Below are 72,089 nucleotides of genomic sequence, written 5' to 3'. Positions count from 1 at the left end.
TGTGATCTCTTATGCATGACAATTTTTCTTGACAGCTTACTTCACACTATAATTCTTTGCATTTAAGTACAGCCTTTTATCTTTACAAGAGGTGGCTATGTATCTCTATTACACAGTGTGTATTTTGACATGAATAGATCCCATGTCTCATGACTCCCTGTCTCTTCCTATAGTCACTGAACTAAGCTACCTTCCTGGAATAGGTGTACCTAATGTTATTGTTTATTATCACCAGATATGAAACATAGGTTTACCTGAATCTTGAAGGACTGCTGTTTCACCAAATTACTAGTGAATATGTTGAGAAATGCTGACTACATAGGGTGAAATTCACTTTTGTGTCAGCTACAGCACAGGACCTATGTACCACTTAGGCAAGAAATAGACATCACAGACTGAAGGGGATCAGCTGTGCTGCAATGTGTCACAGCACAACTGACTTGCTTCACTGGGCAAAACACGCATTCCCCTTGTCCTGCTCTTGATGGCACAGAACAATGGGCAATGTGATTTTTCCCTCTTTCCCCACTCATTCAGACCTGCTGCCCTGCAATTGCTGGAGAACAGGCTGCCCTGCCTGAGTGGGAAAAGGCTTTTATGGAGCTGAGCTGGAAAGGGCAATCAGAAGGGACAAGTTTGGCTGGGTAGAGAAAAGCTCTTTGCTGCCCGGACAGACCCATTCCCTGCAATCACAGGGGATGAATCAGGCTGGGTAGGGAAAAACCCTTTCCTGTGCAGCCAGATCTGCTCCCCGTAACCATGGGGGATGGGTCTGGCTGAGCAAGGAACCATGACATCCCTGCTTATAAAGAGGCACCCCAAGATTTCCTGGGGTGTCTCTCTAAACGGGGCAAGTGGACAGGTGCTCTGGGGGCTTGAGGGATGTCTGTTTCTTGCCCAAGCTTGAGGAACCCTCAAGTCTCCAGAACACCTGCTGGGTGGGCATGTTTGGGGTGTGCAAGTCACACAGGCTAGTGTGACTTGGTAGTCACAGGTAGTCAAGTCTGCAGCAATAAAGCAGCAGATTCTATTACTACCTTTTGTTGCACTACTGATTTTCCTTTGATGTGGTATGACAAAAGGTACTGACATCTATTTGCTCACAATTTGTGCCACCATAAACACTTTTATGCCAGTACAAATGAGATGTCAGGTGACATCTGTTTCTACCCTTAAATCCTCAAAACAGAAATTAAGAGAGACATCGGCCCTGGCATATCTCCCTGAACAGGCAGGAATTCCATCCTTAGAAAAATGATTATCTGATGAGCTAGCATTAATTTGACAACATTATTGAACAGGACATTTCAGTCACACAGGTGGGAAAGCATTATCAAACTAAACACCTACTAGTAGGCATTTCATGTGGCTGATCTGACCCTTAGGAATTCATTCTCAAAAATCATCAGGCCAGTTCAGAGAAACTTTGAGTTAAATTGCTGTTTTTTGTTGTTTGGTTATTTTTTACAAATCTTCAGGTAAAATAATCACATGCTTTAAATTATGACAACAGTTCTCTTTTAGTGTATGGCAATTCTGTATTGTTTTGCAGAGACAAAAATGAAAACAGCCATCTCTAGCCAAGGTTTTGTGATTTAGGCACAATTACTTCTGGATTTTTTGTTTTTCAGCGAGATGTCATCTAACATACAACCCTGTGTAACAAGCTGCTAGGCATGCCAGTGAAAGCTGTTGTACCTATTCTCTAGTGGCAAGCCATGAATCCTGATAAATCCACCTTCATTAAGAGATCTCCCAAAGCCTTCAGTAACATAATTGTGCTCTATTTCAGAAAAGTAATTCAAATGGTATTGCTCTCCATTAAAGGTTAACATTTTACTAGCATCCTGTCAAAAATAATCAGCAGCTAATCGGTGCTAATACTGGCATATGCCTTTAATTTTTTAGACTTTGACATATCATCTTGTGCTATAAATGATTCTAGAAGCCCCGTTTTCTCTTATTCCCCATTGCTATGCCAAAATGTGTTTAAAATAATGGCTGATTTATCTCCTATACACTCATGATGCCTTACATAAGACTCAAAGAATCCTTTGACAAAAGGGCATGTAGTGACAGAGAAATTAAAACTTCTCATTATAGCTCCAGAGGTGTGAGTTCAAGTTCTGCTCAGGACTTGTACCAAAGGACATCCCCAGTGGACCCAGCTATAAATGTCATTTGGCTGGGAGGTCAAAGGGAACCAAATGCAATACTAGTCACATCATTCCTTTGCATGTTATTGGCTATACATGCTGGTGTGCTTTAGAAATACTACCCCAATGGGCTTCAAGACTCAACAGGACTTGTGCTTGTTCTTGAAGATCTGTGATGCTAAGGAACTAAGATTGTTACAGAAACTCCAAGGAGGGTTTGAACTGTTAATTTAGTTATTTTTATAATGTTTTTAATTTAGTGTTTTTCCACTATGATGTGCTAACAACACAAATATTGAAAAAGTCTAAGGTCAGTTCTTATTACAGAATTAACCAAGTAACACAGAATTAACAAACACACTACATTTCAACACTCAGTTCCTCATTTTTATCATTTCTCTCTACATCTCTATCTAGTTATTATAAACTGTATGAAGTACAGAGCTTAACTTCTTTGCCTGTGAAGCAACTAATACACTCGCAACTCTGTAGGCCTGATCCAAAGCTCACCAAAGTCAATGGAAAGATTCCCACTGACTGCATCAAGTTTTGGATTCAAGCTGGGGTGGAAATATGGCAGTTGGAGAGATTAAGTCAAAAGTTCATCCGAGCCTAATTCAGGCACACCAGTTTCTAAAACCTGCAGCAAGCAAAGGTGTCATGTTCTTAGCAACACTCCTGACTCTCCAGTCCAAATGATCAGGAAACCTTTGGCACAATCCAGATCAGGATTTGAAAATAAACTCATGCCAAAGGTGTAAAGCTAAGAAGTTGCACATAAACCTATTTAAGTGATCAGAAACAGCTTTAAACCTGTAACAGAACAGAAGCTCAGTTCACATAAATCAGTTTCAAAATGGCTGAAACTGGTTTAAGATAAACCTGGTTGACTGTAGTATTGGACTTAACTGATTTGGGTCAAACCAGTTTATGAAACTTCTGTCCCAGACCCCTTCCTGGTTCAAGTTAAATCGGAGTACTCCAGCATCCCAGCATTTTTCAGCCCTGGGCTGGGCTGTCTGCTCCAGAAAGAGAGCTACCAAGCTGGAACAGTAAGGGCTGGCTGACAAGGGGGGGAGCAAACCTGGCTTGGGATGCAGCCCAGTCTACAGAGAAGAAGGACTAAACCCTGAGGCAAACCCCAGCTGGGGTGTGGGGCCAGCGAGTGGGGTTAAACGCCCCTTCCCCCACTCAAACTTACTGCTGGCTGCAACTGTGGACTACAAATCCCAGAAGCAGGAAAAGGAAGTGATGAGCAACCCTACAGAGTCCTGCTGTTGTAAGTCTGGACTGCAAATCCCAGAAACCTCTGGGGCATCAGGAAGAGGAAGTAAATACACAGCCAGACAGCCAGGTAAATGTCTGTTCACTTCTATTTCAATGTAATCTCTGCAATTTAGACTAACCTGCAAAGACTATTGATTCAGCCTCAGGCTTTTTGACCGTCTGTACCTAGCCCATGAAAATACATTTAGCACTCTGTCACCACACCTCTAGTACAAAATATTTATCAGGGGAAAGCTCCCAAGATACAACTGTTAGGAAACAATTTACAAATAGAAATAATCTGTTCTTATTTAAGGATCTTCTTGCTTAAGGTTTGCCTTGTTTTTGAGTGTGGTCTTTTCAGCAGACTCCATTTAATTCTTGGACTTTGACAATCATGAAAAAAATGCTCTCTGAAAGCCACGTAAGTAATTCAGAATCGGATCCTTACTACAGGGAAAACTGATACAACCCTAGATACTGCAATAATTTCCTCTTAAACATTGCATAATTTAAGTTTCCTTTTCTGAACTGAGTCACCCCCTGGGACACAAGCCTATGTTTTTCTGATTTACAGAATGTAGATACTCCACAGTTCTTTTTCATTCAGAGCTCTCACTGAAGGTTTCTGGAGATCATGGTGGCCTTATGACTTATCTAAAAATGATCTATAATAAGATGCAATATTCTATTATACTAGTTTTAATCTGAAACATTTACTGTTGTCATTTTCCTCTGTCAGTATCTTGCCTGTCAGGAGTTTGTGCGTCAGTCATTGCCTACTTTATCTATCTAATTTATGTAAATGAGGAGGATGTCTTCATCATCACCAAAAAGATGTAGTTAGCTGTGGTAGTCTGAAGTCAACGACCTGGAAGATAGCATAGAGTGCACCCTCAGCAAGGCTGCAGATGACCCCAAGCTGGGGGGAGTAGTAGATATGCTGGAGGGTAGGGCTAGGATTTAGAGTGACTTAGACAAATTGGAGGATTGGGCCAAAAGGAATCCCATAAGCTTCAACAAGGACAAGCGCAAAGTCCTGCACTTAAGATGGAACAATCCCATGCACCAGCACAGGCTGGGGGCTGACTGGGTGGGCAGCAGCTCTGCAGAAAAGGACCTGGGGGTTACCGTGGACAATAAGCTAAATACGAGCCAGCAGTGTGCCCTTGTTGCCAAGAAGGCTAATAGCATACTGGGCTGCATCGCTAGGTGTGTTGCCAGTAGGTCAAGAGAAGTGATTATTCCTCTCTGCTCAGCACTGGTAAGGCCACATATGGAGTACTGTGTTCAGTTTTGGACCCCCACTATAGAAAGGATGTGGACAAATTGAAGAGAGTCCAGTGGAGGGTGACAAAAATGGTGAGGGGGCTGGGGTACATGAATTATGAGGAAAGACTGAGGGAATTGGGCTTATTTAGTCTAGAGAAGAGAAGACTGAGAAGGCACTTTGACTACCTGAAGCAGGGTTTGAAAGAGGATGGAGCTTGACTGTTCTCAGTGGTGACAGATGACACACCAAAGAGCAACAGTCTCAAGTTGCAGCAAAGGAAGTTTAGGTTAGATATTAGGAAGAATTTTCTCACCAGGAGGGTAGTAAAACACTGGAGCAGATTACCCAGAGATGTTGTCGAAGCTCCATCCTTGGAGGTTTGCAAAACCTGGCTAGACAAAGCTTTGGCTGGGATGATCTAGTTGGGGATGGTCCTCATTTGAGCAGGGGGTTGGACTAGACAATCTCCTGAGGTCCCCTCCAACCCTAGCTTTCTATGATTCCAAGTCAGGCAGAATGCAGGGCAGATTTGCACTTTATAGAACAGTGATTCTCAACCAGGATGACATGAGCTCCTTAGAAGAGTTCTGCAACACTTGGTCTTTGAGAGAGGGTAAACACTGCCTCCTTTACATTTTGGGCACCCTGAGCCAGCTCAGTGTCCCAGCACCATTCCTTAAAGTCCCTCCCACCACCTGAAGCACAGGAGGAGCAGGGGAATGAACTGAGCCGAAATGGACAGTTCCTGACATCTGGAATCCCCTCTGCTCCAAGTGGTATGGGCAGGTAGCAGATGGTCACTGTTTTTCAGCCCAACTTATTCTCTCTCAGTCCTCTCATGCTCTGAGTTCTGGTGGGAGGGTCAGTGAAGACTGGTGGCTCTAGTCACTGCCATTCACGTTCCTGGAGGAGCAACCACAGCAACAGAAGTCCTGCTCACTCCCTCAGGTAGAGTCAGTGGCGTACCAATGGGAGAGGGGTGACAGCTGGGCCAAGAGGCCGGGGTGCCTCCCGCGTTTGGTGTGTGACCCACCCGCTCGCCTGGTGGGTTGTACATTTGTTTACCTGTTACGACCAGATATTCTATCCACCACCCCTCCACCGGCATCCGGTGTGCCACGGTGTCAATTTCCTTGTGGAAGTAACGTGGACCAGGAGAGGGGGCTCCGCACCCTGCTTGGATCATCCCCGGGGGGGCGCAAATGCAAATGCAGCCTTCACCTGGCACCAGCCTCTTCACGCAGCAGCCAGTGTAACCCCCTGCCATCTCCTGCTTCTTCAGAGGTCTAATGAACTACCCCCAAGCTCTCCAGTCTGTCCTGCTGAGCAGCCTTTGCCAGCATGGAGCCCCATGCATCACCCCCACCCTCAAGGTGTCAGGGGTGCCCAGCTCACCCTGCTACCCCTTAGGGAAATCCTGTTAAGTGCCATGGGGTAAAAGAGGTGAGCACTGTCAGAAATATATGTCTTTAAATGGGGTACCACTAAATTCTAAAAAAGTGGTGTCCTGAGTCTGAAGGACTGAGATTCACTGTTATAGACTAAATCAGAGATGCCTAGCGTAAGCTTTAGTAAACAGAGGACTTACTTCATCAGATGCTAATCAGCATCTGATGAAGTAAGCCTGCTGGTTACAAAAGCTTATGCTAGGCATTTCTAACTTGGTCTACAAGGTGCAAATCTACCTTGCCTTCTTCAAGAACAAAATCTAGTTCTTATAAAGTGTTAATCTGTAATGGGAGAATTGTATTTTCTGGTATTTGGGAAGTTATCTAAGCTTCAGTACAAGTTAGTATTTTTTATGTTATGGATCAGAATATTCTTTTCTATGAGTATTTCTATATTCTTAATTCACCTTAACTCCTCCTCTTTTAATAATATCCAAATTAATACTATTACAAAACTGAAGGCCACCATTTTGAAAGATGGAATCTCAATAGAAGTACTCGTGGCTGCTTGCAGATGTTTAAAAAAAAGTGCTTTACCAGAAGAAGCGGCACTTTTCTTCGACCCAGCTCTGCAGCACGTGTATAGATCGCTAGAAGGGTAGGTGTGTATAGATCACTTCAGCAGGGCTTTTTGGTGCCTTTAGCTAAAGCTGATTCAATCAGCTATTAGATAAAAGTGCCAAAAAAGCCCCACTAAAGTGCCTGATATAGAGACGTTGGGCAGGCTAGGTCCAACTAAAGCACTGCCTCTTTTAGGCACGCGTGAGGCTCAGCACAGAAACACACCAAATTTAAAATAAAGTGCCTGTTTTGACTGTTTGGGGTTTTTTTTTTTTAACATCTGCAAGAAGCCTAGGTGCCTAAACTAATAGGCTGATTATTCACTCTCAACTCCTACTGAACTCAAGAGAAGTTCAATGCTTACCAGTTCTGGAAATCAGCCCACTTATTTTAGGTGCCTAAATGGATTTCACTGTATACTTCTATACTCTCAAGATTCATAACTTTAGCCCTGGACTTCAGTAGCAAAAGTCAGAAAGTGAGAAAGTGGTATAGAGAGCTACTGTTTTCAGAAGAGCTATGTCAAGCAGTGGGTACCCTATCACATGGTAGTCCAATTATTTTGGCTCTGACGGATGGCATCAGTGGTATGCTGCTGGGAGCAGATGCTGTGTCTACCACTACAAAATACGACACATGTCAAAGAACATGCAGTACAGTATCAATAGCAAAATAAGCATGCAGCAGAGAGGCCTAAGATTCAAAATAAAATTCAGATATCAAACCTGTATCCTAAGTATGGTATCAAGCACATCAGCAAATAAGCTGCTATAAAGGATACTGGCTACTGCCCCAGAACTCTCACAGATATACTAGTGATAGCTGGAAACCAGCATGCCTTATTAATGTGTGTGTTTGGTTCTGTATTCCAATTTTTTTCTGGAAATAGTTAAAAGCTAATATGCTTTAAGCAATCTCATATCTTTTTTTAAACTTGTCTTCAGTATAGCATGTAGTTTTTTGTTTGTTTGTTTACTTGTTTTTGCTGGGCACATCTATACAAGACATCGACTGCAGTTGTCTAATTAGCTTTGCAGGAAGTGTCTCAGAGTCTACATGTGTGTCCCTACTAGGCTGCAGACAACTTATAAACTCTGCAACAAGCTAGTTTTTGTAAATACAAGTACCGTCCTGCTGTGGAGTTTTTTTTTCATGCACAGCAACACATGCGTAGACACTGACCCAGCTGGCTAGCCCCACACTAGAGACCCTTGTGGCCCAGCCAGCCTCTCAGCAACATGTTGGATTGGGTCACAGCAGCCCCAGGCTGGCAGACTGACCCACCGGGCCCTCTGCCTGCTGAGGTGCTCCAGCCTGGCTCAAATATCTACTAGACTTCTGTTCTCACCGTGGGTGTATCAATCATACTAAAATAAAGTGGGCACGTCTACATGTGCCTAGTAATGCAAAGCAATAAACCCCCGTGCATATCATGCCAGAGTTTATTGCTCCCGGGTACTGCGTTTACACGTGCGCCCCAGAGCAATAAACTCTGGTATAATACACTCTAGTTTATTGTTTCGCTTTAATATGCGGATGCAGACGTGCCCACTTTATCTAATTATAATTGACATGCCCCTGGGGAGAAAAGAATTCTCTAGATATTTGAAAGCTAGACATTTGTTTTGTTTTTACAAATAACCATATGAACATCCCCTGTACTTTTTAGTAAACATAAAAGTTGTGCTATAGCTGAAAAATCTATACCATAACAGAATTGATAACCAGTAGATAAGGTATCACATCAGATGGAAATCATGCCATGTACTCAAAATGCAACCAAATCCTTTTCATGTTAGTTGGCAGGTAGAAATAGAGGAACCGTAATGCTTATATTGCTGGGAACTGTAAATTATTCTATGTAATTTGGTTTGTACAGTTCCGAAATATGCTGGAGTAAGTATACATAACCCTTTTGGATTATTATTAAATGTTTTCTTATAAGTCTCTGTCTATTATTTTAAATAAAGCAGAATAGATTAATATTCCAAAGTACATTTTATATCAATTTAGGTACTGGCCAAAATCTTGAGGCAGGCAAAAAACTTGTCAATCTACTTATGTATCATTTTTTCATGACAAAAATTTCTTTTCAACCCAAGTCACATTTAGTTTATACCCTGAATTATGTGAACTGACAGATTTTGTTACTTTATTTAGATCAATGGCAGCACTATTCTTTTGTTTCTGTGTTATTTGTAATCTGTGTAACTGCTGAATCTAAGCCATTTGACTCGGTATTAGCCTGTGGCTAATTTCATGGGTTAATTATGTAACTCCTCTTATTTTCAAATCAATTGCTTTTTATCTTCAATGGCTTTCTTGTTATTTTTGAATTATGGGAAAAGGTTTAAAAAAAAAAAAGACAGCATCTAATTGGTACCCTATGGGCCACTTATAATTGTATATGCTCCAGAATTTAGCTTTTTACTCTTGTCATACGCTCCTGCAGATTTTGATCTATTCGTGTACTTAACTGTTCTCTCCCCACCTCAGTCTCTAATTATTTTTTTTATCTTTTGATGGTGCAAACTCATTCAATGCTCCTGGTGAAAGCCTAGTCTCGATTGATACCATTGGGTTATTTGCTGTATTTTCCATGCTGTTTCCTTTTCTTAATACAACTAAGTCTTACAGACATTTTCTTTATGTTGCTTTCAAAGACACCTAGACCTTTCTCTTTAGAGGGTACAAATACTTGAATACCCATCAACATGAGCAATTTGAAATAGTCATTACTAATAGCACAACCTAAAGTTGAGCATATTGAATCAAATATGTAGAGAATGAGGCATTACTTAGAAACAAAATTATTCAGAAGCTACACTAGAATTCTGTACATCTTGGTTTAGAGCACAGCAGATTAAAACTGCATATGTAGTTTGAAACTAGATCCAAACACTAAAAGTTTCAAAGTTATGCTACTTTATGCTGTCAATTTATGACCCTCTAAAGTGATCTCAGCATCCAGGGATCGTAGCTGGAGGAAGAAAATATTTGTGGGGGCTGAGTGTGTGTGCACACAAGCACACATGCACCACCCCCAGCAAGTAAGTCTGTCATGGGGAAGGGGTGTGGAGGGGCAGGGCTGGGGCAGGTTGTGAGATGCCTGGAGCCCAAGCAGCTCCTCCAGGGGCACAGGGGAGTTCACACCACTGCACACCTCCCCATCCAGCCCCGGGACAGGCACAGGGGGCATGTGCCTCCCTGATCTGTGTGTGGGGTGGAAGTAGGCTGCCACTGTGGGCTGGGGTCTGCACTCTGCTGCCAGTGCCCTGGGAGTGGCTCAATGCCATGTGCCTCCTGCGCACTGACTGTGCCACCTGCCCGGTTGTGGGAGGCATGTGGCATCATGTGGCTGCAGGTCTACCAGCAGCTGGGTGCAGAGCGCAGACTGCAGCAGCAGCCTGCTTCTGTCCCATGCACAGTACAGATCACAGGGCACATATACCCTATACCTGCCCTGGGGGTGCGGGTAGCAGCAGAAGCCCCCCCCGCCCGCGCCCCTAGAAAAGCCCCCCACTCCTTCCGCTGCAGCCACCTGGAGCCCACGCCCAGGCTGCCTGCATTTGTGGTGGGGAGGGGGACTAAGCCCCATTAGGCCTGGTCTTCTGCCACCTATGCCAGGGATAAAGGAGAAATGAGGACTGTAAAACTACATCTTTTTAAGGTAGTCAAGCTAACTGAGCCAGGGACAGGAAGAGAGTGGTGTAGGTACTGCCCCAAGGGTTCTACGCCTCCTAAACGTTCCATTTGGGGGCTGGACCCAATGGTCTTGCGAGGTCCCTTCCAAACCCTTACAATCTATGAATTGGGTATCTCAGCTCTTGGTGCTGTCACATTTATGTCCCCTTTGCACCAGCAGACTCCTGCTAGCAGTTTCAGAAAGGTGAAGAATCTGGGTGAAATTCTGTTCCCACTGAAGCCAATGGGAGTTTTGTCATTGACTTCAGTAGATCTAGGATTTTGCCCTTTATCAGAAAGAATTTTATGTTGTTAAACTTCCTGTTTAATATTCATATGAAGTCAATAAATAAGACATTAAATGTTATGGCTTCTGATATTATCAATATGCAAAAAAAAAATCATTATATTGTTATTTCTTTAAAACCAGATCCGATTTTTTTCTACCATTACCCTTAGCTGTCTTTCAAAATGAAAAGCCAAGTTTTGTGGGGGGAAGGCCAGGTTATTTTTATTAATGTTTTATCACCATCTAAAACAGTGAGGGCCAAGATTTCTGGCAAATATGCAACAAATGAGCCCTGTCCTCCCCCCAAGAGTCCCACTGCGATCCCCTCCCCCTGCCAAATCTACTACTTTGCTTTCTGCTCCCTTCCCTGCCTGGCATTTTGCCACCCATGCCTTCCCCAGTCTGCTGCATAGTCCAAAAAGAGACTGCCTATGCCACCTGTGGCATGCATGCCACAGGTTGACCACTTCTCATCTAAAACACTTATCTATGATGGCATCAGCCATTCTAGAAATTAGTTATAATAGCAACTATTAGCAGGCATTGTAAACCAACTCCATTGTATAGTAATATTAATAAATCCCTTCTTATTTTAAGTTTCTTGCTTCAGTTTTGCTAGACTAGCAGCTTCTTTTACAGCAGACACAAAGGCCATGTCCAGATGAGCACAGCCATGCAATATATGACACCACAGACATGTCTGTGGCGCCACATACTGCACATTTGGGTGTTCTCCATGCTGCAAGGGAGCAGTGCGGGCAGGGGGATGTTCACCCCTGGATATCCTGGCAAGGGGCCCATGGATCAGTACGGTTCAGGTCTCCACAGACCATTGCTGCACAGAAACTTGTGATCAGCCTCCCTACACATTACTTTTCCAACAAGACAGGGCAGGTGAGATTAGAAGGCGCCCTTGGGGCACAGCTGGCAGTCACAGAGCCCCAGGATCATCACAGCCATCCCTGGGGACCCCACACCATGGCAAACACAAAAAGACTAGTTCTCGTTCTCCCATTAAGAGGGTGTGATGATATGTGGAGTTATGCTTGCTGTCCCCAGGTGGCACAGCAGAGTGGAGGGTGTTTGGTTTTTTGGATGCTTCTGAGCTCAGCTCATTGCCACATGGAGCCAGGAAGGAATTTTTCCACCCCTTCTTGCTAGTTTTTATGGTGGGCTTTGGGGGGGGGTCTTTTTTTATTTTGTCTTTGTCAGAAGCATTGGGTATTGGCTGCAGTCAAGGCTGGGGATTTTGATTGGGTGTGCTAATGCTCCTGGTGGGACTAAGGTCTCAAGACTCCTGGCTAGAGGTTCTTGTCCCTCCACTCAGGGTCAGACCAGTTGCCACATTTGGGATTGGTAATTTTACCCCAGGATCAGAATGGTATAGACTGTTGGGGCTTTTGCCTTCTTCTGCAATGGGAGACATGGCCCTCTTCCTTGGATCTCTCAAGTGCAGCAACAGGACATTGACTACTCTCATCCCCCTGCTTTACCTTTGGCAGATTAGGGTGCTTTTGGTGTCTTTGGGCAAAATGCCTTGTAGTTTGCCTTGTAGACTGGACTGATTATGCAGTTTTAGAAATAGCTTAGATAAGGACTTGTGGGGGATAGGGATGATCCTGTTTCAAGCAGGGGTTTGGACTAGATGTCCTACAGAGGTCCCTTGCAGCTTTTTCTATTATTCTATTTATAATATGTGTTTGTAGAACTGGCTCCTTCTGAGGTTGGTATCAATATTGATGTCATCTACTTGGACTTTAAGAAGGCCTTCAACACGGTATCCCATCCTATTCTTAAAAGCACATTGAACGGTTGTGCCATAGATGATTACACAGTTACGTGGGTGGTAAATTGGCTTAAGGGTTGTACCCAGAGAGTGGTGGTGAATGGGTAGTTATTGACTTTGAAAGATGTGGGCAGTGGGGTCCCCCAAGGCTTGGTCCTTGGGCCAGTGCTGTTCAATATCTTCATCAGCGACCTGGATGAGGGCATAGAAAGCACTCTGTCCAAATTTGCAGATGACACCAACCTATGGGGTGAAGCAAACACACATCTGATGGGAAGAAACTGAATCCAGGCGGACCTGAACAGGTTAGAGAAGTGGGCAAAGAACAACAGGATGCAGTTCAACAAGGACAAGTGCAAGGTGCTGCACCTAGGGAGAGGGAATCACCAGCACACCTATAGGCTGGGGGATGACCTTCTCAGCAGCACAACAGCAGAAAGAGATCTCGGAGTCATTGTCGACTCCAGGATGAATAATGAGTAATCAATGTGACAAAGTAATTAGCAGAGCTAACCTCACTTTGTCATACATTAGTAGGTGCATCACAAACGGGTCCAGGGAGGTGATGCTCCCCCTCTATGCGGCACTGGCCAGGCCACAGCTGCATCCAATTCTGGGCGCTACAATTCAAGAAGGATGTGGACAATTTTGAGAGGGTCCAGAGGAGGGCCACTCATATGGTTAGAGACCTGCAGGGAAGGCTTTCTGAGGAAAGGCTGAGGGACCTGGACCTTTCCAGCCTCTGCAAGAGAAGGCTGAGGAGGGATCTTGTAGCAGCATACAAATTCACCAGGGGTGGGGGGGGGGGGGGGGGCAGCAGGGAATAGCAGATGCTCTGTTTACCACAACACACCTTGGGGTAACTAGGAACAATGGCCACAAGATGACAGAAAGTAGATTTAGGTTGGACATTAGAAAGAACTTCCTCATGGTTAGAGATGCCAGAATCTGGAACGGGCTTCCAAGGGAGGTGGTACTCTCCCCTGCCTTGGGGGTCTTCAAGAAGAAAATGGACAAGCACCTGGCTGGGATCACATGACCCCAGCACTTTTTCCTGCCACTGGCAGGGGGTTGGACTCAATGATCCACTGAGGTCCCTTCCGACCCTAGCATCTATGAATCTATAAGGGAACCGTTACCTGTTTTGTAATGCATATCAGCAACCAACAAAAGAAATAAATAAGAATACAAATTCTATTTTTTCTCTAAAGAGGCCTGTGTGATATTAAAATTGTTAATACAAATCATGCTGTAAAAGATGGAGCATATGGTATGACTAAACGTGTCCACAGATCAGCAAGAGACAAAGCTCATATTTTCAAAATATTATAAATTTTGAGCGTCTTAACTCTGGCATGCCAGACTTGCAACTGATTCTCAGAAGTGCAAATCACCAATAACTGGAGCTGAATGAAAATTTCCCCTGAAAAAAGATTTTGACAAAATGGAAATTTTTTAGAGGTTTGGTTTTTTTTTAAGACTTGAAACACTGAGAGAAAACAATGAAAAAAAATGAAAACAAATCATATTCATCCAAAGCTTTTGCAGCAAAAACACAATTTCCTGTTTCCACTCAAACCTTCAGCTGAGGCTAATGGAAGGTACAGATGCTCACTGTCTCTAAAAATTAGGCATCCAAAAAGGATACACTCCCAGTTGGACAACACCCTTGAAGTTTTGATTCTAAGCTTTTCACAGGCCTCTCTCGGCAGTGCTTCAGTACAAAGTACTGCGGCTCTCCTGTTGTCACTCTGCCTTAAACCAGAATTTGCCTCCTTATGTAAACTCAGTTAAGGAGTGAACTGTTTGTAATATGCATGTTGGCTTTACCAGTTCATATTTTCAGTAAGTTCATAATAACAAAAAGGTTAAAAAAGAGGCAAAATATCTGCTTCAAGAAATAATTCAGGCATTATATGCTGCAAATACTATTTTCTAGTCATCCCCTTACCTAAGCCAGATTCTAAGCATCTTAGGGCATGTAGGGTTTGGGGTTTTTTAATCTTTGCAGCATCAATTACTTACACTACGCTATGCAAATAATAAAAGTACATGCTTTTTAATATTGAAAAATGTTTGCTAGAAATTTGCTTTTTCTATCAAGTGGAAAAGGGGAAAAGAATACCGAACCACTGTGTGCTCATAAGGACTGATTTTTTATTAAACATGTTGCAGCCTGGCTGAAAAACATGTTTTTCAGTCAGGAAAAATTTAACACCCTCAGGCCAGATGTTCCCATTTGTTAACTTGAAAGAAACAAAACAAAACAACCCCCCCAACACACACACACACACACACACACACACACACACACACACAAAAGAGGTGCACAAACCTCTTGTGCGGATGCTCCATGCTACCCTAAACAGTCCTCAAACATCACGTGGGATGGATCAGCAAATGTGGCAGACTGGTGCTTAGAAAGGATTAGTGTTCTCCTGGCCCAGATTTCCTACAACCGGCTGTGTATCACAGTGAGCCAAGGGACTGGCTGCCCCCTCCCCACAGATCCCCACATGACTCTCTCTAAGAAGCAGACACGGTGCCTCTGTGATGACAGTATAAGGCTGTACAATGTAATAGCCAAATTACCTATCCTTTCCTAGGGCTGCTATGCCAGTCCCTGCTTCGCCTCTACCTAATGCGAGTCTCAAGCAAGCGCTTCCCTCTGTCCCGTTTGTATCACTCATGTCTTTTCTCCACAGTGAGGGAAACCCCTTGGTGGCTCTCCTGAGCCTCCTGCTATCAGGAGAGGAAAATGAGCAGGGCTGCCCTGGGGCCCAAGCACACGGCTGCCAGGGTGGACTCAGCTTGACCTGTCCCCTTGCATGAGGGAAACAAGCCATGTGGGGACAGGCACAGCTATGTACAGCTAAAGGCCCCCAGCCCTGGGCTGCAGGCACAGCTTGGGAGTCAGCCCTAAGTCTGAGAGTGCTGGGGATGCACCTCGGCTACCCTAGGACCTGAGCCCCGGGGCAGGCCAAGCTAACCCCTGCAAGGAAGAGCGGCCGGGGCCAGTGGTGACATGTAGGCAGTGCACGGTACACCCCCTGACAGCAGCGTTCTCCACTTAGTCAACGGATGGGGGGCAGGCAAGAGTGCTAATGCCCCCCCAAGAGTGCCGACTGGTGAGTGGGGGCCACAGGAGAAGCAATCCCCGCAGTCCCCCCACGGCCAATCACGCCAACAGGGAGGAGGGTTCCCCCATGGTTGATTGCACCAGCCTGGAAATGCCAGCAGCATGCCACTGGCACTTCTGCACCAGCGCAATTCCCCCCAGTCACTGACTGGCCGCTGGGGGTGCAAGTGTCCCCCCTGACTCAGGAGGCACCAGTCGCCCATGGCCAGGGCAAATCCTGGATCCCTTGCTTGGCTCCCACAGAACTCAGTGCCAGGTGAGGGCCGGCGTTGCCAAATCTTAAATATGAAATTATTGTATCAGAAGCTCAAAATTATTGTATTTGTTGAAAAAAAACTATCGTACACTGAAAAAATATGCAAAGAAGTATGCAAATAATTCTTCTTTTTCTTTACTTTATGTTGTTCACTGTAAGCTGCCAGTGAGCGAGAACTGGGTCATGAAAGGTGAAGCATTTCCTCATTTGGAGGCAAGTAGCCATAAGAAAGTGCTGACAGCATTGCTTCTCAGACTCTGGAAGGCTCAGATCAAGCATAGTCTATGCTAGGGATCGGCAACTCCTGGTACACGTGCCAAGCATGGCACCCAAGGTCATTTTCCTCAGCATGTGTTGGGGCCGGAGAGGCAGCAGCTGTTTGCAGCCTCTCGGCTGCAGCCGGCCCCAGCTCTGGGTAGCTGCTGATAGCCACGGAGCCCAGGCAGCTACCATGGAAGCCCTGCTGCAAGCAGCCTGGGCTCCGTGGCTATCAGCAGCTATCCAGAGCCTGGGCCAGCTGCAAACATCTACTGCCTCTCTGCTTTGGCCCCAGCCCTGGCTGCCTCCCGGCTCCGGGGAGGCAGCACATACAGGTAGTGCTCCCTGCTGTGCTGCCCTCACCACTTCTGCAAAGCGGTGTTGGAACCCAGCATGGCAGGGCACAGCACGGGGCGCAGAAAGCTGCCTGCTCCCAGCTCCCTGCCATACGTCCTCTGCGTGCACAGGAACAGCATGGGCAGCAGCACAGGGTTGTGCCCCTCAGTGCTGCCCCTGCCTACAGGGGAAGTGTGGCAGGGCAGCTGGGAGCAGGCAGCTTTCTGCGCCCCCTGCTGTGCCCTGCCATGCTGGGTTCCAAAGCTGCTCTGCAGAAGTGGTGAGGGAAGCACAGCAGGGAGCACTACTGGTATGTGCTGCCTCCCCGGAGCCCAGGGCCAGGTCTGGGGCTGGGAGGCAGCCAGGGCCGGGCTGGGGCAGAGAGGCAGCAGATGTTTGCAGCTGGCCCAGGTTCTGGGTAGCTGCTGACAGTCTCAGAGCCTGGGCTGGGGGGCAGGGGTTTTGGTTGGGGGGCAAGGGGCCTTGGGTGGGAGGCAGAGGGCAGCAGGGCTGGGAGGCAGGGGCTTTGGGTGGGGGGCAAGGGGCACAGGCAGGGACTATGGGTGGGGGGCAAGGGGTACAAGCAAGGCATCCTGCCATGTCCCCCCTCGCCCTCATTTTGTTTTTCTGGCATGCCGGTACTCCAGCACCTTCCAAGGTAGACGTTGTGGGGGGTTTCAGCACTCTGGCCAAAAAACGTTGCCTACCCCTGGAGTCTATGCTTACCTAGGGGAAATACTGTGATCACCACAGTGGCCCAGGGAAGACAGCTCTGCTGGCATGGGGTAGTGCCCATGTAAGTAATGCATAGTTAACCTTGGCTTAATGCCCACTTTATGGAAATGGGAGACTCCGCCCTAGCTTGCTCCTGGGGCCTTATGGCTGAAGCACCCAAACCCCAAGCCTCTGGGCTTGGACCTACAAACAAGATGCTCGCCTAAGGTTTTGGGAACAAGTCCCAGATGGGGGTGGAGGATGTTTGCCGGTAGTAGGGCCACTTTTGGTTCTGGACTGATTCACGGATTTGGAATTGATTTGGCCAATTTGGCTTGGAATAAGAAAAAAACCCAAAAAATCCAAAAGATCTCTGCTACACGTCCACTTGATGCAAATGGGAGACTCCTCCCTACCTTGCACCTGTGGTTGAATGGCTGAGGGCAAGCGAAACTCAGGGGCATCCGAACCCCAAGCCCCCAGGCTTGGGTCTGCACGTAGGACGCCCGCCAGAGGATTTGAAAGCATCCAAAGCCTGTGGTGGGGGTGGAAGATGCTCGCCAGTAGCAAGGCCACGCGTGGTTCCTGAATGACTCACGGATTTGGACCCGATTTGGCTGGGAACATGAACATTTTCCTTAAAAAACAAAACAAAAAAACCCCAAAAGGCAGTTAAAGACTTCATGAGAGTGACTTGGGTTTTGCATATGCTGCATCCATTACCTGCTCATGGTACATTTTGAACACTACTGTCAATCGAGGGTTGAACTCAGCGCACAACCACGATCACCATGGTGCACCTGGCAACGCGGGTGAGGGCAGCCGCGCCCTTCCTTTCGGCTTCACCTTCGCAATGCGCAAGTGTAGGGCAGCGCCACGGACGGGTGGGGGGGAGAGCTGCGCGCATGCGCGCATGCGCAGACATAGAGACGGGGCTGCGCTCAGCTCCCGCGGGGCGGGACCGCGACCGAGTGACGGCTTTCCGGGGGCGGGCGCGGGGCGGGGCTGGCGGCCAACCGCAGCTGTCGGCGGCACTCGGCAGAGCAGAGTTGACTATATATGGTCAAAGGCAGCGGCGGGCGGCGCGCTCTGCCGGCGCTTCCTGCTCCGCTGAGCTCCGCGCCGCTCGCAGCAGCAGGGCGAGGCCGATCCGCCCGCGCGCCCCGCCGCTGCCGTTAACAAGTGGGCGAAGATGCCGTACGAGATCAGTGAGTGACCGCGGCTCGGGGGCGGGGGCGAGTCTAGTGGGGTCCGGCTCCCCGCGCCCACAGGTGCGCAGCGAGCGCGGAGGGGCATAGTCCCTGCGGCGCCTCCTCTCCCTTCCCCTCCCTCCCCTCCCCTCCCCCCGCCGCGCCTGCGACTAGCAACAAGTGAGGGCGCCGGTCAGCCCGGGCCCTGCCTGACTCCCTTTCCACCCCTCTTTGCATCTCCGCAGAGAAGGTGTTCGCCAGCCTCCCCCAGGTGGAGCGGGGCGTCTCCAAGATCCTCGGAGGGGATCCCAAAGGCAACAGCTTTCTGTACGCCAACGGGAAGTGCGTCGTCATCAGGAACATCGACGTAACGTATCCTCCTTCCTTCTTTCCCCCCCGGTTTGTAGGGTCCCCTCCCAGCTTCGGCAGGTCTCCTGCGCTGCCCTGGCGCGGCGCGGCGCTGTTGCCGTGCGCGTGGAGGGCAGAGCAGAAAGGGACCCGGCGAGGGTGCGACTGGGTCAGGACCGTGCAGGGAGGAGACCTGTGGAAAATCCTGCGGAAGAGGTTGTCTCTCTGGTTCGTCGGACCCCTGCTGACTTCCTGCCCCGTGGGCCGGACGCTGGGTCTGAGGAACTCCTGAGGTCCCTTCCAGCCCTCATGTCTGAAATCTCTGCCTCATGCAGCAAGGGAGGTGGTCTTGCGTGTGCCGCATCTCCCTGTTGCCAGACTCCCAGCCAGCTGGCTGGTGCGTAGGGAGGCAAGGGAACACCTTTATTTGGCTAACAGTGACCCTTGCACTGCCTGTGCTAGGCCTAGGCTCTGCTGGGGGAAGAAGGTGCCGGGGAGCCGCTCTGCTGAAATCCAGTCCTTGCCCCTTCCCCAGGCTCCAGGAATCCAAAGGGTTGTCAGTCACTTGACTGACAGGCTAATGTCTGCATATTGCAGGCTTTCAGCCCTGAGCCTAGGGCAGTCCTTTTCAAATGAATGAAACCTCAGGAGACAGCAGGTACATTTAATAGCCCAGGTTGTTTCTTTATATGGGTATCAGCGGTGTCATGTTAAGTGTACCGTTTGAATGATAATAGTAACCATCAAGCTTCAAAGATGGCATCCTATTGAAATGCATTGGGGGGAGGATAGTCTCTAGGCTCTTTCTGCTCTGCTCTGAATTCTGCACCGGCTGTAATATGTAGGTGTATTCACTGGCAAATCTCTCAACTCTCCCCTCTCAATGGTAACCTAAGTTTCTCTGCTAAGAAAAGCATTGTAGATGGGAAGAGCAGACATCCATTACAGTGAATGTGTCTGAAAGTGGATCTCTGGAATCTTTATTCATTCAGTGATTTGGTTTTTATTTGTCCTTGTTAAATCTTTATTCTATGCTTATCTCAAACCTTGCTGCCAGAATCCCAAAGGTGTGCTTCCCATGGCCAACCAAACAAAAATGGAATTAAGTATTTGATCCCCTGTAAACTTGTTGCTTTGAAATGTTGTTTGGAGGTTTCTCCTTTAAACAAAAATAAATAAAATAACCTCCTTATTGTAATGCTGTAACAGAGTATGTGGTAATCTGTTTTTTGTTGTTGTTGTTGTTGTTGTTTTTGGTTTTTTGTTTGTTTGTGTTTTTTCCTGCCATGGTCATTTAGCCAAGAAAATCCTAGAACCAGAAGCTTCTGGTACTACATACTATTTAAGTTGTGTCAGTAGTACTTAATACTAATGTATCATGCTTAAATAGTACAGTCAGAGTATGCGAGCTAGAAATAACCCTATCTAGTCAAGCACTATGCCTATCCTAATTAACGACCTCCCTGTCTGGGACCATTACCCATCAAAACTAGGGAAGGCTAGAGAAAATATAACAACTCTGCTCCTCCCTTCCCAGTCCTCTAACCAAACAGGCTGACTCTTTTTATTGTTTTTTAGAGGGACCATGAAATCCCTGCATAAATTTGTCAGAGTACTCCTAGTGGCAACTTAAATTGTTCTGGTCTAGCCAGGTAACCAAGCAAGTTACCAGAGTTCAATGCTCAGAGCTCCAGTATTGCTATTGGAGTAAAGCACCAAGTAAAACTTTGGGATTTGACAAAGAGTCTCTTGTTTCTGACAAAATTCTAAGGCTTGCTTCAAAATCCTGAACTAGTGCAGGGGAAGGACAGCTAGCCAGGGGGACTAGGGATGCTTGTAAAGCTTGAAATTCGCACTGCCTCAGTCATAAGCAGCTCTGATTTCAATATTCCAGAGGAGCTACACAAACATGGCATACTGTTGCATGTTGCTGAATGTATTTTACTTGCTCTCTAGTACAATTAAAATTCTAATGGTCTTAGCAAGAGCAAATGCAGCACTGTGGGGGGGGGTTGTTTTCATTTTGTTTTAATGACTATTGTCAGATTATCTGAAAGTCTCTCTTGAATTTATAAAAGGCACTCAAACATGGAACATTTGGTTATGCTGTCATATACGTGGGGAAAAAAAATAACTGAAAATTTTTGGGTTGTTTTGTTTTTAATGCCTGGCACCCCATGATGTCTCTAACAGTAGAATGAAAAGCAACCTAAACAAAACAACAAAAGAACCCTTAAATGTTCTGTGTTTTTTATCATTCAGTATCCTTCAAGTCCAGTCTCTCTAGCCACTTAACTTCTGACTGTTTTAGCTGTGCTGTAAAACTGGAACTACCTATTACCCTTACTAACAAACTTTCTGGCTCTCCAAAAGATGGAACCCAGCACAGGGAAAACATTAATTTACATTTAGTACAACTATTGACATGTCTTGCATAGTTAAAATTCAGACGTATAGCAAAATGGGGAATGGCAGGGAGCTGGGTGACTTCTTAAGATGCAAAAAATTTATAGTTGACTGCATTTCTAGCTACAATAAATTATTAGAAATGTACTTGAGAGCAGAATAGAAAAGCACTCTTATATGAGGTAAGTAATGATAAATCTCTACAGAATTAAAGTATTCAAAGAGCAAGATCTTTTACAGCTAAGTTTGCAAGTTTTACAGTACAAAATATGTGCTCTGAGTCCAGCATCTCCTGAGGAAAGCGCCAATATTACCATGACATTTAGTGGATCTTAGAAAGTGAATGAACGAGAGTCTCTCCGTATGAATGATGAATAATTTGAGACTTCTAGATAATAGATGTTTAATTCTGTTAAAGTGACCACTAAGAGTAGAGGTGCTTAAAATGGTCACTTGTATTGTCTGTCTGTACAAGGTATTCTGGGAGTCGGCACAGCCCCCGCTAGGATTTGACAGTCATCAGGATAGACCCTATATTGTTGAAGTGACAAAGCAATAACTTCCCCTGCTATCCAATGGCACATCTGCTGTCACTTTCCCCACCCCTCCCCTGTGGACAGTGACTTGTAGCCTCTGTGTTTAAACACTAATTTGGGGGGGGAAACTCTGAATCTGTTTCTGATGAGAAATGCACAGAAGTTTTACAATTTTTTTTTTTTTTTCTTTTTTAATAGAATCCAGCAATTGCAGACATCTACACCGAGCATGCCCATCAAGTAGTGGTTGCCAAGTATGCACCCAGTGGATTCTACATAGCATCTGGAGGTAGGGTATCACTGTCCATATTGGTGTGATTTACATGGACAGGCCTGTTAAAATGCTTAAATAAAATTCATTGCAACATTTTACATGTAAAGACTACATACTATTCTTAATAAGGATCTAGTAACGAGAGAAACTAACAAAAACCCCCCTAACCCTGTAGCATTTTTTTTCTTCATAATTTTGCACTTACTAGACTTGTTTTCTTTGACAGGAAGATGGTTTGTAGAGTATCTAGAAAAACACTGTACCTTGATATAGACTGTTAATGTTTTGTCTTCCAGCTCTAGGTATTCTTGTGTATGCAGCAGGACTAAGTGAACTGTGAAGTAGGTTTTGCCCTTGATGAGTTGCAAAAATGCTGTCAGATTCCTTTTAGGGTGAGAGAACATCTCTCTGTCTGTCAAGAGCAAAAAAGTCATTCGTTTTCTTTGCTGGCAGTCTAGCATGATTTGATTTAGGCCTATAACCTGAACTGCAGCTCTGACCACAGCAATTTCCCATGTTGAGAATGCTGACTCATAATTTTTTTCTCTCAGTTCTCTGAAATAGTGTATGAGCCCACACTATGAGACTGTATGCCAAGTGAATGTCTTGTTCCTATAGTAGGAACTCTTGCAGATGTTTTTGATGGTGACTAAACCAGGAAATAAATACACCCACATAATGCCAAACTTCACCAGAGAGAACCAATATTTGTTAGATGAGAAAACAATCGGTAATAGAAACTTTAAAGATGGTATCAAATATTGTAGAATAAACGGTAATACAGTAAAAACTGTTATCCGGCATCCCCCATTCCTGGGGGATGCCAGATAACAAAATATGCTGGTTAACTGAGCAGCCCAAACAGGCATCCTTACCTGTTCGGGCTGCCACTTTTTTTTTTTCTCCCGCCACGTCTGGGCCATTGCCGCCCTTCCTGTGGGACTAGGAGGCGGGCCCTGCGCAGTCTGTATGCCCCTGGGCCGTGGGGGCCCAGCAGCGCAGGCTGCTTTGCCCCAGGCTGTGGTGGCTTGGAGAAACGGGAAGTGCCACAGTGGGCACTTCCGGTTTCACTTTTCCTTACAAGCCGGCATGCTCTGTTAACCAGCATGCTGGCTTGTAAGGTGCTGGTTACCGGAGAGTTTACTGCATTTGACCTTCCCTTCTTTTGAACAGAAATATATTTGGATTTTTATTTTTTTTTTTTTTGACAAATCTGCTTGCCGTTGTCAAATAGAAAACTTTTCCTCAAAAAAAAACAAAACTCCCATGAAAAATGTCCTCCAACTTCTTAAGTAAGCTCCTGGCATAATAGTGAAACTAAAACTTTCCAGATATTAACCTCTGGACAATTGTTGGTGTTTTGTAAAGCCTGGCAGAGTGTCCTGTTCCTAGGCACTGCAGTAGTTTTGCTTATAGATAATGGATTTCCTGAGCCCGCAGCATAAGGATGTGGTCTGCTTGGAGCCTGAATTCTAGGTTCAGTCAGCTGTGTGATCAGTGGTGTTGCATGGCGGAAGTCTCCACGTATGAGAAAAAAGGAATTGTTTTATGAGCTGTGCCACTACTATAAAACCCCTGTTTAAGGTCTTCAGCTGAAACATTGGGTTTGCTGGTTGTTAACCCTACTCAGCTTGTATAGCTCTGCCCTCAAAGCACCCTAAACAGTGTTTGCCAGGAGGTGCCATTGGTGGGGTACCGTAAGTGTACATGGGAATTTAAAGCACAGTGCTTCACTTCTTTATCTAGCAGAATCGCACAGGGTCCTTGAGTCTTGTGTAGCTCTGGAGAAAAATGCAGAAAGTTGTTCCATCTCAGCAAAATGGGAATTCCTAAAAACAGGATCTTTCAGATTTTTATCCTTCAGAACTGCTGTTTGAATTTCTATGATGCTTTAATAGTTCCCCTTATGGACCTCTTCTTAAATAACCAAACTGCTCATATATTTTGAGCACTTGACAGGAGGCTTAAAAACTGATTGGGAGCCAGTTTTTGCAACACCACACAAAGGTGGTGTGTAGACCAGTGGTGGGCAACACTTTCTGGCTGTGGGGTGGAATGACCCAACTTGGGTCCATAGCCAAATACCACTAGGATCCAGCTGCTGCCACTTCTCCCACCACACAATACAATATGGAATGAGCAAAGTCCCATGGACAGTAGGTTGCCAACCCCTTGTGTAAAATTCAGTTTGACTGAATTATTCTGCACTCTAAGGTCACTTTTGAATCCTTCCTCATTTGTGGTGTCTACTTGAGAACATTGACATCCATTTAGGAACAAGCAATTTTTAGCAGGTCAGCTGGTAGACAGCGACGCAGCTAGCAAAGGTAGCACATGTGGCATAGGGCTCTTTCTTTGAAACTTTCTAAACCTTTTTTTTTTTTTTCTCTCACAAATTAAACAATGGTGATATTACTGGTACTCCAGAAGTCGAACAAATTTCTATCCTTTGTGCTTTGTATGTGCCTGACTATAGATTTCGTGTGCATCCAACTTCTCTGTGTACACAGTGAATAGATCATGCACTTGGTCCATTGGGCAGCTGAATTCATGTGAACGCACATCTGACTTCAATGCGTGCAGAAGTTCTTGGCTCGAGTCCCAACTGTTTATAAATACCCTGTGTTTACTCCTAAGTATCTAAAATGCTGCCTTGTCTATTGCTGCTATTGACATTCTTAAATTAACCTGAGTCCAAAGGAATCTTGGAGTATAATGGTCTATTATGGCAGGTGTTTAGAACTGTCATTCAGTATGGCTGAACATTTTTACTGTGACAGATTGAGTCGTGACTACTTGAGTCCTAGTGGCACAGTGATAGTAATGTACTGCTGTATTTATGACAGATGTCTCTGGAAAGCTTAGAATCTGGGATACCACACAGAAGGAACACTTACTGAAGTATGAATATCAGCCTTTTGCAGGAAAAATAAAGGATATTGCTTGGACTGAAGACAGCAAGAGGATTGCAGTTGTTGGAGAAGGACGAGAAAAGTGAGGGGGTTTTTTTGTTTGTTTTGTTAGAATGCAGTTTATGGTATATTTTCAATTCCTAATGAAGAAAAACTTTATGCTCCACTAGGGAAAAAATGTCTCGATCCTCTTTTTAGACTTCCAGATTCAGTGTTCCCCAGCAGAATTTTCGTAGCTGTGTTGTGAGGTAAAGGACTTCTGAGTGGTTTATACCCTGGGGACATCTGATTTCATTAGAATACTTGATTAGAAAAGACAGAGTAGAGAGAGCAGCACCACTTTTTTTTTTTTTAAATGCATCAGTTTAGGATAATAGGGTCTTATTAATTGGGGGTTTGTTTTACTTTTTTTAAGAGTTGTTTTTTAGAAAAATGCTTGTTGATGAGATTAATATTTTGCATCATCCATAAAAATATAAGTAGTCTTATTGTAATTGCACTTCAGAGTCCACCACCAGTCACGCTTATGTACTTGACTGAAGCATCTGTCCTGTAGCTGCATTTGGTGATTTTATACTTTTTGCTAGCATGGAAGACTGGCTGGCTTAGGAATGTGGAGGCCAGTCCAGAACAGATGAACTTGGGGGATGAGCACTGCCTCCCTGGACGCCAGTCCAGGACCCCGGTGGACAGGGCACACTTGGCAAAATAGATGGGATGGGGCTGTCAGTGGGCAGGGACCAGTGTCCAGGAGTAGCATGCATGGGTGGGATTGTGGAGCAGTGACGGTGCCAGGCCTGGGGAAGAGCCATGTTCTACTCCTTGCATGTTCCTGCCCACAACTGGTGCCTGTCTCAGGGACATGTAGGGAGCATATCACAGCTCTCCCTGGGCCCCAGCCCCATCCCAACGACCTGGTCAAATGTGCCCTGCCTGCCGGGGCCCTGGGCCAGACTCCACAAAGACCCCACCCACCTGGTCTGTCTGCCACCCATGGTAACAGGTATGGGGCCAAATAGGATCAGTTGCCCCCTGCTGCTGCACCAGGCCAGGACAGCACCAACTCTCTGCATCCAGCCCATAAGAGTTCACCAAAAATCCTTAATTTCCCACCTGTGGTCTTGAATCTGTTCTATAACTGCATTATTCTGACAATAAATGTTATGATTTAACTGTTCCAAAATGTAACTTCTAAAATAAGAGCTGACAAAAAAAAAAAAATGTCCTTTATTTGGTTTGACTTTAGAAAAACATACTATATAAAAATAATAGTCAGTGTAGTTATCTCTCTTTCAGTATCCCTGAAAATAGTAACTACCAGCACTTAACTAGACAAATCTTAACATAAGTGATTTTGTGTAATCTATATTCCTCTTTTCTTCTAGGATCTACTGAAATATATTCCTAGAAGAAGTTACAATAGCTCTTTCAGATCTCTACATGTTATTTAGCTTAGATAATAACTAAGGGTATTACAGATGAGAACCTAGAACACTTGTAATATTAAAGCAAAATATCTATTCTAGGCTGAATAGTGAGATAATGGACCCAATACTGTTTGCTTTTATCTCTCCATTAACTGTTTGGAGACCATTCACAGGTTTTGTGTTTAAGCTTCAAGTTACAGATCTCTTAGAACAACATATCCAAGGGATGCTTTTAACTTGTTAAAAGTTTTTATCCAAAAAAAGGTTTCTTTTGATTTTTGCCATTATGCTGTCATCTACTGCATTTCTTAGTAGCTGAAATTACATTCCATCTCCTGTACCAGTAGTAATCAAACTTATACCTGCCAAACTTTAGCCTATGAGGCCATGTCGTTTGGCCTATGGGTCTCCCCTTTGGTCCAAAAATTTGGCAGTGGGTGGGGGGGGGAGCGGTGGCAGTGTTAATTACTGCTTCCCTGTTGCCAAATTGATCTATGGGAAGCTCTGTAGCTGGATAATGGCATTGAATGCTATATCATGCTGGCACCTGACCAGACCTGGCATGTGAGGTCAGGCTGTGCACCAGTTTGGACAAGCATGTGCAGCTGGATCTGGTGCATGGGGCTGGGCCAGCACACTGGATTGAACCCAAAGGCTTGACCCTGCATGCAGGATCCAGAGTGCAGACTGTGGGGCTGGAAGACTGTGCACCCATCAGTGTCCTAGGTCAAGCATTCAAACGTGGGTAAATAGTTAATCTTAAGTGTAGCCTAGATGACCTTATCTCTTTATTTGTGTGTACTCAGTATGCTGATTGCAGATGCTCCAGGAGTTATCCTTAAAAGTTATGGAAGAAATTTATGTATCGTCTGCCTCTTAAAATAGATTTGGAGCTGTGTTCCTGTGGGATTCTGGCTCTTCAGTAGGAGAGATCACTGGGCACAACAAAGTGATCAATAGTGTGGATTTAAAGCAAACAAGGCCTTACCGACTGGCAACTGGCAGTGATGACAACTGTGCTGCATTCTTTGAGGGACCACCATTCAAATTCAAGTTTACAATAAGTGTGAGTCTAATGTACTGTTTACTCTGTACGTAAGCTTAATTATGGGAGACTGTTTTCCAGCATACTTTCAGTTCTTGGAGCAATTCTCCAAGAAGATAACAAAAGATCTCAATGTCCATTTTAAAGTTAACTGGCACTGAGTATTTTTTTTAATTCATGATTGAACATAATCGAAGGTCTATTTCAGATCTACAAAGCAAAATAAATTATGGGTTAAAGAGGAAACTAAACAATCCTCTGATCTTAAATATCTACCCTTGAACAATTCACAAACTTAAATTCCAGTGTCATCTTTGTTCAGTCTCTGTTCTGACTTTTGTCAGTCTTGTGGGCTTATGGGAAGTGTAACTGAAAAAAGGCATTTTTAATGTAAATTTTTGGGGAGTCTTTCATTTAAAGAAATCGCAGAATGGTTCGACAGTTTTTTAACAGACTATTTCAGGGGAGATCCAATTTAAAAAATGGTGCTGGATTTCCCTCCCCCTCTAAATCTTATCAGAAGTTTTACAAATGTAACTTTTAAAATTAAACAGCAATTGGATGATCGTATATATTTAAATATCACAATGTTTTCTAAAACTGAACTTAACTACAACTTGCCTCCTTTTTATGTCAATTCTGCTTGCATATTGCTCGTATTGGACAACGGAGGTAGCTAGTTGACTTACTTTCTGATCCCTTTCACCAATGCATTATGAATGCTTTTAAGTAACAAAGTGAAAACTAGAGTGACCAAAAGTAAACCATTCAGAAATTTCGTCAGAAGCCATGGGCAGGTTTTCTTGGCTTTTACTTGCGGCTTATCTGTTTCAGAGTGGGATTTTGTCTCTTAGTGCTTCTGCAGATGGATCAGTCCTTACAGTAAGAGTGAGACTCTAAAAATAGTAATAAAATTGTCAACTAAGGAAATAAAATGCCTGTTACTCATTGTATGTTCACTTAAAAAGATCTTACCTTACACAGCAAGCTAAGTAAGTTCTTCCTCTTTTAAATTTTAACAAAACAATTGTTTTATGAGATCTTCAGACCAACCAAATATCATTCCTGAATATGCTTTGGAACTAAAGTAGCTACTTACTTTGCCAGTCCACCCTTTTGTAGAAGTTTTAAGTGACAGTATACTGCTTGGTCTTATGTGCAAGCAGGGCTGTCTTGCTGTCTTTCAGGGCAGCCGTACTTTAAAGGTTGACATCTGAGTTCAAGGTAGGAGGAGGGAGATTAAGCTCTGTAACCACCTATAACAAATTTTAAGAATTTGAAAGATCATAAGGAATAATTTTTTTATTTAATCAAAGTAAGTCAGCTACAGCCTGCCCTTAGTGTCAAAAATAATCTCCCAAATCTCTTTCTGTAATGAACAGAACACATGTGCTCTTTTTTTGGGTGGGGGAGGAGACAAACCTTAGACAGGGTTCTGCCATTTTTAAATTGGTCTGTGTGTGTGCCATAACTGCTCTGTTATGGATATAGACTGGTTTTGTGTGCTGAACTTCTGTTCTGCTACAAGCATAGACCAGTTCCTGATCACTTATACTGGTAGAACTCTAATGTCTGTACCTGGCCTAAGTGTTTTGGCCTGATTGCTTCTCTATTTAATATGTTTATTTTGGCTAGCACCAATTTGAATGGTCTGTCCTATTCCTAAATAGTTTATTTAGGGACCACACCTCGTTCTTGCCAGCTCATTTTTGGAAAACATGCTAGGGTAACAGCATCTTTAGCAGAATGGAAAAAATGTGTAAAGCTCTTTTTAAACACTGGTTATACTTTCTACTAACTAGATGAAATCCATGTCTCCTGCATATAACCTGAGTCTTTAGACTTCTATTACTTCACCTGAAAGAATACTTTGGGTGGGGAGGCAGAGGTTGGAGGTCAAATCCTAACCCTGCTATAAGGGCTGCAGTTCAGCCCAGTTCATCCTGACCCAAAGCACTGACTGCTACTTCTCAGTTTCTCATATTTGCTTTGCTTGGAGTTCTGTAAACATTGATTCCATGGCTCCTCCTTGGAGCTTGAGCCCATCTAGTTGCCTGCATCTTCCAAGGTTACCTACCCCAAGTTGATTCAGATGACTCTACTGGACATGGCTTACCCTGGGGTTTAGCTTCTGACTTCAGTGGCAAGGAGCTTTTTGTGGAAGCATTTCACTGTCTTAATGGATGTATCTAGCAAGCAAGTACAGCAGATGCATTATTTAAAGCTTTTAAAAAAAACTTTTTTTCCTGCTGTCTCCTGCAGGACCACACCCGCTTTGTGAACTGTGTGAGGTTCTCTCCTGATGGGAACAGGTTTGCTACAGCTAGTGCAGATGGCCAGGTAAAAAGGAGCTGTTACCTTGATGTTGTTCCCTGTATACCCACCAGCATGTGGGTTACTCCTTGTGTGTGATGTTGAGCAGGATCACAGAATACAGGCAGATTCTCTTTTCCTTTGAGAAAAAATGGACTAAAAATGTTCAGTATTGTACTATAATATTACTAAGACCCAACCAAAACATGGGGGTGTTCCTAGCAGACTGCATTTATTCAACTCCTTTTTCTAGTCTCCCTCCCCAGCAGAGAGAGCTCTCCCTCCCAGTGACAGGTAATCAGTCAGAAGACTTGGGGAAACGTTCAAGTATTTTCAATGGGGCTTCGTCCTATACCACTATAATGTCACATCCACTGCTAGAGGAAGCTGCATGTAATACAAATATTTAGATAGGATCTAAGCCTCCTTTATGCAGGTCTTCTACCTGGGAGGGCAAGAATGACAGCAGAGCTGTTGCCATAGCTAGCTTCTTTCATGTAGGCAGATTCTTATGACTAACTGGGAGCAGCTGCTTTCACAGTAGGAGCCATAATTACAATACCTCCACTATTTCAAATGTCAGGAACCAATGTTCAGTATAGGTCAGGGTGATTATTTATAATGTCACATTGTCTGATAGCTAAAGTATGTTTGTATTTGTTTTGGAGACCTAACTTAAAATGAACAAACTTTTATTTGTGCTATGCAGCAAAAAAATGTTAGATGTACAATGCATTTATATAGTTTCCCAAACATTTTGTATGTTCCTTTTGGTTGTCACTTCAAATTTCATTTATATTTTTCTTTTTCAAGATTTTTATTTACGATGGAAAGACTGGAGAGAAAATTTGTTGTCTGGGTGGAAATAAAGCACATGATGGAGGAATTTATGCTGTAAGTAAATTTTTGCACTAGTCAAGATAAAAACAAAAACAAAACATCTAGCATTCCGTTATGAATTGCATCAAAACCTAAAAGCTTGCAATAGTACATACTCTTAAGTGAGTGTTTGTTTTACAGATTAGCTGGAGTCCTGACAGCAGCCAGTTACTTTCTGCTTCTGGAGATAAAACTTCTAAAATTTGGGATGTTGGTGCTAACTCTGTAGTCAACACATTTAACATGGGATCAAATGTTCTGGATCAGCAGTTGGGTTGCTTGTGGCAAAAAGACCATTTGCTGAGCGTCTCCCTCTCTGGCTACATCAACTATTTGGATAAGAACAATCCAAGTAAGCCTTTACGTGTCATAAAGGTATGTTGACTCTTTGTATTCTCTGTAGCAAACTGCATTACTTCTACCATACCATTTAGTATTGGTACTATTCTTGTTTGGAATAGCCCCTGTTAAAAGGGTAACTATAAAGAATGCTTTTAAAATAGCTTGTAACTGTCAAACTCTAATATTGTTAACTGTAACAATGACTAACAAGTCACAGAAATGAAAACAAATTCTGATGCATTGTCTATGCATAACAGTCTTAATTAAGCTAACAAAATAGCCTTCCCAGGCTTGAAACATCCTTAAGACATCAAAGGAATCATCATAGAGTTGAAGGAAAAAACACCTATGAGTATCTTATTTCATCCTTTTAAGTGCTACATGGTGTGAACAAGGTGAGCAGGATCACTATATAGTCGAGTTCTAATTTTAGGAATTATAGAACTGGCTGACAAAGCAATCTCATGGGACCTTACACTTTTATGTGAACTAGAAACAAATGTCCCAGATATTTGCTATTTCTGCTATATTTCTGGTAACTGGTATAAAGTATGTGATTGTATTCAGCTGTCTCTAAGTGCTGTTTGCTTACTCCATGAGTTAAAATTTAAAGTTCATGCCTGAAAGAGGCTATAACTGTATCTCACTCCAATAAAGTTAAGTAATAGAGCTATTCATAGTGGGTAATTCATTCCTTTTAAGAATGCAGAGTATAGAAATAGCATTGCTGTTAACACTGAAATGGAACTGACCGTAAACAATTAGGCATTTGAACCCTAGATGGGATTGTACAGTAATCAAAAGTAAAATGGAATGGTACTTTTCTCAACTGTCAGTAACTCTTCTTGAATTGATTTAGTTTTGTGTATTTGATAAAGTGAGAAATGTAACTGCCCATCAGACATGTTCCTGTTCTTCCACAGGGTCACAGTAAATCAATTCAGTGTCTCACAGTGCATAAAAATGGTGGTAAATCCTATATTTACTCTGGAAGTCATGATGGACATATTAATATCCTTCTGGGAATCAAATTCATCTTTTGTTCTAGTGCTAGCTTCTTCAGGTAGCTATTTAAATATAGAGTTTAGGTTTTACTGCTGAACTAATTGTTTTGGTATACCTTTGTCCATAATCTTTATCATTCACGATAGTAACACCCTTTCTTGATGCGGGGTGTTCTTGAACCTAATTCCTGTTCCTAGACTGACAGTGTGTCTCAAAGGTGTAATTGGCATACACTAATCTAATCTATCTTGCACAGGCAGCAACAGTGAAGACAGCTCCCTGGAGGCTGTATACTCTGGCCACTAGTGTGTGCTAACACATGTTCTGCTGTATCTACACTGTTTTAAGCTAGCACAGATCTTTCAGCATGTACTATACAGTTCTACCTTTATTTCCCTGTGGAGATGCTTTTGAGAGGATTATAACGTCCTGTTAGCTCCTTTCTAGGCAAAGTAGTCTGCGTTACTTAGAATTGCATATTTCTCCCTACCTTTTTGAGACATCTATTACACTATTATTCTTTTGTTGAGTCTGTTCAGTGCTCTGAATCTATAATGCTTTCGGGAAGTGCAATTCTTTTGGTTCAGAGATCTAAAGTTTTAATGTTTCAGTATTTGCAAATACCTTGCTACTGTGCTAAATTGATTATCCAAGCAAAATCTTGTTTAGTTCATTTCAGAATATGTGAGGCGATGCTTAGTTTTGTTGGATAGAATATGGGTGCTCTTGTTCTATCTATGCAAGATCTCTGTTATTTCCTTAATTCTACTTTGCACATTATTGGGATTCTGAAACTGGAGAGAATGATGGCTTTTTTGGGAAAGGCCATACAAACCAGGTTTCTAGGATGGCTGTAGACGAGATGGATCAGCTGGTCAGTTGCAGTATGGATGACACTGTGCGTTACACCAGCCTCAGCAAGAAAGACTACAGGTCAGTCAAACTCTTGTGTTTGGCGCTCTGGTTTGGACCAAGAGGATTTAAGTGATTATACTATGGGATGCTTGGTACCCTTGCTATACAGCTTGTGTGGCTTTTTCAGGTTACCATGGAAACTGTAGAAATGCTTTTATGCATTTTTATTTGAAACTGGTAGACATTGTTCTTTGGTATACTCAACTAAAAACATTTTTTTGCTCAGGGCAGTTTAAAGTTCTGATTTATTTCCTGTACAGCCAGATTTATCTGTGCCTGCAATGCTTGAATAAGTTCTTGCATTCCAATTTCATACTGGGGAGAACAAATAAGCTGTAAAATTTTTGGAAACCATTGCCTCTGCTGATTTATTCTTGTAAAGGCAAGGTTATTTCATACTGGGTAAACTTAGGTAACGTATAGACTAGACATTCAGTTTGTACTGGGAGAATCGCTGTTTTCCCAGCAGAAACAACGTGCAGATGTTCACGGTGGGGGTGGGGGGGGAAGGGGGTTGGTTTCCCCTCTCCTCCCCCGGAGCAAAAATGGCTGCTTTTCGAGAAAGTATCTGTGGAACAATCTGGGTTAAATTAAGATTTCTCCCAGGAAACTGAATGTCTGCATGCCTTTCCCTGGGCTTAACTCCTTCTGGGGACCAGGAGTGGAACTGGGGAAAAGGCTCCTATGTCTGACCTGGTCTGGGGAAGGTACAGGGAAGCAGTTGCTCCCCCCTCCCTCACCTTATTCCTGTTACCTGCTGGTGTATGGAGAAGCCCCAGTTGCTCCCTGTGAGCTTCTCACAACTGCATTCCTAATGTAAGAAGCAGGCATTTGCTGTGCTTGGCTGCTGGGCACTGAGAGCTAAGCTCAGGGAGAACTGCCTGCCTACTCAACTGGGTGGCAGAGGCAGCGACTTTTTTTTTAAGCCAGAAGGTCTAGGAGCTGGGCTTGGGGAAAGGCTCTATGCTTATGGCTTATCTGGCTTGTAGCCTGTACCATCCAGCTGATCCAAATCAGAGCAGGGTGAGCAATGCAGCCTTGGGAGCTTTGGTGAAATTTGCCCCAGTTCTCCTTGCACTACTGTCAGCCCTGAAGCAGGCAGCTGTGTCCCTGCAGTAAAGCTTCTGGAGCCTTGCCATGGCAGCTGAGTACTTTGCCCTCACCCTTGCATCCTCCTGGAGGTGCGCAAGGAGCAGGGCTATTTTCCTGCAGGGAAGAAAAAGGGTTCATGGGAGGATGCACCCTTACGCCAGTGTTGCTAGCTAGCTGATTGGTAGGTTGGGGAGGGGCATTCACCAGGGGCAGGAGCCACCCTGCCTCCCTGGAGGTACTGTTGCTGGGTGCTGCTGAGAAGGGGGTGGGGGCTGTCTGGCAGGGTTTTGTTTGTTTTTTTTCAGCAGCCAAAATAACTAATTAGCCATCCCCCTTCCCAACAGCCCTCTAGTACTGCTGGCTGGAGAGCTCACTGTGAAGTAGTCTAGCTCCTAGGTTGTTCCTTCTGACAGAAGATAATTCTTTTGGCACAAATGAATATCTGTACACATACATAATAGGTCCTTAATAGGCATCTCTGACTTCTAAGAATAGTCTAGCTTTAGATAGTAACAGACCTCCTCAGGACTTCTAATCTATAATGGTATATTCCACGACAAAGATAGTGGATAAATAAGTTGTTTTAAGGGAAACGTAACTAAGTGCACATAAGAGATGAAGGGTGAATTTTTTTTGTTTGTTTGTAGCTTTGCAAGAAGCATTCAGTGGATGGTTTTTAAGCTGGGGCCTCTAAGTTTGTTTGGTGGTTTGTTTGTTTTTTTATTGAACAAATGTATAGGGAAAAACAACCTGTTCTTCCTTTCAGTGGTCTGGATGCTATAAAAATGGATGTTCAACCAAAATGTTTAGCTGTTGGTCCTGGTGGATATACAGTAGTTGTATGCATTGGACAAGTGAGTATCAAAATAACTGATCTGTTTAACCTGTACAGTATTTAGTGAATTGTGAGACTTGTACAACATATGGTAGATTTTATTGAAGCAGCTGTTGTGAATCAGTTTGCTGTCTTGAACCACTTCACACAGCATAGACTAATCTGATCAAAAGATATTTTGGTTGAGATTTTATCTATGTACTCCTTGCAATTATATAACTTTTTCCTATAAATTTTGAAATGGTGCACTTCTTCAGTGTGCCATACAGTTGTTCCAGAATAAAATATCAATGCTTTAGACTGTTGTACCAATTTTTAAATCCGTAGAGCAAACAAATTTGCTTAGTTAAACCATGGTGAGGAGAAAGGAATGGGATGGTTGAAAGGTTAGCATTTCATTGTATGAAGGGAAATAAATGCCACTGCTTTATATAACCAGGTGGAATAAATTAATATCTAACTTTATAGATCCTACCCTTATGCACAGACATTTGCATTCCCATATCTTGCGTGAATGTACATGCCTATTTAGGAGCATTTGGGTTTGTTGATATCCTTTTTGTGGGATGGGTAGAAGGAAGTATACTGGTTACGAATACTAAATACTGTTAAAATGATGTTATCAGGTCACTAGCATTGTATAATGATGGATGCGATCAGTATAGAAATCTCTTGATCTTAATAATAGATACAGAAACAGGTGTTCTTTTCTTCAGTTTTTTTTATTTTAACCCCTATATTACCTCCTCTGGCTAGCTCACTAAACTGCAGAACTTCAAAGATGGGTCCAGCTTGCTTACTCTGTGTTGACAACACAAGATGGATTGCTTGACTGTTGTTGGAATGCTACCTTGAAAGAAACACCGAGAGCGTAAATGTGGCTTTAAAACCCACAAAATCTTCTCATCTGCAGGGAGATCTTTTGTTTTGTTTCATCTGAATTGTGTTTATCCACTGAATAACTCAGCTATTTTAAATCTAATATGGACATATTTTGCTTTGGGGAGGAGTTGTGGGAAGGGGAAGAATCTCTTTGGCATCATCAAGAAGTTATTAAGTTTTGGCTATGGTTTTACAGTTTCCCATTAGGTGCAGCTAGGTAGGAAAATTGCTGTTAGTTCATATGGGTACACAGTAATGCACTGTTTTATATAAAACTTACTCCACTATCCATGATTGGAAGTGATCTATGAACTAGGTCAGGGGTGGCCAACCTGCAGCAAGGTTGCCACAAATAGCCTAGGCAGCCTCTGTGTGGCATATAGCAGATGGGAGGGGAAAATAAACGCAGGGAAGGAAGCAGGAAACAAAGCAGGGAATCAGAGTGGCACTCTGGGCAGGGCATATTGGTTATTTGTGATATGTCTGCCAAAAAGGGGAACATGAAACTCTACATTTCATGTTGCTCTATTTTGTTTTGCTTAACAAAAGTGAACGTTTAACGTGCAAAAAAATGTCGATCACTTACAGTTGCTAAAATAGACTCTGTGTTCCAACACCGTCACAGTCCTGTGAGTCACTTAAGTGCTCACAAGAAAAAACTTAGTCACCAAGCATGTGTCCCATTCTGCTCTGTGGATTACCCTTTCATCTGGAGAATGAATCAGCATTCCCTTTGGATGTGTAAATGCCCACTGTGGCAACTCACAGTATGAATATAAATTCATGATTAGATAATGTGGCCTATTGGATATTTGAAGCAACAGTCTATAGCAAACCAGTTTGTATTTACAGATCATCTTGATGAAGGATAAGAAGAAATGTTTTGTAATCGATGATCCTGGTTACGAGCCAGAAGCTGTAGCAGTTCAGCCAGGAGGCAGTACTGTAGCCGTGGGAGGATTGGTAAGGTTGTTCTCTCTAAAGCTCTTGGATTATGAGCACAAAATAAAAAGGCAGTATTTAACATTATTTGAAGTAGCTATAGCCAAGACATAATAGTTGTTGCACCGTTGCTGTTTTCCAGCTTTTTCAACAACACATCACCATGACTTGTATACAGGTCACCTACTTCATTTTCTTCCATTTATTTCCTATAAAGGGTCAAATTTGTATGCATCTGCATTCAGAATTAATTTGAAGGAAGCCTTAAACCCATATTCGTGTTCTAAAGAGCACTTGCCTATTTCAGACTTGATAGACTTCAGCCATGGCTTATCCTCTAGTGCGTAAAGTAAGAAATCCTTGATGTAACTGACTTGAGGTCCTCTAGCTTTGTAATCTTTCCCGTTTGTCTGTATAGCTTTGATATTTTATTATTAACTTTCAGGATGGAAATGTCCACTTATATTCAATCCAAGGAATGTCCTTGAAAAATGCTGAGAGGACTTTGGAAGCTAAAGGTCCTGTGACTGACCTGGCATATTCTCATGATGGTGCCTTTCTTGCAGTTTGTGATGCAAACAAAGTTGTTACTGTCTTCAGTGTTGCTGATGGCTATGCGGTAAGAACTGCTGTACCTGACTCTTGTAATTGTGTAGTTGGTAACATTGGTCTCAAAGCTGCATAAGACATGGGTAGAGGTGAACCAATCTGTATTGCAATGAGATTCCATTAAGCTCACTTGATAAGTTACAGCTGTCATCTGTCAAGCTTTTACTTTCACAGTAGCTAGTTTTGCAGTATCAAGGTTATTGCCTAGGACAGTGGTGACCAAACTTTTAAACCCACAGGCCAGATCCTCTGGTGGGAGTGGTGGCAACTGCATTGGGCCCACAAATTTCTGGATGCATAGAATGCTGTGGACTTGATTACATGGCTCCTTGGGCTGGGAATTGGTCACCCCTGACCTAGAGTGAAGGGAGGGAAAGAGTAGTATAGGTTGACAACTAGAAAAGCTAGGTACTTAACATCATGTAAACCAAAAACAAGAAGAAATGAATGATGAGGTATAAAGCTATGAACTAGTAAAACACCTGGGTTTTTTTTGACTGCCATTGAACAAGGATTTGGGTTTTCATATATTTTTAGTCTACTGCTCTGTAGAGTATCTATATAATGGAAACATCCATTGAATTTAGTTTCCTGTGAATCTTTGCTAGCCTTTCTCTGTGCATCACTTTGTCCACAGACATTTTTTTTTTTGTGCGTTCTGCGTTAAATAGACAGGAATGAGGTATTATTTTGATCAGCTGACTAGTGACTGATCCATGCAGCCACAATGTATGGTCTGTTCTGAAGAAGGTCCAGCTAAGTGGACAGATGTAGACTTAAATTCCCAATTTTTCTGTTCATTTTTAATCAAACTTTAAAGCAAGGATCAAGGCAAGTAGCAACTATGGCTTCAGCAGAGTGATGATATGTGAAAAAAGTATTTTCAAGTAACCATGACTTTGACTAAAGCTGTTTTGAAAAGTCCTGGATGATGTTCCAGAAACTTTCTTTTCTTTTGTCACCACTTACACTCTTGTCTAGAAGAAAAAAATTCAAGAATGAAATTTTAAATGTTCTACAGACCTTCTATAGAGGTTTCATAGAGTAATGGTCTTTGCTGCAGTCTCTGCTGGCATGGGACACTGGTTCTGGCATCTCGTGTGTGCGTGTGTGTGTGTGTGTGTGTGTGTGTGTGTGTGTGTACTTGAACGTTTCAGTCCTGCCATTTTTTAATGATTTGTGTTAGAATTCTGTGTTCTCTCTCCTCTCTCTCTCAATTATTTGTATAATATGAAGTAGTACAAAATGAGGACTTAAGCAGTTCCCACAATAGATATTAAAATAACACCTGTGCTTCGTAGATGTCTTTGTTTCTTCACCTGAGATGCACAGTTATTGAAACGGAGCAATGTGTTAAAACTGTTGCCTTTTAACAGTTGGCAACATAATAGATTGCGGAATTGTAGGTGGTTTCCTCCCCAAACAACTTAGCTTGCACAATAACACTTTTTTTTTTTTTTCTTTCTAAAACTACCAAACAGGAACACAATGTATTTTATGGACACCACGCAAAAATTGTTTGCATTGCTTGGTCACCAGACAATGAGCATTTTGCTTCTGGAGGTATGGATATGATGGTGTATGTTTGGACCTTAAGTGACGCAGAGACTAGCATCAAGATACCAGGTAGGTTTTGCATTCATTTGCTAAAAAGATTTGAGAGCTGCAGGATTAATCTTCTACTTCTGTAGCGAGTAGGTCACTAACAAACATACACTTGCAGTGGCTTCCAAAGAGGAGAGAGAGCTGCTGCTGCCCTGGACTGGGCAGCAGCTGTTAGGTGGTACCGGTTACACTGGCCTGAGCCTGTGAAAAATGCAGGTTTATCAAGGGTTTCCTTGGAATCTCAGACCAGCAGAGACTCCCTATGCCTGAAGAAGGGTGACTGCATCTGAAAGCTTGCCTAGAACTTTTTTCCAACTACTCAGTTGGTCTAATAAAAGATATTGCATCTCCTTGAAGAACCTTGCCTACAGGTTTTAACAAAGTCACTCCAACTTTAACCTTGTTTTATGCAAGCGCAAAGTTGGGGCAGTTTAGTTCACTTGTTTGTTTCTACACGCATACTATAATGGCTGGTACCCACTGCCAAGCATCAGCTCCCCTTCCTCCTTTGGAGCTGCCCAAAGTGGTTTTTCTGTGCCGGTGGTTTTCAACCTTATTTGGTCTCAAGGCACCTCTCACTGGGCTTGAAGCACCCTTCCATAACTTTGAATTGAGGCACCCAGGTTCAAAATTTATATATTATAGTGCTTGCTTCCTTATATAGCGGTGGGGTGTCATGCAGGCAGGGACAAGCCTGACACAGGCCTGTCTGCTTAGCTTCTCTGCTTATCTCTTTACACCTCACTGCACCCTTCAAAGGATCTAATGGCACCCTGATTGAGAATCACTAGTCTGCCCTTTTAGATGTCTCAATTGTTTAGCCTTCTCTTCTACCTAACTCAAATAATGGTTGTCTTGGCAAACTGTGTATAGTTGCTTGCAACAAGGAAGCTGTTTACTGCTATAAAATGCACTACTTAATAGACCATGCCTAGAATGACTTAATTCATTGTCATTTTCTCATTTAACGCCTCTCTTCCCACCCTCCCAACACATAATTGTTTCTTCCTACAGATGCTCATAGATTACATCATGTAAGCAGCTTGGCATGGCTAGATGAACATACCCTGATAACAACATCCCATGATGCTTCTGTCAAAGAGTGGTCTATCTCCTACAAATGAACATAAACTCTGTCTTTTGGAAGGACCTAATCAGGGATTAGAACTACTGCAGTGGAACATAGCATTTCTCTTAACAAATCTGTAATGGCCTCTGGGTCTTCTATCATATCCTCATATCTTTACAGGGTGTTCATATCTGTAATTAAATGTACTTTGAAAGCTTTAGCCAGTAACAGTTTGCACATGAAAAGCACTTAACTTATGTCTGGAGCTTATCCTTTGTGCTGAACATTCCAGAGGCAACAGCCTAGCAAGTTGGCGTGAACGATTCAAACCTGACCAGTTCTTTTCTAACAAAGAATACATGAAATTGTACAGCATGAGAGAGGGACTTCTCATTTTTCTAATTGCAGAACATTTCTGTACTAACGGTCATAGTAAAAATATTTAGTTGTGATCCAAAAGAAATCAATCTGTGTGCAGCTACTGTATATTGCTTTGCTTGTCTGTACTGCACCAAACTGTTGCCTCAGATTTCCTCCTCCAGATAATGAAGTGGGGTACATGCATAATAAACTTTTTATGTATTTCATGTCAACTTCTGTGATTATTTTAGGATGATAATGTGGGATTTTGATGTACTTACTGTTGTGGGTTTAATGTTTACAAACAACTATCATGGTGTTTTCTTCAGAAACATCCGTTACCTTATGAACAACTGAGTGGTCATTTCAGTGTCGGGAGAAAATTAAATTTCTGCTTTTAAAGATATATGTTTTGTTTCATAAGGAGAAGAATCAAGTTATTGTAAACACATTCACAGTAATTATAACACTTTTAAAGGTACAGGAATTAAATTAAGTGAAGCATTGTTACGACGTGATTTTTGCAAACAAAGCAATTTAAGTAGTGCTGAATATTACTTCTACAATAGCAGAACCCAATTACAGTGAAGCTGTTTTAACAAGCCATTCAGATTAATTACTCCTTACATTTTTTTTTTATTTTTTTTTTTTTCCCCTTCCTCACAATCCACTGTCAAGTTTTTTAATTTCAATGACTTGAAGTTTTAGGGTATGGAAGAGCAGAGGAAAAAGACAGTTGCTATGGAAAGGTAGGTAGGTAGATGACTAGATCTTGTGACCAAAGAAGAAGCTGCCACTGCCCAAAGGTTTCGAGTATTAAAAGGACATTTTTTCCTGAGTCATGTTTTGTATTTTAAAGGGATTTTTTTGTTTTAATACTCTCTCTTATCTCGTGATTTCAGCTTGTTAGAGTGTTTCCCTTTTTATCTGAATGGGAATATTTGTTACTTTAGCCAATCAGTGTCCTTAATGACTCCTGATAGACATCAGATTTAAAAATTCTGTTCCTGCTTGCATACTGGCCTCTGTCCAGTTAGTTACCTTTATACTTTTGGATATTAAAGGGCTTGATGTGGCATCTTTTAAAATTATACTTTAAATTTCCATACAAGTTTAAACTTTTGAAACCTACAAGAATTCCTATCCAACTCGCTCATTGTTAACTTGAGGTAAACTTTCACCAAAGTGAAGTTTTTTCTTTTGTGTAATTCTTTATTGGACCCTCTGCACTGCTCCTTATTTTTCGTAATATTCATGTATGTAAAATTTAAAGGGCAAAAGGGTGGAGGATTTGAGGATATGTATATCTGAAATAAAGAATGTTGAACAAGTGTCATACTCTTGTTTGTAGTCCGTTAGCCATAGTAAGTTTGCACTGCTGTTGCTTGCACTAGCCTACCACATGACATGTACACAGTGCTTGAAGCTAAGCTAGTGCTACTGGCAATTCCTCTGAAACTGCCCTCTTTCTCTCTTTTTAAAAAAAAAAAGGCTCACCAGAAAAAATTTCAGAATGAACTTGAATGTAGCTTCCTAAAGCGCTAGAAAGTAATTATCTGCCATACCTCACTTAAGAAGTAAGTAATTGCACAAATGTAATGCATAATTTCCCTGGAAAAAACAACTGAGGTCTTCTGGCATCCAGCAAATACAGAGCTACTTCTTGCCTACTTCTCATAACTTGTTTCCTCAACCTCTGGATGCGCAGGTTAGGGGAGCACTTGTTCCAGGTGTCAGTTTTGGAAGCTAAATGTACTTCACCCATGAAGGCAAGGGCTGGGTGACATCTTAAAGTGTTTACACACACACTCACACTCTCTCCCCCCCCCCCCCCCCCCCCCCCCCACCAGGAAGGGGTGGAGGGGTGCTTTAATTACAGTGGCTCTCAAAGCATCTGGTGTATCAGCATCCTAGTGCTTAAAAATGGCACTGGGGTGCTGAAAGCTCATGCAGTGAGCTTTAGTTAATGGCAGCAGGGGCACTTTTTTTAAACACCAGGATGCCGATTACATGAGATGCTGGAGTCCAGTAGTTGCCATGCTCCAGCAGATGCAATTTAGTGAGCCTGCTGTGGCACACTGTAATTACAATGCATTGGAGCAGCCTTGCTGCTTGTGTACAGGTGCTCTTAAAAACTAATTTATTCAGAAAAGCATAAGCTTTTCAGTAGGCTTCATCCTACTTCAGATGCCATGAAGTAGGCAGTAGCCCAGGTGTGGCACAAGTACCATAGGTGGAATAGTCTCTGCTTGGCATGCAGCAGTCAGGGAGGAGAGGCAGAGAACAGTAACAGATGGAGCAGGAGATTGGGAAGGGAGCATAGGGCAGTGAGCAGAAAGCTGTGCAGGAGATTGGGCAGAGGAGGAGGATCAGGGGGGCACTTGGAGACTGGCACTAATTTTGGCAGGTGTGCCACAAAGTCGGCCCTCACTGCTGTAGCCTGTGAAGTCCTTTGAGGTGCCAACCTGCTCTGCCTTTGCCTGACTCAAACGGTACTAGTAAGAGAGTCTGTCAGAGAATACTAATATGACTTGAACAGGCTTTGTGCTTGTCTGTGCTTCAGATTTGGTTATTTGCTTCACTGTTGGTTTCTAATTTCTTAAATATAGAAATGGCTTCTTTCATTGCAGAGCCCCAGTCCTGCTTCCATGAATTTAATAGCTCAAAGAAAATTCTGTTACAACTCAATTCCTCTCTTTTTCCCTCCCCCATTTGGCAATACAAAGCATAGCCAGAAGGTTACCTGCTGTCAGGGCCATTCACAATGATATTGTTTCAACTAGCACCCCCTGACATGGATTACGTGATACCTGTGAACCAGTTCTGAAGGTAAGAGATCATAACCCTCAAACAAAACACCTGTGAAACAGGAGTCTAGTGGCCTGTATCTTGCCAGCCCATCCCTTATTTGTAAGTGAAATAACTACACCTGAAACTTTTTCTTTTCTCTAAAATTGTGATTTCAGGCATTTGTTGGTAAGACTCATGTTAGCCAATATGATAGGTGCCTGTGTCATCTTTAAAACTGTTAAGGACTTAAAAGAGGGACGAACATAACAGAATAAGGATAATAATTCTAGTTACTTTTTTTTTTTTTTAAGAGAAGGTGCTCTAATTCAGCTGTAAATGCAGTTTCCAGTGGGGTGACAAGGAAATGAGGCGCTCTGCTAATCTGGGCCCTGTTTCCTACAGAGGCATATTTTTGTCTTAGTTACAGATATGCCAGTTCATGCTCTGGTACTTGAACCTTAATTTGTATTAAAGCAAAGAAGAGAATATGGAGAGGGATTTTGGGATGACCCTGGATTGCCCGATAGGAATAAGGCCTGTTGACAACCTGTTTTAACAAGTTGTTATCGCAAGCTCTAGACAGAGATTCATTCAACAGAACTGGCCATGCTTCCTGCAATTTGGAAAGCCTCTATCCTAGATTTGAAATTGCTTTCCATTCCTGTTACCAGATCAGGTTTCGCGTTAGCCTAGCTGGTGCCTTACCTACTTTGTAGTCAGTGCAAGCTAATTAAGCACCGGGGATTGTTTGTTTTCTGGTCTTTGACCAACTGGAATTCGGGGTTGTACTTTCTAGTCTTAACGACTATACTGCCCCCTTAGCTCTCTTTTAACCATGTTTTCCAGACCATTTCTTCTGTATTTACACACACAGTATGTAGGAAATCCTGATTTTCTGCCAGTTTGCCAGTCACCTCTGATTTATCATGTGCATCACCAATTCTTCTGTGGTCTCAGCTGAGTTTCTTAAAGTCCCAGATCCACAAAGGTAGTTGGGTCCTGCTGAAGTGAAGATGTCTGTCCAAATTAGGTGTTAATACTTCTTGTGAATCTGGGGCAAAGTTCAGGTGGCTATATGCTGTTTACTTTTTATCTTCACAATTGTTTGTGTTAATAAGTAACTCCTTAGATGTCTTTCACATAAAGTGTGTGTTCTTCTATCACTGCTGCAGGCAGCTGCTCCGGGCTAGGGGAGAAAAGGCTACCATAAAAATTCAGGGAGCTGTACAGCTTAATTTGTCAGTTTAAGGTAGGGCTTTGAAGTGGGGACAGTATGCCTATGCAAACTTGGCCTGGGCTGCTACTTCAGTAGGGCTATAGTCCAACAGAGGAATCTGCGCCGTGCTGCACCAGTGGGGCCAGGGAGCTGTTGCTGTGGCTGAGACGAGAACAAGAAACAAGCTGTTTGGGAAGGAAATGGGAGCGTCAGTCCTGCTAGAAGTGTTCTGGAATAAGTTCAGCCTGTGAGACACGTACAAGGATAAAGCTACATTCCCCCCGCCCCGTGTTTTCACTCAATTGAAGAAAAAAAAAAATTATCTTGCAATTCTGCCTTAAGTAGTAAGAGTCCTATGAACTACCTGGCTCAATGCAAAACAAGGTGTTGCTATAGATAACTGAAGCCTGTTGCTAATTTGTCTAGGTAAAAGCCCAGCTACAAACCATAAAAGAAATCAGAGGACTGGGCTGCATATTTTAATTTTTGGTGTGCAAGGCCTCTTCTTTCTGGGACATAAGCAAGGTGCCATCTATATCTCAGTCTACAGTGTACTTTGCAGCATCTACAATTTATAACCATAGTCTACAGTGTAATTTAATTATATGCTATTCTGCCATGATTGGATTGTACTGTAGCTGGGCCTGCAGGGAGATGGATGTTTAGGTTCCTATTGTGCGGACTGGGAGCGGTCTGAGGCCCTTGGGGGGGGTTTTTTGTGCGGTGGGCTGTGGCCAGCAGCCCGGACACGCTGGGTCGGGGAAGGCAGGCGGCTCGCTAGAATTAGGCACGGACGCTTAGCGGTTAATTTAAGATTATTTTACTTACACCGAAGATGGTTGCGGTGCAGGCAGGAAAACTTGCTTGAGTTGCAGTTACAGACAGAAAAGAAGAGAGGCGGACTAGAGTTCCTTCCCGTGAACCTTCTAGCCCATCCGGTTGAAGGCTCTAAACCGCGAGCCCGTCATGTCAACCGAAGAAAGTAACTCAAAGCAAAGAGCTCTGAATACACTCACACGAAGTTTGCTAGGCTCCGTGGAACTTGCGCGCAGGGAAGGGTACATCGAGGGATCAGGCAGCGACGGGGAGAGGCGAGAGGCTGATCAGACACCTGTAGCCTTCTTGAGATACACGCTGGGTCCGATAGGCTCTGCAGCGCTTAGAGATCTTCTTGAGACGTGAAGTTCTTTTCCTCCTGATAGTCGTGGAGTTCTCCAACTTGGGCGGAAACCGCTCAAGCCTCTTATACGGCTGGCAAGCCAATTGCTAGCCGCCACGTGGGAATAATTTAGAACTGGCCAATAGTGGGACACAAATCCGCATACGAATGGTGGGAACTCCTTGCACCGTGCATTTCTCTTTTGCAACTAAGAAATGCACCCTGCAAAGAAAGCTACGAGTGGCGGGAAATAATTTAGCAGTGCCGAAGCGCACACAAACAAAAATCACACCCTTGGGTTGTGACACCTATAAGTTACTCTTCTTTGGTAGCTCTTGGACTCTGCATATAAATTTAAGCAAAACTGAATTTTAAAGTTTAATGGGCCTGATTTTCTAGGATTCTATGATCTGGAATAAATTTTTAGTTGCTACTAGCTGTATAGATGGTCAGCCCCAAAAGAATGATCTAAATGGGCAGGTTTAGGCACCCGGGAGTCTTAGGCAGTGAATGGAGTTAAATATATGTAATGGAAAAGAGGGCAGGGAGGGTCCTCTCTGTGGGAGGGGAGGGAAGCCTGGGTATCCAGCTCGCAGGACTGTTTGTGTATTTTATATTTAGTTTTGGGATAAAAAACAAAAAATAACCTTGAGGCAACATTTTTAGTGATAACTTTTATTGGACAAACTGTATAGGTGGGGGAGACAGGCTAGCTTTCAACACAAAGTGCCCTTTTTCAGGTCTGGGAAAAAAGCAGACACAACTTGAATTAAATAACAGATGAAACAATAGCATATTTATGTAAATGAAAGCTTTCTGCCAAAAGCAGTGGAGGAGGATTATAAAAGAGGAGTAAAGAGAGTGCCAACAAGAGTGGCTTCCAAACAGAAACAGAGTACAGTAGGTAACTTTAATTAGAGGAATAACAAGACCATTCCTTTACACATGCTTATATCTGTGCTCTAGTTTTATCTGCTATTTAGCTTAAGCTGTGTCTGCTTTCCTAGACCTAAGGGCAGTTTTCCCAACTATACAGTTGGTCAAATAAAAGATATTACCTCTCCACCAGTGGCTTGCTGCCCAGTGGTGGGAAGTGGCATACAGTGCCAGGGCTGTGCTCCACCTCCCTCTACCCAGCTCAGCGCCCAGCGGCTTGCTGCCCAGTGAGGGGAGGCAACGCACAGTGCCGGGGCTGCGCTCCACATCCCAACACTGGGCTCAGTGCCCAGAGGCTTGCTGCCCGGTGGAGGGAGGCACCGCTGTTCCCTCTCAGCTCCGTGTTCTTGGGGAACCCTGGCACAGGACGCAGCCTGTCTGACTTTCAAAGAATTCCTCCCCCCTCCCCTCCTCTACCTAAACAATACTGATTAAGACCTAAAGCCTAAAAACCTAAAGCCTTCCAGATAAGGGAGCAACTGCCCTAGGTCTCATTTCCATCCAAGATGGAACCAGATGACCATTCATTTACATGGGAGATGGAGAACATAGAATCATAGAAGTAGGGTTGGAAAGGACCTTGTAGATCTTCAAGTCCAACCCCCTGCCTGGACAGGAGGAAAACTGGGCTCAAATGACCCCAGCTAGGTAGGCTGATATCAAGCCTCTTCTTAAAGACCCCCAGGGTAGGAGCCAGCACCACTTCCCTTGGAAGTTGGTTCCAGATCCTAGCCGCCCTAACTGTGAAGTAGCTCTTACGGATGTCTAATTTAAACCTACTCTCCAACAACTTGTGGCCGTTATTCCTTGTTATCCTGGGGGGCGCTAGGGGAAACAAGGTCTCCCCCAAACCCTTCTGGTCCCCCCTAGTGAGTTTATAGACAGTCACCAGGTCCCCCCTCAGCCTTCTCTTCTGAAGGCTGAACAGGTTCAGGTCCCGTAGCCTCTCACTGTAGGGTCTGCCCTGCTGTCCCTGGATCATGCGGGTGGTCCTCCTCTGGACCCTCTCAATGTTGTCCACATCCCTCTTGAAGTGGGGTGCCCAGAACTGGACACAGTACTCCAGCTGTGGCCTGACCAGTCTCGCGTAGAGGGGGAGGATCACCTCCTTGGCCCTACTTCAGATGCACCTGTGGATGCACGATAAGGTCCAGTTAGCCCTGCCGACCGTGACCTCGCATTGTCAGCCCATGTTCATCTTGGAGTCAATGACGACTCCAAGATCCCTTTCTGCCTCCATGCTCTCAAGAAGGGAGTTTCCCATCTTATAAGTGTGCTGCTGGTTTCTACTGCCCAAGTGCAGCACCCTGCACTTGTCCATATTGAAACGCATCATGCTTTAGTTAGCCCACCCCTGCAACCTATCCAGGTCTTGCTGAAGTCTTTCCCTCCCTGCTAACGTGCCCATCTCATCCCAAATTTTGGTATCATCAGCAAATTTGAACAGATTGCTTTTCACCTCGTCATCCAAATCGCTGATAAAGAAATTGAACAGCGCGGGCCCTAGGACCGAGCCCTGGGGGACTCCGCTGCCCACTTCCCCCCAGGTCGAATATGACCCGTCCACCATCACTCTCTGAGTACGACCCTTCAGCCAATTAGCAATCCATCTGACTGTCTAGGCATTGATGCCACAGTTGCCTAGCTTTTTAATGAGGATGGGGTGGTTGACAGTGTCAAAGGCCTTGCTGAAGTCCAGAAAGACTACATCCATGGTGACACCTGCATCCAATGCTTTTGTGACCTGATCGTAAAAGGCAATCAGGTTGGTCTGACATGACCTGCCCCTAATAAAACCGTGCTGGTTGCCCTGGAGCATCATCCCTGATGCCGGCCCATCACAGATGTGGTCCTTGATGATCTTCTCAAAGAGTTTCCCCAGGATTGAGGTAAGACTCACAGGCCTATAGTTGCCTGGGTCCTCCCTCCTCCCTTTTTTAAAGATGGGGACTACATTGGCTATCTTCCAATCATCTGGCACCTGGCCCGAGCCCCACGAGCGCTCATAAAGCCGTGCCAAGGGCCCTATAATAACCCCTGCTAGCTCCCTCAACACCCTGGCGTGGAGAGCATCTGGACCTGCTGATTTGAACATGTCCAGCCCCTCCAGAAGCACTCTAACCCAGTCATCCTCAACCTTAGGTCTTGAGGTGTTCCCCTCAAGTCCATCTTGAATCACGGTGGGGGAGTCCCGGTCCCTGCACAAGAATTTGTTAAAGAGGTCTGCCTTCTCCTCTGGCTCAACCACCAGATTGCCCAGCGTATCTTGCAGGGGCCCCACATTTCCTGGTGCCTTCTTCATCCTCCCTATATATTTGAAAAAGAACTTTTCAAACAGAAAGCCTGAAGCAAAGACTGCAGTGAATTCTGGGATCAGAGAAGCAGGGGAGCACTGCATGATGGGGAATCTGTGCTCCAAATGCTAATCAACCCACATTTGCACACACCCAGCTCAGCATTTATCGGACCAGTTCTAATCTGGATTTACAAAGGACTTCCCCCCCCCCCCCCCATACACATGCCTCTAAGCAGAAGTAAAGTTTAACAGGCATCTCGGGCTGTACATTCCCTGGTCCCACTATGGGAGGCCTATTTAAACTTGATCGACTAAAACTCAGTTGCTGGGTTAGGGAATGCTGAGACAAAGAGACCGAGACAGAGCAGGTATGGGCAACATTTAAACAATGGGAAAGGGTTCATCACAGCGTCCAGCCCGTTGGAGCCCTGACCACAAGTGTTGTCATACTTTTCCCGGGATGACTGGTGGAAGTCCTCCCCACCAAAGGTTATGAACACTCCAATAATTGCCTTAAGTCTGTTAAAAGACTATAGTAGGATCTGGAAAAGTCATGCTGAGCTGAGGCTTGTTCACAACAAGTAAAAATCCAAAACCCTGATGCTCCAAGCTATCGTTTTGAAGAAATCATGAGACATCCCATCAGTATATCTGCTATCCATAGGAATTTCAAGCTGGCTCCTAAGTGTCTGGTTACTCCTTAACCTTATGTTTTCCTGGTTATCAATCAGTTTCTTGAGATGTTCCAAACCAGATAACCCCTTGTCAATAGAAAAGACAGTTATTTACACTATTAAAAATACTTTGAAGAAACTGAACTGAGGGTATAAAAATCTGTAAAAAAAAGCAGCAAAGTGTGTGTGTGCTTCAGGAGGAGAAGTCTCTCTGACACCATCCGCTGTTGTTCTCGAGAAACTGGAAGAAACAGATCATCTCCCTTCAAGGATTGTGCTGAGAACTTTACCTGTCAGCATTGCAGCCTGAGTGCCTTGGACTGGTGAGATCCCAGCTCTCTCTCTCTCTTTTCTCTTTTCTCTCCAGGCATAGATTTCTGAATCTGAACTGTATTAGTTAAGCTTGACCTAAGTTTCCCCAAATACTTAGTGAAACCAGGGTATTGTAATTGTTTGTGTTTGTTTTTCCTTTGCATGTCTATTACTACTAGTACCATTATATATTTCATATACTTAGTAATAAATAACTTTTATAGTCAAACTGGTAGTAACTGGGTATATTTTTCCTTCTCTACTTCTCCTTCCCCACTTGCTCTGCAGCATTGTTTCTTTTACCTAAGCTAAAGATCCCTGTGAAGCCCAAAAATACTGTGGGGTCTGCTCATCAAGCTAAAGATTGGGACGTGCTGAGTTTGAAACACATAAGGGGATCACCTTGTACAGGCTGATTGACCCAGTTTGGCTCAGACGTGCCCTAATTAACTGAATCTGGCCCATGAGGGTGTCAGCTGGACACCCAGCTGGATTCAGAGGTATTCTGTTCACCTGTGTGCTTGTGTCTGACTGCAGTTTATTGTTGCTCTGATGAACTGATTCCTGGAATATGAGGGTGTCAGCCTGTCCATGCTGATCAACCCGGCCAGGTCAGCCATGTCACGTTAAGCTGTGTGTGTTTGTGTGTGTATGACTGATTTGGTGACTAGAGGAACCCAGCCCCATTGAAACTGAGTCCTGCAAGATAGCTCCATTGGGGGTGAGGGCTTGCAGAAGGGAGAGATACAGCTCTGTATAGAAACACAAATAACACAAGCAGCACATTGATAGAGTTACAAAGACCCTAGAAACCTATCCCTAATAAATGAGCACCCCCCCCCACAAGGTGATGGGCAAATCTGGTAACAGCACAGCACCCAGCAGCTTGTTGCCTGGTAGAGGGAGGAGGTGCACAGCCCCAGTGCAGTGCTCCACCTTCCTCCACTAGGCTCAGTGCCCAGCGGCTCCCAGCCCTGTGGAACTGAGTCCGGTGGAGGGAAGCGGAGCGCAGCACCAGGACTGTGCTCTGCCTCCCTCCACTGGGCTCAGCTCTCAGTGCCGGTCTCAGGTGGCAGCAGCAGCCTCCTGCTTGCACCCCCAGGATGGCTCTGCTGGACTCCTCTGGGGATGTGGGCCCCTGATCTGCCTGCAATCACAGGAGGCTGCTCCTCCAGTTTTATGCTTTCCCATTATAGCCTATGGGAGAAACTCAAAACAGTGTTGAAACAGCAAAACTGTTTCAACTAAATGAAACAGAACAGTGCTTTCAAAATAAAACTAAATTCAAAATGAAACACTGTTCCGTTGAAACAGAAGTCAAAGTGACATGACATGGTGCTGTTTCACACAGCCCTAGTGGCTACACCACCACAGATAACTGGCAGCTGGATCCAACAGCCAGCACTTCTCCCTGGGGTGCAGAGGCAGGCTCCCTCATATTTTTCCTTTGGTTCCATGACTTTTATTCTTTTCTGACCAATGGAGTGATGGGGAGTCCCTTATTCAGCCTGTTCTGCAGTCTGGTGATTAGGGCCCTCTTGCAAGATATGGATTTGGTAACCTTCAGTTGGTGATGGCCTGTGACCAAGGTCTGGCCTTGTTCCTGGGCAGGTGATCTAAAAGGTAGGCTGTGGCATGCCCATGTGGATTATGTTGAGAATAAACCTAGCAGTACCTACAGGGAGTTGAGTTTATAGACTAGCCCACCTCTGTTCTGGTTGCTAACAAAGCTTAGATGGACAGTAGGTGTAGGCCATGCTAGAGCACCAGTTAGTACAGACAGTGATTAGCACATGTACCACGGCTTTTCTGAGGAACTGGCTAATATAGGTCTCATTAGAGCACTGACTGATACATGAACTGCTTACACAAGCTTAAGGTGGAACATGCATACACAAGCCTGGGACAAAATAACAGAATGGTACAAGCTGAGCAGTATTACCAAGAGAAGGAGCCAGGTGCATCCGCACAGAATGATGTGACACTTGCATGATAAAGAACAGGGATGCAGATTAGGATACATGACAAGTGCAGGGCAGCTCAAGATATCTATGGTGTGTAATACACTTTTAATTGACATACTGTGGGTTAATCTGTATGAAAGGGGAGCTGAGAAATTTAGAACGCTGTACTGGCATGTGAGACTTAGTCTGTGCTAATACCTTGTTACAAGTAAACATGGGTTACTGGGAGGGAGAGCAGATGAAAAACCTCTCCGATTCCAGATTACCAACTGTAAATTTATGGACATAAAATGTCTAAAATCACCAGTCCATAAATTCCATAAAAATAAGAAGTCCTGAGCAGATTTCAAGATTTGTCACTCTAATGAAGCTGCATTCAAAGAAAACATTGGTGCTGGACAACATGGAGCAGCACCATCTGGTGTCTAAGTGGGAGCGCACAGTGAACCTTTTCTAGCTCTCTAGGGCTTCAACAGTTCCTTGTGGCTATGACAAAGCAGCAGGGCTGGAGATCAGAAAGAAGCAACAGGTAGTGGCCTGTTGGAAGTGGGGAGAGTTAGGGATATGCTGTGGGGGAACAGGATGGTGCAGGGTAAAATTAGGGGTGTCAGGGTGTGGGATGAATAAGGGACACCTGGGGTGGTGGCAGCACAGTGTAAACCATGGGGTGGCAACTCAAGAATATATTTTTTACTAACAGTAAAATGTCAGTAAATTTTTGACTGTCAGTAAGAAGTTTGCAGATTGTCAGTTAAAAAAAAAAAAATTGGGTTGTAAACCCTGTCTGAGTCTTGTCTGCCAAAGAGGTCTTTCTTTGGGTGTGCTGTGATCTTCGGACACTGGAGTCTGAAATGAGCGGACACTGACCAAACATGCATACAAATACAATGGTACCTAGCTGCTCAGATTATTATTAGAAAAAATACCAGACATGTGATAAACCAATAGTTACTAATTTGGGTCCAGTGGCAATTATGTTCTGGGCTGTGATTCGGCCACCAAAGCTGCCCTTGTGTGAAGGAAGGATGTTTATTGCCATTGGAAGTCAAAAAATGAGATGTCAGATGCAACCCCCAAAATACACCATATCAACAATTAATGCCAGAATGATGCAGGCAGTATACTACTTGTTCTGACACTAGATGGCATAGTGGTATCATATGAGTTGTAGCTATTGATTTGTATTTCCTAGTAGTTTAAGCTGATAGAAACCTGAATCCAAAATAACAATTTGGCATACTATATATTACCATTTTCTTTCATGGAAATGATTTACTTGTTCCTATCTGATTTCAATCTAAAAGGCATGCACACTTTAACAAGAGTATTGAAAGGAATAAAAGAATGTTGATATGCTACCATTATGGTCAAATACCTTCCATGTCTGGTATAAAAATAGCTTATTTCTTGGCTATGTTCACATATACACAGATTTTTTTATAGTTAGCCCCACCCATGAACAAAGCCTTGTCATAGGGGTAAAGTATGCCAAGCACATATCAGGACCATGCAGCCAAGGGACTTGGAAATCCAGTTCAATGCCTTATTGCATATTGTTATGTGTTTATAGCAGAAATGCTACATGCAGAAAAAAAGCACATCTGGAACTGTGTTTATTTCTGGGGATCCCCATATGGGAAATACATGAAATTTTCTTGTATGGGACTTACTATGAGGGATAAAAGTGGAGTTCATGATAATTATTTAATATTTTTAATATGAAATTATATGTAATAATATAATTCAGTAATGCCTCCATGCTCTAATGAGGATTCCATTTATATGCAAAGACAGCTCCAAAGAAGTAGAGGGAGATATAAAATCAAACATTATGTATATTTAAATTTATTATTATTTTGCAAATATACACATGATTGAATATGTATAATGGGGCTAAAAAAGATTTGAGATACTGTTTGAATCAAAGACAAGATGGTAAGAAGTAGCTAAGAGGGAAAGATGATGGAAAAGAGGAAGAGGAGCTGGTTGGAAAGGCAGAGGGCAAAGATAGAGGCCATCAAGTGACCAACCTCATCACCCCAAGAACAATGGTGGCCAACTTGCAGCATGTGTGCTGTAAGTGGCACAGGAAACCTCTGTGTATGGCACATGGCATATCAGAGAGGTGGCAGGGAGCAGAGAACAGCGAAGGAGAGGAATGGGAGTGGCCTTCAGGGGGGCGTGCAGAGCTTAAGTTGTAGCATACCTGGGAGAAAGAAAAGTTGGCCTCACTGTTCTAGAGCAACTACAAGTGTCTTATCTTCTGCTACAAGGGAGGTCTCAATCCAGGATGCCTGTCTCATCCTGTAGACAGGAAAACTGCTATACTTCTTCACACCTACTCCGATACCCAGAGTGTTTTGCAAAGACAGAAAAGATTCCATCCATCTGGTCATGCTGGTTCCAGCATGATCAAGACAATTCTTCCCAGATCTTCTCCACTTCTTGTCATAGTGTTAATGATGCTCCTTGACCTGCTATCCTAGGACGAAGAGAGAATATTCTACCTGAACCACTTCACAGTCTGGATTCTGGAATATACTTGAGTGTGGAACCATTTCATTCCTAGAGCTGCAGACTCTCTGGGAGACACTACAGGTGGTTAAAGGGAGGGCCAAATCACAGACTTCCTGGTCTTTTTTCCTTTTCTTCCATTTCTGTCATTTTTCTGCCTCCAGGGTGAGATGGTTCTCCTCAAAGTAAAATGTACCTTTTCTCAAAAGGCATCACCATGTAGCCCAGTCCTGGGCTGGTTTTTCCCAATTTGTGGTGTCAGTGCCACACTTCTTAATGTTTGCCTTAAAGGTGTCCTTGAACTGTTTCCTCTGGTCCCCACATGTCCTTTAATTTTGGCTGAGTTGGGAGCACAGCAGTTGTTTTGGTACTCAGGCATCAGGCATGCACACACAATGCCCTGTCCACCACAGCTGATGTTGTATAATCAACTGCTTCATGAGCAGTGGAATCAGCCAGATGTGCAAGAAAGCAGTGCTGGAGCCCATTCCTCACACTCAACATTGCCCTATAATTTTTAAGCCAGGGCCCCCAATAATGGTGCAAAATACTCTCTTCCACAGATGTTTCAACCTAAAGAAAGCCAATTGGGCAGCCTTCACAGAGGTAAAGGAGGAATCAGTTGGGGATATTATACCTACCCTTGAAAATTATAAGAGTTTTGTGAAGACTGTGAAGAGAAGTGCCTGCTGCTCCATCCAAGGGGCTGCCATGCAAGATATATCCTAGACATGTTGAGCTCTATATCTGACCTGTATGTTCTCTCTAAGAGAAAATACCATCTCAACCACTTCTCAGAATCCACCATTACACTGGGAGAAATCCTGATAGACAACATAGGAGTCGAGAGCCGCAACACCTGGAAAGAAATGACTGAGAACACCAATCTGATACATAATGGCAAGAAAGCTTGGGCAACTATAAGAAAACTAGGAGGCAACAGCCTCACACCTCTGGCTATATCAAGTGTTACTGCCAACCAGGTTGCACAACTGCTCAACAATGGGAAGCACTCACGTAGGAGAAACACCGAAGAACTTCATTGCTGCATTATACTGTCTGACAAGAACCACCTAAACACCTAATCCATCCATTACTTTGGAGGAACTAATAGTTGGCACAGGCCTACTGAAACATGGGAAAGTATTAGGAGTATGGGATGTACTCACTGGGATGATACAACACCTAGGACCCCTTGCAAGCCAGTGGCTCCTTGATCAATTGAACACATGCATGATGAGTAAACAAATACCATCAGTATGGAGGAAAGCAAGGGTCATAGCTCTACCTAAACCAGAGAAAGACCTTTCATCACCAAAAAATTATAAACCAATCTCCCTTCTCAGCATCACTTACAAACTCTGTGAATGATTTATCCTGCAATAAAATTATACCCTTGGTCGATTCTAAACTTACATGAGACCAGGTGGATTTTAGACCTGGTCAATCCTGTGCAGGCCAACTACTATACCTCCCACAGCCTATTGAAGGTGGTTTCCAATAGAAGTTTATCACTGGCACAGCATTTGTTGACCTACCTGCAGCACATGATACTAACCAACACTGCATCATGATCCACAAACTGTACCTTATGACTGGCGACTTAGATCTAAACCAGACTATTCATAGCCACTTGGAGAACTGGTGTTTCTATATGGAATTAAATGGTCAGAAAAGTAGATGGCAATTCCAAAAGAACAGCTTACCAAAAGAAGGCAGTGTGCTCGTCCCACTTTTATTCAACATCTACATTAATGATCGGCCACTTCCTGCTAAATGTTAGCATTTCATCTGTGCTGACAATCTTTGCATTGCCACACAGCAGAAGAATTTTGAGGACACAGAGAAGATGGAGGAGAGGGCACTGAATGAGATTAGAGATGAGATTATTACTTAAATAATTATCTCAAACCCCGCTCTAGCAAAACCCAAATCTGTGCTTTCCATCTGAGAAACCAGGATGCAGAATGACATCTGAATGTCATCTGAAGTCATCAGAGTCTCAAACATCAAAAATACCTAGTCTACTTAAGGGTAACACTGGACTATACACCTAGTTACAAAACACACATATTAAGTACCAAAGCCAAGGCAAGCACGTGAAACAACATTCTGCATAAGCTCACAAATTCCTAGTGGGGAGCGCATCCATCCACCCTATGCACCACTGCCTTAGCACTTTGTTTCTCTGTGGCTGAATATGCCTGCACCACCTGGGGACGCTCAAGGCATATTGACACTGCCCTAAACATAATGACACCGCCCTAAATGATACATGCAGAACTATAACAGCCCACCTAAAATACACCCCTGTTCCCTCCCTATATGCACTATCTGGCATAGTGCCTTCTTACTGTGTGGGCCAGGAGCGGTCCCAGGTTCTCGGGGGCACGCGGCAGGCTGTGGCCAGCAGCCTGGACACACCGGGTCAGGGAATGCAGGCCGGCGGACTAGAATTAGGCACAGACGCTTAGCGGTTGATTTAAGATTATTTTACTTACACTGAAGATGGTCGCAGTGCAAGCAGGAAAACTTGCTTGAGTTGCAGTTACAGAAAGAAAAGAAGAGAAGCAGACAAGAGTTCCTTCCACACAAACCTCTAGCCCAATCCGGTTGAAGGCTCTAAACACGCGAGCCCGTTGTGTCAACCGAAGAAAACAACTCGGAGAAAGAGCTCTGGATACACTCACACGAAGTTTGCTAGGCTCTGTGGAACTTGCACGCAGGGAAGGGGTTCGTCGAGGGATCGTTCGGCAGCGGGGAGAGGCCAGAGGTTGATCAGACCCCTATAGCCTTCTCAAGGTACACGCTGGATCTGATAGGCTCCGCAGCGCTTAGAGATCTTCACGAGACGTGAAGTTCTCCTCCTCCACTAGATGGTTATGGAGTCCTCCAACTTGGGCGGAAACCGCTCAAGCCTCTTATACGGCTAGCAAGCCAATCACTAGCCGCCACGTGGGAATAATGTAGAACTGGCCAATAGTGGGACACAAATTTGCATGCGGGTGGCTGGAACTCCTTTGCACCGTGCATTTCTCTTTGCAACTAAGAAATGCACCCTGCAAAGAAAGCTCCTCGTGGCGGGAAATAATTTAGCAGTGCCGAAGCACGTACACATCAAATCACACCCTTGGGTTGTGACACTTACATCAGGAGGAAGTAGCAGGTGACATTGACAGCAGGTACAAGGGTCAGATGAGCGCCACCCACTATAAGGACATCAGCTAGTACACCATTGTCTCTAATTGAGACATAGCTTTTTATCCTGCAGCTGAAGTATCTGGAGTAGCTGGAGTATGCAGCTGGAGTACTGCATCCAGTTCTGAGCACCGCACTTTAACAAGGACATGGACAAGCTTGAGAGAGTCCAAAGAAGAGCCACCCGTATGATCAGAGTTTTAAAAGGCAAGCCATACGAGGAAAGGCTGAGGGATCTGGGACTCTTCAGCCTGAGGAAAAGAAGACTGAGAGGGGACCTGGTAGCAGCTTACCACTACACTAGGGGAGTACATCAAGGGCTCCATGAGCAACTGTTCACCAGGGCACCCGAGGGGAAAACCAAGAGTAATGGCCACAAACTCCTGGAAGGTTGATTCAGGCTCAATATTAAGAGAGACTTTTTCACAGTCAGGGTGTCCAGACCATGGAATAAGCTTCCTCCAGAGGTGATGCAATCACCTACCCTGGAAATCTTCAAGAGGTGGCTAGTCACCTTGCTGGGGTCACTTGACCCCCATTTATCTTTCCTGCTTGGTGCAGGGGGCTGGACCTGATGATCTTCCAAGGTCCCTTCCGGCATTACAATCTATAAATCTTTGAATCGTCTACCATACCAATAATCACATCTCCAGAATTATCCAGAACTACCCTCTGGCAAAAAGAATGGGAGAAACTAAGTGGCATGGCTGTTGAATGGATCTGGCAAGGAATTACCCCTAGTGAGGAGTTAAGCCTGAACAGATTGAGAGTGGGTCTTGGCAGATGTAACTTTCTCATGAAATCATAGGGCCTCTACACAACTGACCAATGTATCTGTCAGGTGAAGCAAACCATGAATAATCTCCTGAGATGCCCTATAGCATCACAATGCATGACAAAAGATCTGGCAACACCCAACACCAGAAGCAATGGCCTATGCAGAATATTGGGAGCAGACCATATAGAAAGGTTGGACTGGAGACATAATGAAGAAGAAAATCAATGCTTCCATGCTGGTGGTGTTAGCATCAGTAAGGATGCTGGCATTTGTGCAATGATCCTTTCTCTTTATGCCAAGGATCTTCTGAAAGTAGCACTGGTGAAGGTGTTCCAGGCTTTTTAGTTTGTCCCTTTAGGCCACCCAAGCTTCACACTCATAAGAGAAGAGTTGGGGTTACTACAGCCTTATATAATAAGAGCTTTGTTTGAATCCTGATGTTGTGATTGTTGAACACATGATGATACAGTCTTCCAAAGCTAATGTTGACCTTCTTTGGGAGATGGCTACCGAGATCTGCAGAGTTCAACATTCTCCAGCTCTTGCCTGTCGTTGGGGATCTTTGCCAGGGAAGTTAATTGTCCCAGAGCAGGCTGGTGAAGCACCTTTGCTTTTCCAATGTTAAGGGTCTGTTACACTTGAGAGAAGCAGTTAAGGGTTGCTTATAGAGCCTCCTCAGTATGTGCAATGACAGCACAATCATTGGCATACTGAAGTTCCACAATTGAGGCTGATGTAACTTTGGTTTTGGCATGGAGAATTGAGGCTGATTTAACTTTTGGTTTTGGAAAAGATTGAAAAAGTTTCCTGCCTAGCATTGAGAGGGTCCAGAGGAGGGCCACTTGTGTGGTCAAGGGGCAGTGGGGCAGGTCCTACGAAGAGAGGCTAAAGGGCCTGAACCTATTCAGCCTCCACAAGAGAAGGCTGAGAAGGGATCTGGTGGCGGTATACAAACTCACCAGGGGGGACCAGCAGGAATTGGGGGAAGCTCTGTTCCCCGGGGCATCACCCAGGGTTACTAGGAATAATGACCATGAATTGTTAGAGAGAAGGTTCAGGCATCAGGAGACATTACTTTACAGTTAGGGCTGCCAGGCTCTGGAATGGGCTCCCAAGTGAGGTGGTACTCTCTCCTACCTTGGGTGTCTTCAAGAGGAGGCTGGACAGATATTTGGCTGGGGTGTTATGACCCTGGCACCTGTTCCTGCCCAGGGCAGGGGGTCAGACCTGATGATCTGTTTAAGTCCCTTCCGACCCTAAGTACTATGATACTATGGTTCCCAATCTAAAGGGTTTGTGTCCTGTAGCCCGTTCATCTAGCCACACCTTCCATATGTCATACCAATAAATTTATCATTCTTAATCCAATTATTGAATTAGACTGAAGCAAGACTGCCCATTTGGTGACCCATGGACCAAATGTGGCCTGTGAGGAGTTAATCTATGGCTTCCAGATTCCCATCCAACCACCATTCTCCCTATTACTGTGGTTGCAACAGCAAACAAGGCGCTCCCTCTGGCTTCTACTTCCTGTGCCTGCCCAGGAGGCAGCTCTGTGCAGCAGAGTGGAGCTCATCTTGTGGTATCATGGGGAAGCATGTAGCCAATAGCTAGGAATGGGAGTGCCTACCTGCCCACAGGTGCAGGCAGCACAGTAGTGGGGAGGCCATATGACTGTGCACATGGTGGAGTTGGTGTCCATACCAGGGTGTCCTGGGGGACCCTTGGCTCATGGTACCGTAGCCCACAAGGCATGTGACCTCCTCTGTTGCAGCCCTCATGAGATGTGGCCACTGACCCCTAGAAGTTGGACAGCCTTTCCACTAACCATTTTCATTTTTAAATGATTAAACTGTTGTGTATCACTGTTATGTGGTTAACAATACAGAGGTCCAGAGTTTTGATGCTTCAAACCATAGGGAAATAGCATTTACTGGCTTTACCTGGTTCAAATCTGAAGACATGGGCCTGGAACTGTTTAATCTGAGTGCTCTGATGTAGGGATGGGGTCACTCACACTCAATCTAAAAACTGACATGGGGCTTTGACAAAACAGCCAGGTTCTACAAGAGGGTGGATTCTCTTTAGTTCCCCTGGCATCTGCATACAGAAGTTGGGTGACCGCCTCATGGCAAAGTCATGCAGATAAGATGTTTAATGATAACTTGTCTGGATTCATAATACTTTTTTTCACAAGACCTGGCTGGCCACTGAATAATCTGTTATTGCCCCTGAGAGATGGCAAGATTGCACTAAAGCCAGACCTGCTGAAATCTTATAGTGAATTGTAAATTGTCAGTGTAAACATACATGAGCCATTTTAGTTCTCTGTTGCTTTTAAATCACACCTATGTACCCCCATAAAGTGGATTTACACTATACATTTGTTTTATTGTGTAGGTATAGTGATTTTTATGTTTCCCTTATCAATGAGAACTCAATATAAACAATATTAAAAATCACTGCACATACATGTTAAAAGGCCGTCATCTCAAAGTATCTTATTTAATGCAAATTCAAGTAAAGTCCAATTTAAAAGCGTTTTGACTGTATTTGAAATACCATTCATCATCTTTGTATGGATTTATGCTACAATGTTCAACTCCTGCTAAGCAATAGTCACATTCTTTTCCTTTTATTTTCTTATGTATTTTGGGTTGGATTCACCATTGTATTACTTAAATTTCATGGTACTGCAGTTCCATTGATTTCAATGAAAATATTCTTATATAATAAAGGGCTTAGTCCATCTGTCTGTCCATAACACTCATGGAACACTCTGATTGGTCACTGAAACACACAATCAGAGTGCTCCAAGAGCATTCTGGACAGGAGACGTTGGTGGCAGCATGGTGGCCCTGCTTCCTGGAAGCGGCAGTGACGGAGCAGATGGAGAGGGGGAGGCAAGGCCAGCACTGCTGGCCTCGCTCCTCTGCCCTCCTGCCCTGCTCCCCTCTCCAATTCTGGGAGGCGGCAGTGGCGATCTGTCCCTGCCTGCCCCCCACCCCTTATCATTCCTGATGGAGAATTAGCTAGTGCTGATATAAAACTGAAGTAGCACAATGGTGAGTCAAGCAAAAATATATTGATAACATTTTACCCATTTGCCACTTCCCACACCTTTTCTATAATGCCTTTATCACAGTGGTTAATGGTCTTAGGTATGTTCAACTTTTAAATTATTATTCACTCTTAACATTTACAATATTTATACACCAAAATGCCAATATAAATATATACTTTACTAAGGTCTGTGTGAATCTCTTAACTACAATTACTCTATCAACTCTTTGGAACAGGAAACTTGTTTTTCATTTTGTCCTGCCAAGCACTTAGGCTGATGTAAGATTGATAAATAAATTGGCATTAATCATCAGGATTTTTTCTGCTCCATGATTCTGTGCCTGTTAATTGCGAATTAACCCCATGAATTAAAGAGTTTGGAAAGTCAATCATATGAGGAGAGGCTGAAGGAGTTAGGCATATTCAGCTTGTTGAAAAGGTGCTTAAGAGTGGACATGATAGCTGTCTTCAAATACTAGAATGGCTGCTATAAAGAAGAGGGAAAGCACTCTTTCATTCTTGCTGCAGGGAGGAGGATCTGGACCAATGGCTTGATGTTTCAGCAAAGTAAGTTTAGATTGGATATCAGGAAAAACTACTTCACTGTTAGAATAGTGAGGCAGTGGAATAGATTGCCTAGGGAAGTTGTGGATTTTGCATTACTGGAGATGTTCAAGAGGTTGCAAAACCACTGGTCAGGGATGATCTAAGAGTAGGTATGCCTATGTTCAACTATGGATATTTCCTATGCTTCTGGGCTTTCTTCGTTGTGCCCACCTCCCCTTTCTGCTACATGCTACCTTCTAAATCAGTGCCATGGCTCTAACTTAGAATGAACTTTTCTGTCTTAAGGGGATGTCAATTAATTAATTAAATGTATATAGACTATAATCACTACCTACATCAGCACATCTTCTCAGACCCTCCAGTCAGGCAACACCTCCAAACTAGGAAACCACTCATCTCCCACCTGTACCACCTGTGCTCCAGTTCCAAACGTTCTTCCCTAGATGACTGGACTGCAGAACTGTGGGAAGAACAATGCCTGTGAGCCCCCTAAGGCAGACATTCCCAGCCACAGCCGGCCTACCAGCAGCATGATGCGGAAGGGCATGCGCCGCAACCCGAGGGTCCCCGGCCTCCCCATCTGGCACCTCAGAGACCTCCACCCAGATGGAGCCCATGGTTCTGGCCTCCACGCAGACAGAACCTCTGGTTCTTGGTTGCGGGGGCTGCCTGACACTTTTTCAAGCTCTGGGATCCAGGAGCATGGCCACCTCCCCTTGTGAGGTCTGCTGCCTTTTGGGGTCTCTGGCACGCTAGCTGGAGGAGCTCCAGGCTGCAGTCCAGAGACCATGTGCCATCAGGGATGGTGAGCAGGAGACAGACTCCTACTGCCAGGCCCTTCTCCCCCGGGAGGCAGAGAGTAGACCACAGTCACCTTTCAGGCCAAGGGAGGACTTGAGGACCTCCCTTGCTGTCCAGCCAAGGGGTTGGACCAAGGTGGTCAGGGGCCCCAAGGCCCTCTGCACCAAGGTCCCCACCCTGCTGGAGCTTTGCAACAGGTATGAACCTCTTGCAGCCCCAGCAGAGCGTGCTAAGCTGCCAGCTCCTGTAGGCAGCACAAACTCAGCTGCAGCTACCACCCCTGCTCTCTCTAAGACAAAACGCAAAGTATTTGTCATGGGAGACTCCATCCTGAGGGGGACTGAGGGGGCAATCTGCCGCCCTGACCCCTTAGCCCAGGAAGTCTGCTGCTTCCAGGGAGCCCGTATCTGAGACATTGAGGAAAAGATCCCTGAGCTCCACTGGCCCACTAACCACTACCCTATGCTCCTTATCCATGTGGGCACAAATAACACGGCTCGGAGCACTCCCAGCTAGGTCATGAAGCGCTACAAGGATTTGGGAGCAGGGCTTAATGGGTTGGGTGAGCAGGTGGTGTTTTCACTGATCCTTCCAATTGCAGGCTACAGGCGGAGGAGGGAGAGGAGGATCGAGGTAGTGAACCAAAGACTGCAGTGCTGGTGTCATTGGGAAGGCTTTGGCTTCCATGAACAGTCTGCTCTTTGGTGAGAAAGGCAGTGAGCTGCTGGGAAGGGACTGCCTCCACCTCTCTCCACTGGGGAGGAGGCTCTTCTCAGCCAGATTGGCTGACCTGCTCCACCAGGCTTTAAACTAAGCCTGCCAGATGATGGGAGGACTACTGCCACTGCTGGCCCACTGAGTAACCCTTGCAAAGCCAGCGGGCCCAGGCACTTAAGGGAGCCCACCCCTGCCCCAGCCCTGGAGTGAGCTGTGGGCAAGACAAGGGCCCCCAAAGGGACACTTACCTGCCTGTACACAAATGCCAGGAGCTTGGGGAATAAACAGGAGGAATTTGTTATCCTGCTTAACACAAATAACTATGATGTCATAAGGATAACAGAGACCTGGTGAGACTCCACCCGTGACTGGGCCACAGGTATAGATGGCTATACCCTGTACAGGAGGGATCGAGTGAACAAAAGGAGCAGGGGTGTAGCTCTCTATGCCAAGGAAAGCTACGCTTCCCTGCAAGCCAACACTGCTGCCCAGGGTGGATGACTGGAGACCCTCTAAGTTAAAATCCATGGGGAACATGGCACAGGGGACACAATGGTGAGAGTCTACTACAGACCTCCTGCCCCGGATCAAGAGCTTGACCAGGAGTTCACCAGAGAATTGGCTGAGGCCACATGCTCCCAGTGCATGGTTGTCATGGGAGACTTCAACTACCCAGACATCTTGTGGGAAGAGCGCCAGGCCAAATCCGAGCGGTCACAAAGCTTTCTCTCACGTGTGGATGAGCTCTATCTGATGCAAAAAGTCAATGGGCCAACAAGAGGTAAAGCACTGCTCAACCTGGTTCTGGCAATGGGGGATGACCTAATCAGTGACCTAATGATTGAAGGGAAGCTGGGTATCAGTGACCATGAGCTGATCACCTTCACCATCTGCTGTAAAGCTGACAAGTAATTCAGCAATACAGAAGTCCTTGACTTCAGGAAACCTGACTTTGACAAGATCAGGAGGCTTGTCAGGGAAGCCCTAAAGGACCACAACACAAAGGGAGGGGAGTTCAGGACGAGTGGTTGCTCCTCAAAGGAGCGATCCTGGATGCGCAAGCAAAGTCTATACCATCTTGAAGGAAAGGCAGCAAAAGGGCACAGCAGTCCCCTTGGCTCTCCAGGGAACTAGCTGACCTGCTGCATCTAAAAAGAAAGACCTACAAAGGATGGAGGATTGGATCCACCTCCAAGGAGGAATACTCTGCAGTGATCCGGACCTGCAGGGAGTGAACCAGAAAAGCCAAGGTTGCAACGGAATTCCAATTAGCTACAAGTATCAAGGACAATAAAAAGTCCTTTTTTAGATATGTGGAGAGCTGGAGGAAAAGCAAGGGCAATATTGCTAAACCAGATGGGACAACTACAACCAATGCCAAGGAAAAAGCCAACTTGCTAAATGGGTACTTTGTGTCAGTCTTTCACCAGTCCCATGGGACACCCCTGCCTATTATGAGAAGCCCGTGTGAGGGAGATTCCAAGAAGGCCAATGTGGTGCCTATCTTCAAGAAAGGGAGGAAAGTGCATCTGGCAAACTATAGGCCCTTCAGCCTGACCTCTATCACGGGGAAGGTCTTAGAAAAGATTATCAAAGAGGCCATTCTTAACAGACTGGCAGATGGCAACATCCTGATGGATAGCCTGATGGAGGTTTGTCGCGGGTAGGTCTTGCTTGACCAATCTTATTTCCTTCTATGACCAGGTGACCTATCACCTGGACAAGGGAGAAGATATTGATGTCGTATATCTTGACTTGAAAAAAGCCTTCAATCTGGTATCCCATGATCACCCCTTGGCAAAACTGGCTAACTGCGGCCTCAGCCTCACCACGATCCACTGGCTGGAAAATTGGCTCCGGGGTTGGGCCCAGAGGGTGGTGGTTGATGGAAGCCAATCGTCGTGGTGCTCTGTGACCAGTGGGGTCCCCCAAGGCTTTGTCCTTGGGCCTATACTATTTAACATCTTCATTAATGATGTGGACATTGGTATCAGAAGCGGACTGGCCAACTTCACCGACAACACCAAACTCTGGAGTAAAGCATCCACACCTGAGGATAGGCTAGTGATCCAGGCTGACCTTGACAGGCTCAGGAAATGAGTGGATGAGAACCTGATGGTGTTTAACACTGAAAAATGCAAGGTTCTCCACCTTGGGAAGAAAAACCTGCAGCATGCTTATAGGCTCAACAGTGCTACGCTGGCTAGCACTATGTACGAATGGGACTTGGGGGTCATGACTGACCACAAGACGAGCATGAGCCTTCAATGTGATACTGCTGCTAGTAAAGGAAAATGCTAGTAAAGGAAATGCTAGTAAAGGAAAAGGAAAGGCTTGCATCCACAGATGCTTCTCAAGCAAATCCCAGGACATCATTCTCCCATTGTACTCGGCCTTGGTGAGGCCGCAGCTGGAGTACTGCGTCCAGTTTTGGGCTCCACAATTCAAAAAGGATGTGGAGAAGCTTGGGAGGGTGCAGAGGAGAGCCACCCACATGATCAGAGGTCAGGAAAACAGACCTTATGAAGACAGGCTGAGAGCCATGGGACTCTTCAGCCTGGAAAAGCACTGGTTCAGTGGTGTTCTGGTAGCCACCTATAAGTTTATCAGGGGTGCTTACCAGGATCTGGGGAATGTCTGTTCACCAGAACGACCCAAAGGATGACAAGGTCAAACAGTCACAAACTCCTCCATGACCGTTTCAGGCTGGACATAAGAAAGAACTTCTTTACTGTCCGAGCCCTCAAAATTTGGAATAGACTGCCGCTGGAGGTGGTTCAAACACCTACTCTGAACGCCTTCAAGAGACATCTGGTTGTTTATCTTGCTGGGATCCTATGATCCCTGCTGACTTCCTGCCCCTGGGGCAGGGGGCTGGACTCGATGATCTTCTGAGGTCCCTTCCAGTCCTAATGTCTATGACTCTATGAATTCTATAAAAACTCCAACATGACTCCTGATGGTATCAACTGTGGTATTATCTACAATCAGCACAGACATCTATAAACACATTGAAAGGTAAAGAGAATTTAATATCAAAACAATTCAGGGCTGATATACTGGGTGCTTTTCTATTAATTCATTAAAAATGGGGATTTTTTAAAATGAATTTAAATAGAGCTGTGGCAGAACCTCTACTTGGCCATCCCAGATTGCAAGAATCCAAGCATCTTGCCACAGAATTCTAATTACCTTGCTAAGGAGCGTAAGAAGCCTTGATGATAAATGTGTTCACCAGTATATATGCAGATAGCTGATAGCGCTCTACAAATTACTGTATTCGTCTCTTTTGGAAGGTATTTATGGAAGGGGCAGAGCCCTTTCAGCAGCTGTCCCTACTAGAAGATTTTCAATTGGTTTAAAAAAAGGCCCTATTATTGTTTCTGGACTCTGGCGCTCTGCCTTTTAGATAACACTACCAAATAACACAGTATTGGCCCTTGATATCACCAGAACATGAAAGAAGGAAGAAATATTTTAATTTGCCCAAATCCAAGCTATGTTCCACCTGCAACACAGAAACTATCAGCTAACCTGTAAATTAGGTCGTCTTCAAATAGTTTTTAGTTTTGCATTCTTAGAGGCAGGTTGGCAACATTATTAGCATGTGCAACCTGGTAGCAAAGGACAGATTTGATTAAAGTCCAGAGAGATCAAAATAGCTTGGAATCAAACCATTAGCCTGGTAATAAAATGAAGAAAACCACCTGTTGGCATCCGTTATTTATAGCAATATAATAGTCAACACAAGAATATATATCTGCCTTTCCAAAATAAAGGTCCTTATATGAAGTTTTACTGCTGTATTACTACAATTTAAAAAATCCTTCTCGGTTGGGAAGAATAGAAAATTATATACGTTTTGATATTTGTCCTTATTTCCTTGAACATCCCATGACTTTTTCTAATAAATTCCATAACAAAGCAAAATGGTACATTACTTTGTTCTTTACACAATTAAACTACACACTTTATGAAGGTTTCTGATGAAATATTAAACCTTTGCCAAATATTGCTGAACCTTTATTTTAAATTCAAGGAAAGAATCCAAAGCTTCCTTCATCCAGTGCATTTTTAAGTTCTCTTCTCTGTCCTGAAGTAAGAAGGTATTCGTCTAATGTATAAACAAAACAAAAGAAACAAACAAAATAAATCTGTTTTGTGCTCCAATAAGATCATTTACCTTGTCATTTAATTATCCTTTGGTAGGCTGCCCATTTATCCATGGGTAAACTACTGATATCATCGGGTTTGTCTGAATTCAACTGCAATTAGAATTTGGTCCACAAATTTATAATGTTCAGCCCCAAAGTATATTAGCAAGAGGTAAATTACAGATGCTTTGAGGCAAGTTTCTGTCATGTCTCCCATCTACTTCATCTTCTTTGTAGATGTTGAACCATATCCTATGTCCATGCTGTCATGGGCCTCTCTCCACATGGAGAAGCATTGGAATCCTGAAGATTGCAGAGATTCTCTCTATAGCCCACCTGCCAGCCTCTCTCCATCTCTACCAGGGATCAAATCCAAGGCTTTGCCCTGCACTTCCATATATGAAAGGGTAGTGGAGTTACTATGGGGTTGGAATTCAAGCTGGCATCTTCATAAGGGCTGAGTCCCCTAAGTAAGGAGCATGGGACTGAGTGGTCTGCTTCATTCCTTTCCTAGCACAGACTGTGGAGTGGCTGACAACTCTAAAAATGGGCCCTTTGGGATCAAGGGTTTACCAAGCTCAGAAAACAAGAGTAGTATTAGCATGGGAAGCTTAACACATCCTTCCTCTTCTCCTCAGACTCCCTTCCCCCAAGGAAGGCTCACAGAAAGATTTCTCAAACCCCAAACTCAGCATTTCTGTGTTGGCAGTTAATTTTCTTAGAGAAAGAATTCACAGAGGTTGAGCAGCTGTGATGCATTCCTCCTTAACACAGCCCCCTTCCACAGAAGTAGGACCCTCGCCAGGTTTTTTAATTAATAGCACAAAAACCAAAAACAAACAAAGAAGAATCTCAGACTAAAAAGATACAAGTACCCCAAAGACCTGGGTTTTACAAGCCCCTTCTTAATGATGGAACTGAATGTTTGTATTAATGTACTGAAGACCAGGCAAGTAATTGGCCTTGATGACATATTTACCAAACAAATCAAGCAATTCAGACCCCAGACTTGAGAATGGCTCCTCTGCCTGTACAACTCGTACATAACCAGTCAAAATATTCCAAGATATGATGACGTGCTCAAGTAGTGGCGCTTCTAAAGCCAAGGAAAGATCCATTTGACTCAAAGAACTTCAGACTTATCTCCCTGCTATGGCACACATATAAATTGTACAAATGATTGATACTAACCCAGCTTGCCCCATATATGGATAAATACCTAATCCCCAAACAGGGAGGCTTTCATCCTGGAAAATCAGCAGTCAGACAGCCGTTCAACCTAACTCAACATATTGAGGACAATTTTCAGAGACCAAATCACTGGAGCTGTGTTCATCGACCTATCAGCCACCTAAGATACATTTAACCACCAACGACTCCTCCACAAGACGCTGGAAATGACAAAGGATCTACACCTTACAGAGCAAATATGAACCCTGCTTGAAAACAGACTTTTTTTTGTCAAACTGTATGGAAAGCAAAGCAGATAGAGGAAACAAATTAATGGCCTCCTCCAAGGAAGGCGTACTTGCAGTGCTGTTATATAGTTTCATAGCTGGTAGGGCCAGAAGGGACCTAAGCAGATCATCAAGTCCGACCCCCTGCCATGGGCAGGAAAGGATGCTGGGGTCAAACGACCCCGGCTAGGTAATTGTCTAGCCTCCTTTTGAAGACCCCCAGGGTAGAGGCAAGTACCACTTCTTTTGGACATTGGTTCCAGCTCCTAGCCGCCAATGACTGTGAAGTGGTGCCTCCTGATGTCTAGCCTGAACCTACTCTCCATCAACTTATGGCCGTTGTTCCTTGTTACTCCTGGTAGTGCTTGGGGGAACAGGGTCTCTCCCATTGCCTGCTGGTCCCCCTTGGCAAGTTTATAGGCAGCCACCAGATCCCCCCTCAGCCTTCTTTTGTGGAGGCTGAACAGGTTCAGGTCCTGTAGCCTCTCCTCATAGGGCCTACCCTGCTGCCCCCTGATCATGCAAGTGGCCCTCCTCTGGACCCTCTCAATGCTATCCACATCCCTCCTGAAGTGCAGCGCCCAGAACTGGACGCAGTACTCCAACTGCGGCCTGACCAATGTCACATAGAGGGGGAGGATCACCTCCTTGGACCTGCTTGTGATGCATCTGTGGATGCATGACAAAGTGTGGTTAGCCTTCCTGACTGCATCCCCACATTGGCAGCTGTCAAAGAGCACTGAGGTGCCCTGCTCATGAAGAGGGGAAACTGCTAGGGAGGGACCCCTAGCAGTGACTAAGGAGCCCAGCTGTGGGTTGCCGGGGCAACCAGGAGGTCAGCTGACTGAAAGGGGCAGGGCCTGGCTCCTATATAAAGCACAGACCAGAGGTAGTTCCCTGCCAGCGGCCCAAGGGGAAGGAACTCTCTCAGGGAAGAAGGGTGAGGCCTGACTACAGGAACAGCATTTTGATACTGCTGAGGGAAGGAGTGTTCCCCGGTAGGCCAGACTGATGTTTTAGCCAGGTGGCTTCAATTTATGTTACAGCCCAGGGGCTTGTGTTTTGTTGTTACAAAACCGGTGGTTTGGGTGAGGCTATTAGGGGTTGGAGGAGGCCTCATAGGGAACCCATAGTAGCGTGGGGACCCCAGCACCAGTAACGGCGTGGTGCACCCCAGAGAGGGGGGCAGCCTTACTGAGGAGCCCCAGTGTGGGCACAGAGAACCCAGATAGGGGGCAGCCTTACTGGGAAGCCCAAGTTGGGCACGGTGAGCCCCAGAAAGGGGGCAGCATTATTGGAAAGCCCAAGTGTAGGCACGGTGAGCCCTAGATAGGGGGAAGCCTTACTGAGGAGCCCCAGTACGGGCATGGAGAGCCCCAGGAGAGGGCGACAGTATTGGGAAGCCCAGTGTGGGCGTGATGAGCCCAGAGAGGGCGCAGCATCTTTGAGAAGGCCCCGGAGAGGGGGCAGCATTGTGGATAAGGCCCTGGAGAAGAGGGCACAGAGCGAGATAGGGCCGGGGAGAGCCCTAGCATGGGAGGGAGTGTGCGTCAAAGGAAGGAAGGCCCAGGGAGAATGGGAAGGGGCCAAATAGTGATAGAATTGAGACAACGGCTATTCCATCGGCGAGGTGTGGACTGCAGTGTAGGGGAGGAAACAGAGCCGCAGATAGCACCCCCTGGCAGCAGGGCAGTACAAGGGCAGCCTCCCGCTAATTAACACCTATTAATCAATTATCAACAACGCATGGCAGGCGAGTAGGCGGGCGGTTGCCCCAGGAACAGGTGTGTGGGCCACATTAAGGTCGGCCCAGAGCGGATACTTGTTACAGCAGCCCATGTTCATCTTGGAATCAATAATGACTCCAAGGTCCTTTTCTGCTTCTGTGCTGACAAGAAGGGAGTTCCCCAGCCTGTAGGTATGCTGCTGATTCTTCCTCCCCAGGTGCAGCACCCTGCACTTGTCAGTGTTGAAACCCATCCTGTTCTCATCCACCCACCTCTGTAACCTGTCCAGATCTAGTTGTAGCTCATCCCTCTCTTCTAGCATGCCCACTTCTCCCCACATCTTAGTGTCATCTGCAAACTTGAACAAGTTACTTTTCACCCCCTTGTCCAAGTAACTGATGAAGATATTGAACAGTGCGGGCCCGAGGACCGAGCCCTTGGGAACCCCACTGCCCACATCCCTCCAGGTAGAAAATGACCTGTCCACCACCAATTTCTGGGTGCACCCTCTAGCCAATTTGCGACCCATCTGACTGTGTAGGCATCAATGCCACAGTCACCTAGTTTTTTAATGAGAATGGGATGAGAGACAGTGTCAAAGGCCTTCCTAAAGTCCAGAAAGACTATATTCACCACGACACCTGCATCCAAGGATTTTGTGACCTGATCGTAAAAGGCAACCAGGTTGGTCTGACAGGACCTGCCCTTAATGAACCCATGCTGGTTGCCCCTGAGCATAATCTCCCCTGCTAGTCCCTCTCAGATGTGCACCTGGATAATTATGCGCCAACCCAACGAAAACACAAGAATGTGCCTTCCATCTAAAAAACCATGAGGCCAACTGCTAGCTCAGCGTTACATTGTCCAGGACCCCACTATCTCACTGCTCAAATCCAGTTTACATTGGAGTCACCCTTGATCAAACTCTCATACAAAGAACACATCATGAAGACAAAACCAAAAGTGAGCACTTGTAACAACATTCTGTATAAGCTCACCAACTCAAAGTAGGGAGCTATCCCCTCAACCATCTGAACCATTGCTCTGGCTATTGGCTTCTCCTCTGCTGAGTATTCATGATCTTTATGGGAGAGCCATACATGCTAAGCACCTTGACCCCATTTTGAATGATAGCTGCTGATACATCACTGGATATCTGAATCCTACCAGCCTAAACAGTGTGTACCTGCTGTCTGGCATCACGCTGCCTGACATCAGAAGAACAGTGGCCAGCAGGATAGAATGATTGAGACAAACTGAAGATGTGAGACACTTGCTGTACAACCATCCCACAGTGCACAAACATCTAAAGTCATGCAGGAGCTTCCTCAGCAGCACCCAACCTCTCAATGCCACACCCAAGGAGGCATAACTACACATGTGGAACAAGAGGCTGAAGAAAATACCTGACGGCAAAAAATGGACATCCCAGCAGCTGAGTCCTTACCCCCAGGGATTGATGAACTATTGTAAAGGTGGTGATATCTTAACTGCCTACATACTGCAGTTGAACACTCCAGGGAACTAATGAAGAAGTTAGGTTATATATAACATTGCTTCAACCAGATGTGCTTAAATTAGCAAGCCGCACTAATTAAAAGCACCCACATGTCA

General features: G+C 44.6%; 1 protein-coding gene across 1 annotated transcript; it reads left to right on the top strand.

The window, feature by feature from the left end:
* The first annotated feature begins 18,223 nt into the window (after positions 1-18,223).
* WDR1 (WD repeat domain 1) lies at positions 18,224-41,483 on the top strand. The gene is made up of 15 exons (XM_059721577.1): positions 18,224-18,374; positions 18,602-18,723; positions 21,845-21,935; positions 24,767-24,914; positions 27,145-27,325; positions 29,567-29,644; positions 30,431-30,511; positions 30,638-30,871; positions 31,762-31,851; positions 32,622-32,776; positions 34,617-34,704; positions 36,420-36,530; positions 36,955-37,128; positions 38,600-38,744; positions 39,738-41,483. Exons 1-15 carry the CDS (start codon positions 18,359-18,361, stop codon positions 39,845-39,847), a joined length of 1,824 nt encoding a protein of 607 aa, XP_059577560.1. The 5' UTR covers positions 18,224-18,358; the 3' UTR covers positions 39,848-41,483.
* Positions 41,484-72,089: the final 30,606 nt, after the last annotated feature.

Source organism: Alligator mississippiensis, chromosome 2 (assembly GCF_030867095.1).
Source record: "Alligator mississippiensis isolate rAllMis1 chromosome 2, rAllMis1, whole genome shotgun sequence".
Taxonomy (NCBI): Eukaryota; Metazoa; Chordata; order Crocodylia; family Alligatoridae; genus Alligator; species Alligator mississippiensis.
The sequence above is the reverse complement of the archived record's forward strand: the minus strand, read 5'-3'. Positions and strand labels throughout refer to the sequence as shown.

What these genes read in the sequence shown, in the direction of transcription:
- WDR1 (XM_059721577.1), top strand. An exon ending in GTCATGATGGACATATTAAT is followed by an intron (nt 31,852 to 32,621) that starts ATCCTTCTGGGA and finishes TACTTTGCACAT; the next exon opens with TATTGGGATTCTGAAACTGG. An exon ending in GACTAGCATCAAGATACCAG is followed by an intron (nt 38,745 to 39,737) that starts GTAGGTTTTGCA and finishes TTCTTCCTACAG; the next exon opens with ATGCTCATAGATTACATCAT.